We start from the raw sequence: 68805 nt of genomic DNA, 5'->3' as shown, positions 1-68805 counted from the left end.
AACAGTCTTTCCAGGGGGAGGAGGAGTGGGTGCAGAACGGGAGAGGCCCAGTGATTTTGGAGAACCCAGATATTAAAGGGATTAGAGGAACTGAGACTTCGTGGGAGGCTCCAGGTGAGGATGCAGGGGTGGGAGGACCCCAGGGGAGGACAGGGAAAGAAGAGTCAGATGGTGCAGAGATGTCTAGTAGGTGAGGACAGCAGGGACTCCACTGGCTTTAGCAATGGCTGGTGGCAGTTCTTGAGGTGGGGAGTTGGAGGTGGGGTCTGAGCTGGGGGGAAGTGTGTGTGGAAGCTCCCTGTGCGGGGGAACAGAAAGGGAAGGAACAAGAAGGATGTGTGTGGAGTGCCCTGACGTGCTTGCATGCTCACCAGGCTCCTCGCTCTCTCACTGCCCCTCAGGCCCCCGCTGTTGCTAACAGCGTTAATGGTGGATATGGTGGCTGTGTAGGTACTAATGGGGAGAGGCGTCCGAGCTATGTATATTGTGCAGTGGAAAAGACAAGTTGAAAAGCATCAAATACAGAATGATGCCATTGTATTTGTAGTACACACACATACATAGGAAAATATTGGAAAGATGCATAAAACATTGCTAGAAAAGGTCATCTCTGAGGTTTAGGACTGGGGCTTAGGGGTGGGGTGAAGAGAGGAACTTATTTTTCATTTTGTACCCTTTCCCACTGTTTGATTTTCCCCCCACAAGCATGTGTTTGTTTCATAACAAAGCTGTAGTTTAATTATTTAAAACACTGCTGGTGAAGAGCCATTAGAGGGGGAAAGATGAAGTTGCTGAGGAGGCAGGAGCTGGCATCCTCCCGAGAGGTCTGCCTTGAGCCTGGGTGGGAGAGGCGGGGGCGTGGGGGGGTGTGCCAGGGCCAGGGCCAGGGCCAGGGCCAGAACGGGAAGTGAAGGGCTTTCCTCCTTGAAGTTGGAGGTGAGGCCCTGAGGGCTGGAGGGTCTGAAAGCCAACTACAGGGCCCAAGGTGGCAGCCGGGGACATGAGGCCTCCCTGAGGAGATTGTGGCTCATTTGCTGGTCTCTGCCCTCCTGGGCTGCAGCTGATTACTGCCTGTCTTAGTCCTTTCAGGCTGCTGTAACGAAATACCATAGATTAGGAGGCTTATAAACCACAGAAATTGATTCCTCACAGTTCCAGAGGCTGGGAAGTCCAAGATCGAGACTGGGAGATTCGATGTCTCGTGAGGGCCCACTGCCTGGTTCATAGATGGCGCCTTCTCGCTGTGTCCACACATGGTACAAGGGGCAAACAAGCTCCTTCAGGCCTCTTTCATGAGGGCACTAATCCCATTCATGAGGGCTCCACCCTCATGACCTAATCCCCCTCCCAGAGGGCCCCATCACATTAGGGGTTAGGATTTCAACCTATGAATTTTGACTGGACATAAACATTCAGTCCATAGCACTGCCCCACCATGTCCCACGCACCAAGCCTTTGGTGGGCACAGCATTCGTTTATTGAAGGTGTCTACACGGAGAACAGCTCGAGGGTCTGGTGGGTTCTTCAAGATGAAATGGGGTAGGACGTGGTGATGGATTGCTTTGGATAACGAGAGGGCAGGGAGACCTTATAGGTGGTGATGGGACAGTAGGTGGGAGTGCTGAGGAGAGGTGGAGCCCCAGAGGCGGCTGCCCCTGGAGGGGGAGCAGCCTGATCTGCATTGCCTCGGGCCTGGGAGAGTGAGTCTCCCCAGGGAGCTGGGGGATGAGGAAGTGGGGAGCCTTGGGGCCAGCCAGGGTGGAGGCAGCATGCAGCTTAGATGGAGGGGAAGTTGTGCATCATGGAAAGATGGGCAGGGAGGCCCGGTGCGGCCATGGATAGAGGTGGTGGTCACAGCCAGGTTTGCACACCCGAGGGAAGAGCTCCTCCACCTGGTGGCTTCCTGGTGTGAGACCACAGGCTGAGGGCAGGACCCGCCAGGACACTCCCATAGAGTGGTCCGGCTCCCAGGCCCACAGGCCTTAGACACACAGAGCCTTTCTTCTTTTTCTCCTGGTGGCGTCCCAAGTCTACTAGAGTTGTAGCTGCTGGAAAGTTTTGTGATCGTGTCCACCACCGCAAACTTGCCCTGGGGCTGAGGCCTGTGAGAGGGGCCCTTCCGCCCGAGGGTGGGAGGACTGTCTGAGGCAGTCACAGCAAGGGGAGGTGCAGTGTGGGCACTGCTGCTATTTCTAACCTGCCGAAGTGAAGGGAAACTTGACTATTTGAAAAGCAGGCTGATTGTCAGGGGCGGAACCGAACTCAGAGCTGTCAGGGCCATCACATGGAAAGTGCCTGGCAGGGGGCGGCGACAGGGGGCTTGAGCTGACAGGGCTGTGATTTTGAAAGAAACGTCTTTAAGAAAGTGATTTAAAGTAGGAGAGAAATATTATTATTAGATAATGGCTGTCAGGTTATTTTTTGATGTGTTCTCTGGGTATTTCATAACCATCTCGCCCGTAGATGGTAAGCCCTTCCTGGCCGAGGGCCACGTCCCATGCCTCTGCGGGTTTCACCCCAGCTCCAGGCATGCAACAGGCATCAGGTGGTGTTTGCTTTTTGGCCAGTGGTCACTTCAGCGGGAGGTGCTGTACATAAGCCTCTAGCCCTTGTTAACAAACCACAAACCTGGATGAGCACGTGGGCCTTCAGTCTGAGCACCCAGACCCCACCAAGCCCACCCAGCACCGGGCATGGAACTGGCCCCCCAGCGGGAGCAGCAGCAGGACAGGTCAATGGGGATCCTTATTGGCCATAATGGTCCCAGCTCCTGGCCCCCCCATCCAGCCTGTCTCCTGAGCCCCGTTTTCCAAGCCCCTCTCTGTGAGCACAGCCTGCCCCAGCCCCTAGGCTCAGCTTAGCCCTCTGATTCTAGTTCAGAATCATTTTTGGGAATCTGCTCGCTCCTTTCTGGGCTGACTGCCGGGACTTGAATCCCTGCCCTGATTGCAGCAACTGTGTGACACCAACCTCTTGACTAGTCGCCCCTTTGCCAGCCTAAGCAGGCTGCTTCCCCGCTGAGGTCTCTCCACTGACTAGGAGTGACATCCAGGTCCAGTGTAGTGTCCGGTCGTGGCTGGACCCTCCTGCTCCCGGGCCCCTTTGGGCCCTGGCACTGGGTGCCCTCTATTCAGGACACCCTCACCGCTTCTTTGCCTGGGGTGGGAGGGGGTTTTCAGTGCAGCAGACTGCGTCAAAATCATCTTCCCTCTTCTTTCCTTGCCCATCTAGGAAGCTTGATCTGCCCAGCAGAGCTTTCGAAGCTGCTTCCAGGGAAGACTTTGAACTGCAGGGATATGCTTTTGAGGCAGCCGAGGAGCAGCTGAGAGGACCCCGCATCGCGCGCGTGGGGCTAGTTCAGAACAGAACGCCCCTCCCCACGGATGCCCCAGTGGCAGAACAGGTGCAGCCACTTTTGACTGTAAATGCCTAAACAGGGCTGTGGCTGTCCTTTGTTTTGCACACTCCTCCGTCCCTGGCTGGCCACTCACTTGGGCCTGTAGGCTCAGACACCTCGAATGGCAAGAGAGACGTTCCTGCCCTGGTATACCTTCTTCTCCCCAGCCTGTGTCTCTGTGTCTCTTTCTTTTCTCTCTCTTCTGGTTCTTACCCTTCCCTTTTTTTTTTTTTTTTTTTTGAGACAGAGTCTCACTCTGTCACCCTGGGTAGAGTGCCGTGGCAAACTCCTGGGCTCAAGCGATCCTTCTGCCTCAGCCTCCCAAATAGCTGGGACTACAGGAAAGCACCACAATGCCTGGCTAATTTGGCTAATTTTTCTATTTTTAGTAGAGACAGGGTCTCGCTCTTGCTCAGGCTGGTCTTGAACTCCTGACCTCAAGTGATCCTCCCACCTCGGCCTCCCAGAATGCTAGGATTATAGGTGTGAGCCCCTGCACCAGACCATTGGTTCTTACCCTTTCTATCCTTCCTCCTCACTGTTCTTCTACTTACTTTCCAACTATTGATCTGAGGTTCCATTTATCAACTGGGAGGGTGCCCTTTTGGCTGGCTCATCTGTTCTCTCCATGGGACGCTGCCTCTCAGTCACCTGCCAGGTGGCTGCGGCCAGCGCACACTGGTCAAGACTGTCCTCTGCCTTAATCCTAAGGGCGAGGACTCACTATACCCAGAAGTCTGTCAGCTGATGGTGCCTGCAGGCTTACAGGAATAGACAGAGATTTGCTTTTGACCTTACAGTTAGTAAATAAATGTGACAGCATCTTGTATTTCCCTAAAGAAGCATATTGTCACAGGCACAGGCGATTTGTTTTATATACTCTGCAGCATTCCTCCAGCTGCTCAAACTTTGAGGGCTTTCTCTGCAGAGGCTTCCTTAGGACACAGCGTGCTTGAAAATTCTTAGGGATTCTTGAGAAACCTGAGGTCACTCGGATTCCAGGTCAGAATCTGCGTCATCTTTCACATTGGTCCTCCGTTTGCTTTTGTTGGATTAATGGAGTTCTGGTTCTTGGTTTGCTTTTTGTCTCTGGACTCACTGTTTGTGGAGGTTTCCCCATATTGTTAAGTCCCAGGGCCAGGGATGTTTTCTTCACCCCTACTGCACACAGAAGTATGCCCTGCATTGCCAATGCCAGCAAACGCGTGTTCACGTGGCTGGCACCATCACCAGGTATCCATGGAGCCTTGGCGTGCACAGCCTTTCAGGGGAGGCCACGAAGAGCATTGGAAAGAGTTGTGCTTCTGGGTTTTCAGCCTGGTGCCTTTGGTCTTTCTTCAAACAAACACTTCTTAGTGTCCCCTGGGAGCCAGGCATCCTGCTGAGGACAGGAAAACAATGAGGATGCTTTCTTCCTGCCCCTAAGGGGTCCTGGGAGTGACAGACTGGAAGAACAGCAGCACACAATGGGAACAGCCTGCCAGGGGGGCTACCAAAGGCCAGGGCTACCTCGACACTTGGCCCACAGCTGGGAGAGTCTGTAGAGGCTTACAGGCGACACGTGACACAGATAACACCTCCAGGAAGACTGGATGGTGGGGAGAGAAACACATTCCTGGCTGAGGGCACAGCATACACCAAAGCATGGGGATTTAGGAGCCAGAAAGGTGAGGTGTCCCATGATAAGATACAAACAGTAGTCAGGTATGGTGGCTCACGCCTGTAATACTAGGCGTTTGGGAGGCTGAGGCGGCAAGATCATTTGAACCCAGGAGTGTGAGGCCAGCCTGGGCAACATAGCAAGACCACATCTCTACAAAAAATAGAAAAAGCCGGGTGTGGTGGCTTGCACCTGTAGTCCTAACTAGTTGGGAGGCTGAGACAGAAGGATGGCTCGGTCCCAGGAGTTTGAGGCTACAATGGGCTATGATTGTGCTCCTGTACTCCAACCTGGGTGACAGAGTGAGACACTATCTCTAAAAAAAAAAACAAAACAAAACATAGATGGACACAATAGAACTAACGGGACAAGGCTCGTCCAGTGCCGGGACGGCAGGACTGTGGAGAGTAGACTGTGTCCCAGGCTGAGGGAGCAGCTGACCCAGGGGTGGTTTGTGTGTGCAGACCCTGCTTACGGTAAGCAAGCACTGTCCTCGTTCACACCTCTCAACAACCCCGCAGAGCAAGTGGTGGTTTCCCCAATACCAGGTGAGGAGACCGAGGCAGCGTCCCAGTGTCTGTGAGCCTCTGCACTTCCACCTTCTCTTGCAGGTATAGGACCTGAAAGAGAACCAAATATTAGAACCTCCCTGCCCTGCTCATCTTCTGCCACCTGGCCAGGCGGGGGTTTCTTTTTCTATGTACATAGTGATGAGATCGTAAAAATTATATTACCGATAGAACTAAATGGATTCTAATCCTTGATTTAAAAATATATTTTTTAATTTCTTTAATTTTTCTTGTTGAATTAAGCAGAATTTAATCCTTGCTTTCTAAATCGTCAGGTCGCTGCCCTTCACAAACGCATAGAGGCCATCGTAGAGGTGGCTGCAGCGTGTGGAGTCAACATCGTCTGTTTCCAGGAAGCGTGGAGTAAGTGTCTTTTGTGGCCCTTTCTCTGCCGCTTTCATACAGTCGTGTGTTATCTCCATGTTGCCAAGAGTGTCTGCTGTCAGATTGTCTGAAAAATCTCCTTTGTTTTCTCGGCCATAGAAAGGTTCTCTGTCAACATCACCAGGAACCCAGGGCCCCCCGGCCTCCCAGTCTGTTGTCTGTTCCTGTCAATTCTCCCTCCCGAATCGTTCTGAGTCCACTCCCTCCTCCCCGCCTCTCTGTCGCTGCTGGGTCCCAGCTACCAGGATCTCTCTCCCGACTTTTGTAATTGCCTGTGGCTGATGTCCTGTGTCCCCCATTCTGGTCCTTCTTCGCCACCAGCAGCCCAGAGCTGGCCTCCCTATCAGAACATTCCCGGTACCATGTACCTTTTTTTTTGTTTGTTTAGTTTTTTTTTTTTTTTTTTAATCGTGTCATCCTTGCGCAGGGGCCATGCTAATCTTCTCTGTATCGTTCCAATTTTAGTATATGTGCTGCCGAAGCGAGCACTGTTTGTTTAATTTTTCTTCTTATTTTTTTTATTTAGAGACAGGGTCTCACTCTGCCACCCAGGCTGGAGTGCAGTGGCGTGATCACCGCTCACTGTAACCTCAATCTCCTGGCCTCAAGCCATCCTCCTGCCTCAGCCTCCCAAAGTGCTGGGATTACAGGTGTGAGCCAGCACACCCACCCCGTGTACCTTTGCTCTGCGTTACTTTTTATTTTTATCAGAGTTACACATGCTCGTGGTGTAGAGTCAGATGGGGTCTACAAGCTCTGTTACCAAAAACACAGCTATTCTCCCCAGAGGCAGCTACTTTCAACACTTAGCTGGTTCCTTTTGAATTTACCTTTGTTAGTGTTGCCACTTCCCAATTTTTCAGTTTCTCCTCACCTGTCGACGTCCCCCTGAGGAAGAAGTCAGTACGGTCCCTTCGCCTCCTCCTGGCCCTCTACGTGCACGTGGCCTTCCTGTTGCGTCCCCCCATCTGTTTTCTGCCAAGCCATTTTGTCAACTTTGATTTCTTTTCCTGAATAATTTTCTGTTTTCCCTGGAGTTTGCCTTGTTTTCTACATATTTACCACAAGTTCAGCCCCAGACATTCTACCCGTTTTAAACCCCTGTCATGTGTTTCACACACAGTCCATCAGTCTCACCTCTTTGCAGGTGTCTGCCCCAGAGCCTCCTGACTGCTCTGCTCTGGACTGGGTGCCCCCTCTGCTGGTCACACGGTTGTCATCCTGGCATCTCCCTTTGCCATCATCCTGGGGAGTCCCTCAGGAGTCCCTTTGCCTTGCTCTTGCATTTCTCCATTCCCACATCTTCCTCTTTCTTGGTTTACACCCTCATGTGGGTAAAGTAGTGTAGTGGATTCTTATAATTTTATGTTGCCTAGGCATCTCTGTTGAATGCAAGTTTAGCTTTCTCATCCCAGACTTGGGGCTTGGTCACCCTTGACACAGTGTCCAGTTCTACATCAGACTCAAATGGCTCGAGCCGGTGGCCAGAGATTCGAACAGAGAAGCATCTCTTCTGTCTAGCAGACTGGGCTCTCCGCTTTCCTGCCACTTCCTTTAAATGGACAACCCAGGCGTTTGCCTGCAAACTTAAAGTGACCACACTCTGTTCCCTTATATATACTGCTAGTTGCCATGCATTTTTCTCTCTCTGCTTAATTCTTCATTTTTGCCTCATGTGACCGAGGGACAGAGGAGTCCCCTCCCAACTCATTGTGCCCTCCCTACCCAGTATCTGTAAGTAAAAATCTTTGAACTTACTTCCTATTGTGGTGGTATGTTGAATTTGTACCTTTCATTAGAAGAACCAGGGGCTGCCCCAGGCTGTGTTTTCCCCAGGATACCAGGTTGGGCTTGCAGCTCCAGAGCAGTGGTTAGTCAGGCATAAACTGGACATGGGTCAGACGAGCCAAAAGGGCATCTGCGAGGATAAATAAGTTTCCATGTGAGGGACCCCTGGTCACAGGTCGGACAACTAGGCATCGGGCCATCCTCCAGGTATAAGAAGTATCCCGTGAAAGGCATGCTGTGAACACAAGTCCAGCTCCCCTTCATGTCCCTTGAGAGCAAGGTTGCCGGCCGCTCTGGTACCGGAGCCCCCGTTTAGCTGGAGGCTCTCAGAACAAGTAGTTCCCTGAGAAAGAGCACATAGGAGGGGGGCAGGCTTAGTGGCTCATGCCTGTAATCCCAGCACTCTGGGAGGCGGAGGCTGGAGGATCACTTGAGCTCAGGAGTTCAAGCCCAGCCTGAGCAAGAGTGAGACCCCATCTCTACCAAAAACAGAAAAATTAGCCGGGAGTCATGGTGTGCATCTGTAGTCCTAGCTACTCAGGAGGCTGAGACAGGAGGATTGCTTGAGCCCCGGAGTTTAAGGTTGTAGTGAGCTATGAAGACACCACTGCTCTCTATCTGGGCAACAGAATGAGACTCTATCTCAAAAAAAAAATATATATATATATATATATATATATACATGCATACATATATATGACAAACTTTGAGACTTTGCCTATATGAAAATATGTTTCTTCTACAATTTGTTTGATAGTTTGGGTATCAAATTTGAGGTTAGAAATCACTTTCCTTCAGAAGTTTGAAAACATTGTTCCATTGTCTTCTAGCTTTGGGTATTATTGACTAGTCAAAGCCGTTTTGGCTGGGTGCGGTGGCTCACGCCTGTAATCCTAGCACTCTGGGAAGCCGAGGCAGTTGGATCGCTTGAGGTCAGGAGCTCGAGACCAGCCTGAGCAAGAGCGAGACCCCATCTCTACTAAAAATAGAAAGAAATTATATGGACATCTAAAAATATATATAGAAAATATTAGCCGGGCATGGTGGCACATGCCTGTAGTCCCAGCTACTCGGGAGGCTGAGGCAGGAGGATCGCTTAAGCCCAGGAGTTTGAGGTTGCTGTGAGCTAGGCTGACGCCACGGCACTCACTCTAGCCCGGGCAACAAAGCGAGACTCTGTCTCAAAAAAAAAAAAAAAAAAAAAGTTTTGATTTATAACCCATTGTCTGTGACTTGTTTATTTTTCTCCGGAAGATTATAGGGTCTTCTCTTTCTCACTAATACTGTGCAATTTCATAATGATGTCCCATTGTGTGTATCTATTTAAATCCATTCAAGGCACTCGGTGGGTTCTTTCAGTCTAGAAACTTGGGTCCTGCAGATCTAGGAAATTTTCTTGTATTATTTCATTAGTTTTTTTTTTTTCTTCTTTTTTCTCCTTTCTCTTCCTAATAGTCCTACTATTTGGATGTTGGAACCCTGGATTCTAGTTCCTTAATTTTCTTATGTATTTCCTATTAGTTTTTATCTCTTGGTCTTTTTGCTCAATTTACTGGTAGATTTGATCTAATTGGTCATTCAACCCTTCTATTTGGTCTTTCATTTCTGCTATCATATTTTGAATTTACAAGAGTTCTTTTGGTCTGAAAGTTTGTTTTATTACATCTTGTTCTTGCATCATGGTTGCAATATCTTCTCTTATTTCTAATGATATTAAGTAATTTGTATTCTCCCTGCATGGTCCCTACTTACTCCAAATTGATCTCCTTTTTTTTTCCCCTCTGATTGTATGCTTATGTTTTAGGAATGGGGGATTAAAAAGCTGATTGCAAACTCTGAGTTTGTGGGAGGGACTCGCCCACTGAGCTCCAGTATCCTATAAGGATAATCTGGTTTAGTGGTAATTCCCGGGTAATCCCAATGTTAATATCTCCAGGTCTTTTCAGACTGGTCAGGTTCCCCAGAGGAGGTTCTTCTACTCTCTTGCCAAGAAGGGAAAGAGGGCAAGGGTCCACCATGCTGATGTTTACTCAGCCTCTCTGTGCTGACGCTTCGCTTACCTCCATCTGTCTTGGCTTCCCCAAGACCAGAGAGCTTCTGCTGACCCGTATCTGGACAATGAGCCTCCAGCCTTCTGCTGGGATAGAAGGGGCAGGTCCTGGCCTCTTGGAATGGAGAAAGGACCTGGGCTTCTAACTGCTTCTTAAGCAGACTTGTGTCCAGCCCTTGTTTATCATTCCTCACCACTTTCCAGCCTCAGAGGTGCCCTGTGCCTCTGGTTCCGAGCTCCTGAGAGGGTCACGATGGAGAGTGGTGTGCTTCCCGGCCTTCTCGACTGCTGGCAGGACTCACTTTTCTCTGATCTGCTAAGATATGTATCTGCATCCCTCTGCTTTCCAGCCCCTGCTGTTCTGGTGCTATTGTCCCCTTTCTCGGTGCCCCGTCTTTGCAGGGTTATTACCTTTGAACATCCCTTATCTTGCCACGCTGGTGAGGTTTCAGGAAAAAGCATGTGTCTGTGTCCAGCCTGTGTCTCTACCCAGAAGTCCATGTCATTTTCCTATTTTTTGTTACAATTGCACTTTCACTCTAGTTTGTGCGACTCTTGATTTGTCTGGCATCTCCATTAGACCATAAGCTCCGTGAGGCCAGTGCCTGTATTTGTTGGTTTGTTTTTCCCATCCCCACCCCTGTTTTATCTTTAGTGGCAAGAGCAATCCCTGGTGCTTGGCAGGTACTAAAAAGTATGTACTGGATGGTTTAACTGACTTCTTCCCTTTGTTGCATCTGGAACTTCCTCTCATCCATCAAGGCCCACACAGACACCCCCTCCTTCGTGGGGCCCTGGGGACTCCCCCATGCAGGGCTGAGCCCTCTGTCTTGCCAGCTGTGTGGCTGTACCAGGGTATAATTCACTTCCTTTGGTCTAGGCTGGCAGTTCCTGAGGGCAGGGTGTTGGTTAGTGAGCGCAAAGCCCCTTCCCCTCTGGTTTGAGAACTATAGTTGGGGCTTTGCAGCCAGCCTCACCCAACCTCCGTTCCCTATCCTTCTTTCAAAAGTTTGTTTACATGAGCATGCTTGTGTGAACAGGAAAAACAGCCGTTTATTCTCTGGGGTCACTTGACTCATTCCTAATGCTCTGAAAGCTGAGAATTAATGGCCATTAAGGAACATTTTTGTTTTCAATAGCTTTTCTGTTGACTTCCTTAAAATAGTTCATCTCTCTTCATGGAAGGCAAGCCTGGGGAGGCTTGAGCCTGGCACCAAGGCCCCTGAGACTGTTGCTGGCAGTGCCTGCCGCCCACATGGCCAGCCAAGGTAGCCATGGTGCCATTGGTGGTATATTCACTCTGGCATAATCTTAGAACTGGGACTGGAAGGAATTGAGAGGCTGAGGCTACTTTTCTGTGAAATAAAGAGGGTCACACTGAGCTCAACATGTGAGTGGCATCTGGGATATGTTGGCTACAGTTGTTATTCCTAAACAGGTCACAAACCCCTTGCCAAGGCCAGTTAAACACTGTCCAGTCGCATCATGCAGCTTCCTGCAAACCCTCCTCGAAAGTCAGTTCAGAGCCTGAAGAACAATAGCACACATCTGGAAACTTGCACTAGGCTAATCTCTCCAAAAGAAGCGGACTTGGGTTATTGCAAGGCAGGAGATCTAAAGAGTACACTGAATTGGTCCAGACAAGGAATTTATACTCCACACCACGAGGAAGAAGCGACACAGCCCTGTTAGAAATAGCCCAGTAGGAAATGGGCGAAGGATATGAACAAGAAAGTGAGGAGAATGAATCCAGAATGGCTAGCGGACATGCGACAAGGTGCTCAACCTCCCTGGTGAACAGGGAAACCTTTAATCACGTGAGACACCAGTTCACACCAGCAGACTGGCAGATACTAAAGATAACTCCAGGTGGTGCAGATGCCCCAAGTGTAGCTGCAGCTGAGCTGTAGAGCAGCATTACACACATCGCCAGACACGCACAGCCAGAGGTCCCGGTGCCACCCCCAGTGCATCCCCTCCGTCCCCTGCACAGGAAAATGCCGTTTTGAACCTCGTGTGCATGGAGATGACAGACGTCTTTGAGCTGTCACTACACGTGTTATTACCACTGTTTAGAAAAAAAAAAAAGCAAACAAAAACTAGTGAGTTTAATGAAGTTTCCTTTTTTTAAATCAGCTTTCTCAGGTTGAATTAAGAATATCTTTATTTTATTTTTATTTTTATTTATTTTTGGAGGCGAGGCCTTACTGTGTTGCCCAGGCTGGTCTCCAACTCCTGGGCTCCAGCGATCCTCCTGCTTCAGCCGCCCAGGTAGCTGGGATTACAGGCATGCGCCACCATGCCTGGCTAAGGAAATTTTCTATTTAATTAGCCCCTGGTGGTGTCTAGCCAGAGATCACAAGAATAATGGCATTTATCCTTGAAGGTAAATCCTGTCCAGTGGTTCTCAAACTTCTTGTGGGGTCATTAAGTGGGTGGTTTTTCTTATTTCTAAAGAAGCTTTCCTGTCCCTGGGAGGAGGAGGGTCTCTGTGGTGACACAGTAAGGGTCCCGGCACCATCCTTAGTGGCTCTCTGGTAGTTTCCCCAGTCACGGGAGCTCCACCAACCTGCAGATTGGCCAGCAGTGTGAGATCTGCTAGTTGGAAACTTTTTAAATTTTATTGTGGTAAAATGTACATAACACAAAATTTACCATTTTCACCATTTTTAAGTGTACAGTCTGTGGCATCTAGTACATTCACATTGTTGTACAGTCATCACCACCATCCATCTCTAGACCTTATCATTCCAGATTGGACCTCTTTTTTTTTTTGAGATGGAGTTTTGCTCTATCACCTGGGCTAGAGTGCTATGGTGTTACAGCAACCTCAAACTCCTGGGCTCAAGCAATTCTCCTGCCTCAGCCTCCCTAGTAGCTGTGACTATAGGTGTGAGCCACCACATTCAGCTACTTTTTCTATTTTTAGTAGAGATGGAGTCTCACTCCTGCTCAGGCTGGTCTTGAACTGCTGACCTTGAGTGATCCTCCTGCCTCTGCCTCCCAGAGGGCTAGAATTACAGGCATGAGCCACCTTGCCCAGCCAGATTGGACCTCTCTACCCATTAAACAGTAACTCCCCTTTCTGTCCTGCCCCAGCTCCTGGCAACCATCATTTTACTTTCTGTCTCTATGAATTTAACTAGTCTAAGAACCTCATATAACTGGCATCCTATAGTATTTGTTGTTTAATGTCTGTCTTTTTTCACTTAGCATGTTCTTCAGGGTTTATCCATGTAAGCGTGTGTCAGAATTTCCTTCCTTTTTAAGGGGGCTGAATACACACATACATACCACATTTTGTCTATGCATTCATTTGTTAATGAGACACTTGGACTGCTTCCACCTTTCCGCTGTTGTGAATGATGCTGCCATGAGCCTGGGTGTGCACATATCTGTTCATATCCCTGCTACAATTGTTTTTAACACTGTAGGAAAGACATTTGGCCCAGCCCCTTGTTATGCCATGAAGCCCAGAGGGTAGAGTCTGCCCAACACCCACACCCAGGGGCAAGACTCAGAAGCCAGGCTATATAGCACTCCTGGGGCCATATTCTCTTTTTATCTATTTATTTTATTTTATTTTATTTTTTAGAAATGGGATCTTGCTCTCTCACCCAGGCTGGAATGCAGTGACACTATCATAGCTCACTGTAGCACTCCTGGGTTTAAGCTTTCCTCCTGCCTCAGCCTCCCAAGTAGCTGGGACTATAGGCACCACCACCATACCCAGCTACTTTTGTTTCCCTTTTTTTTTTTTTTTTTTTTTTTAGTGATGTGTTTCACTATGTTGTCCAGGCTGGTCTCGAACTCCTGGCCTCAAGTGATCCTCCCTTGTCAGCATATTCTCTTGCGGTGATTTCCTGCTGCAGGCTGCAGAGCCCCTCAGAGGCCACGCATGTTGGATATGATTCTGACCTTTCTCCTTTATACAGCTATGCCCTTTGCCTTCTGTACGAGAGAGAAGCTTCCTTGGACAGAATTTGCCGAGCCAGCAGAGGACGGGCCCACCACCAGATTCTGTCAGAAGGTAGGACATTAACTGCTCCTCTGGCAGCAGCTGCCAAATACGTGCACAGATCACCACGCACAGCCACAGCTGTCAGGTGTGGCCCTTCACCGTGGAAAATGCACCCATTTGGTGCTTGTTTTACCAGATAAGGTTAGATAAGAGTATTTGCCCCCTTTTATGTTTTGTATTTTTTTATTTTATTTTATTTATTTATTTTTTTTGAGACAGAGTCTTGCTCTGTTGCCCAGGCTAGAGTGCTGTGGCATCAGCCTAGCTCACAGCAACCTCAAACTCCTGGGCTCACGAGATCCTCCTGCCTCAGCCTCCCGAGTAGCTGGGACTTCAGGCATGCACCACCATGCCCGGCTAATTTTTTCTATATATTTTTAGTTGTCCAGATCATTTCTTTCTATTTTTTTTTTTTTTTTTTTTTTTTTTTAGTAGAAACGGGGTCTTGCTCTTGTCAGGCCGGTCTTGAACTCCTGAGCTCAAACCATCCACCCGCCTCGGCCTCCCAGAGTGTTAGGATTACAGGCGTGAGCCACTGCACCCGGCCTGAAACTTTAAAATTGTAAGTGAAAGTACACTTTAAAAGGGAGCAAATAGGCTGGGCGCGGTGGCTCACGCCTGTAATCCTAGCATTCTGGGAGGCCAAGGCGGGCGGCTTGTTTGAGCTCAGGAGTTCGAGACCAGCCTGAGCAAGAGTGAGACCCCGTCTCTACTAAAATTTAAAAATATAAAAATAAAAAAAGTTAAAGTTTCAGAGGCAGAGGGCCTTTAGTGGCTTTTCAGGCGAGGGAGCTGCAGCCTAGGGAGGGTGGTTTGGAGGTGCCTTCTATGCTCAGTTCCACAGCGAGTGAGTGGCAGAGCTGGCACGCGTGGACTCCTGGTCCAGGGCTCTGCCTACTGTGTTGCAGCTTGCTTGGCTCACAGAAGCTTCAGTGCATGGCCTGTCTCATCAATGTAGAAATTAGTTTTTATTTTTTTTTTTATTAAAACCTCATAATACCTGTTGTATGATTGCACTTATATGAACTGTCCAGAATAGGCAAATCCATGGAGACAGAAAGCAGATTAGTGGTTGCCAGCGGCTGGGGGTGAGGGGAGAAGGGAAGTGACTGCTAATGGGTACAAGGTTTCCGTTCAGGGTGATGAAAATGTTCTAAAATTAGATTGTGGTGATGGTTGCACAACTCTGAGAATATACTAAAACCCACTGAAGTGTATGGTTTAAATGAGTGACTCCTTGTTCTACCCTTTCCCCCTTCTCACTACTGCACTTGACTTGTTTTTTTAAAAAGGGTGAATTTTATGCTATGTGAATTACATGTTAGTAAAACTGTTATCAGAAAAACCCATAACATTCCAAGAGGTGGCAAATGGTAATTTATCCTTATTCTTACCTCTAACAAGAGACTCTTTTCTCTGTATTCAGACTATATACATATACTTAGGGGGTTTGGGGCAGAGCTGTAATCACAGTGACTTAGTCAGTACTGAGCTGTGATTCCAAACCTCGGTGTTCTCAGGCTATAGAGAAAAAATTCCCTCATTCACCAGGTTGTTGATCCTTGCCATGGGGAGAAGAGGAGGGGACTCGTTAGGGGCTTCTGCAGGTAAAGCCTGAACCAGGGCTGGAGGAGGGATGGGAGCTGGTGCTGGGGGACACCTTGTCTGTCCTGATGCAGAACGGGGCCTGAGGCCACCCTTAGCATGGCTCCTAGCGTTGCCTTCTGAGTGTGCGTTTCTCTCTCTCCCGTCATTAAGGCCAGAGGTAATGATGGGCTAATTAGAGTTGAGGACAGATGACCAGCTGGGGCACCAGGTCCTGATGTCCTTATTTGAGACAAAAGGAATTTGGTATCAAAGAGCTTTATGGAGGGTATAGATGAAAAGTATGATTATTCTTTTTTTTTTTTTTTTTTTTTGAGACAGAGTCTTGCTCTGTTGCCCAGGCTGGGCTTAAACTCCTGGTCTCAAGTGATCTTTTTGCCTCAGCCTCTGAAAGTGCTGGGATTATAGGCGTGAGCCACTGTGCCTGACTATTCTTTTTTTTACTGTGGTAAAAAGCATATAAAATTTACCTTTTTAACCATTTTTAAGCATACAGTTCAGTAATGTAAAGTATATTCACATTGTTGTGCAATAGATCTTCACAACTTTTGCATCTTACAAGTCTGAGACTCTATACCTACCTGTTAAACAATAGTTTCCCATTCCCCCAGCCCGTGGCAACCACCATTCTACGTTCTGTTTCTGTGAATGTGACTACTCTAGGTACCTTATATAAGTGGAATCAAACTGGTTTGGGGGGGGGTTGTTTTGTTTGTGTTTTTTGAGACAGAGTCTCGCTCTGTCACCCTGGGTGGAGTGCGTGGCATCATTGTAGCTCACAGCAACCTCAAACTCCTGGGCTCAAGCGATCCTCCTGCCTCAGCCTCCTGAGTAGCTGGGACTACAGGCTTACACTACCACACCCGGCTAATTTTTCTATTTTTAATAGAGACGGGGTCTCGCTCTTGCTCAGGCTGGTCTTGAACTCCTGAGCTCAAGCGATCCTCCCGCCTCGGCCTCCCAGGGTGTTAGGATAACAGGCGTGGGCCACTGCACCCAGTCAGAATCATACGGTTTTTGTCTTTTTGTGACTGGCTTATTTCATTTGTTAATAGCATCATGTCCCCAAGGTTCATCTGTGTTGTAGCATGTGCCAGGATTTCCTTCCTTGCCAAGGATGAATAATAGTCCCTTGTATGTATGTACCACATTTGGTTGATCCATTCATCTGTCAGTGGACATTTGAGTTGCTTCCATCTCTTGGCTATTGTGAATAATGCTGCTATGAACATGAGGGTATGAAGATCTTTTGAGATTCTGTTTTCAATTGTTTTGGATATATACCCAGAATTGGGATTCCCAGATCATATAGCAATTCTGTGTTTAACTTTTTGAGGAACCTCCATATGCTTTTCTAGAGCAGGTGCACCATTTTGTAATCACACCAGCTGTGCACAAAGACAGTGACTATTCTTATTTAGCTGAGCTTGAGCATCAGGGCAACACGGTATTTAATATTCCAAACAACAAATCCAAGTGATAGCTCTGACCTCAGCCTAACTATTTAGTAGGATCATTGAATTGTTTTCCAATAAAAAAAAACTGCAACAATTGGTTGAAAGTGAGACTTGCTATATTCATCGTTTCTCCAGCTGGCAAAGAAGCATGACATGGTGGTGGTGTCCCCCATCCTAGAACGAGACGAAGAGCATGGGGATGTTCTGTGGAACACAGCCGTGGTGATCTCCAATTCTGGAGCAGTCCTGGGAAAAACCAGGAAGAACCACATCCCCAGAGTGGGTGACTTCAACGAGGTGAGCCACCCATCAGATGGCTGGCCCGCCTCACTCAGCCCTCTGTGTGCACATCTCTGCGGGCCTTTCTGTGGGTGAAGCAGGATCTGTGTGGGAGCGTGCTCCACGTCACGCACGCTCACTGGAGCGCTGTGTGGCCGCGGTGCTCTGAGGGTCTCCTGACACTGCCCTACATCACACGGGCAGACAGGATTCAGGTGGGACTCTCAGGTGAGTCCCAAGCACCTTTAACACTGTGTGTGTGTGTGTGTGTGTGTGTGTGTGTGTAACCTAATTTGGTGTCCTGAAGTATCTTTGAAGTAAGCATTATATACATTAAAACCAAAATAAATAGTGCTCAAGCATGAAGTGGTTCCTGCGGCCCCTTTGACGGTCTGAGCTCCTAGCTGCCACGGTCTAGTCCTTGTTTGGAGCATTCCTTGTCTGTGGCTCACATGGGGTTTGAGTGGGCCGTGTCTGTGTGTCAGGTGACAGTGGGTGAATGTGCATGATGTGCATGTCCGGGTATGAGTGCATTTACGTGCGGCTTCTTGTGCCCATCATCAGGGCATAAGTCAGAGGGGCTGTTCTGATTGGTTAATGCCAATCCATGGGTGGGTAACATAGGGGGGTGGATGTTTGAAGGAGGGAAATGAACTCCACCTAATGCCTAAGATATTAAATCAAGTTGATTTGCAATTGATACAGTTGCTCAGGATGTGGTATCCCCAGTCCTCTGACCTATGTCCTCAACCATGGGCACCCCGGCCACTCTCAGGCTGGTCAGGCGGACAAGAAACAGTCTGCAGGGCTAGGTGAGGTTCCCTGGGGAGAAAGAAGAACCCAGCATTTCTCAGTAACAGCCGGAGGTGGGGGCAGGAAGATGTGCCCCTCACCTGTTTACCCTGGGATTAATCTTTAGCTCCCTGCAGATAGTGCAGGGCCTGTCCCAGTGCAGCAGGATCTGCTCTGATGTCCACCATGTGCGCACATCCTGGTTGCTGCTTGACCCTGGACAATTTTGAAATTAATGGGTGCAAGGCTCCAGGAGCAGATCTGTTTGAGACCCCAGCTCACCCTCTAGCCTCCTTCAGTTCTGTCCCAAAGCCAGCACCCCACCTCGAGGGGGCAGGCAGAGAGGCAGGAGTGGGAATTCAGGGTCCAGTCTGCCTGCCCTGCAAGGATGTCCTAACCCCAGGTAGGATGCCCAATGTGCTTTATGGAAAAAGAGTACTTTCAGAGTGTGGGTTCCACTCGCAGACTTGGCCTTAATCAGCTGGGCAAGTCACACGCCCACTCGGGAGGCAGTTTTCTCCTCTGAGCAGGAGGGTTGTTCTGGGTGAGTTCCGGGTCCCTTCAGCGCCAGCATTCTAGATAAGAACGTGTGGCTTGGTGAGGACACTGATCAATCATCGACCAAACCTGAGCCTTGTAGTTGTACCATGCTTGAAACCTCAGCAGAGTTTGTCCTTGAAATAGTGTGGAAGGTTGCTTTGGGGATTTTCTTGACATGTCACAAAGGAGATTGTGGGTAACTGCCTAAGCCCTGGCGATTTCCCCTTGGGGTTGACTTGTTATTGTGTCTGGGGTTATTTATTGTTTTCAACACACTGAAAGTCTTGAACTTACAGTAGAGTCACACTCAAGAGTGTTACTTTTGGACTTCTGGTGATACTTCATTTTTTCTGCCAAGTCTAAGGAAAGGGAAATTTTATAGGTCAGAGGCATGACTATGTGGCCCTTTATTTTTCAGTCAACTTACTACATGGAGGGGAACCTGGGCCACCCCGTGTTCCAGACGCCATTCGGAAGGATCGCTGTGAACATTTGCTACGGGCGGCACCACCCCCTCAACTGGCTCATGTACAGCATCAACGGGGCCGAGATCATCTTCAACCCCTCGGCGACCATCGGAATACTCAGGTCACTTGGTGGGCAGGGTCGAGGGGGCTCCCTGGCGCCCAGCCACCTCAGGCCCGAGGCCAGGCAGCAGGGCTCAGAGGTGGTTTTGATAAACTGCAGCCAGCAGGCACAGCCACCAGGATATCTAACAGAGCTGAGCCCCGGGGTTGTATATTGTTCCTTTGACCAGGTTTCCAGCGAAAAGAATTCTCAAGATGACAATTAACAACCCCCTGCCTCCCGGAAGAGCCACTGTACTGTCAAACACCAGCCTTAGCTATGATGCTGAACTCTGAGATGAAAATGTGTAACAGCCTCCACCCTCCCCCGCAGTGGTCAGGATTCAAAAAGCCTCACATCTAAGGGCCTAGAAAATACTAGGTGGGTGGCCAGCGTTAGCTCCTGGACGGGGAACTGCAGGTTCCCGGTCCTCAAGTCTGCAGGCGTTTGGGCGAGAGAAAGAGCAGATGAGGAGTCAGAGCCAAGAGGATCCTTAAGGTATCAGTCAAGGAAACATATTTTTAACCAGCGAAGTGTTTTCTTTTTAAACACCTAACAACAGCAGGTCTTTCGGTGTTAGCCTCACCCCTAAATAGATAGAACTGCTCTGGTCAAGGCAGAGCCGGGGAAGGGGTGCACTGGCAGCCTGCAAGCTCCTGGGCAGGACCCCCGGGGCCCCTCATTTAGTAAGTGCGGCCGGCGAGCCGAGCTGGGCCTGCGTGACTGTGCTGCTGCTCCTCTCTTCCCCAGCAGCTGAGCCTTTGGGTGCTTTCCAGTTTTGCATCATTACAAGTAATAGCTCTAGGAATTTATGTGCAAATATTTTTCTCCCATCTCACTTCCTCCAAAGCAGGATTCCTGGAGCAGGCAGTGCTGGCTTTCACTCTCTGTGGTCTCAGTTGCCAGTGTCCCAGCAGGGCAGGGGTGTGCAGGGGGAGTTCTGGTGGGCAGCTCTGCCAACCCACACCTGTCTCTCTTGTCCTCACTCCCGACTAAATTTCCGTCGGGTTTCTTCTAAAGTCAGAATGGATCGTTCACTTTACCTTCTCTTTTTAGAACGGTGCCCCCTTCTCAAGAGTGACACCTCTGCATTCAGAGTTTGCACAGCCTGATCCCTTACCCAGCCAAGATGCAAACCCCCGTCTCTTACCTCAGGTCCACTGTCCTGTCCGTTCACCTGGAGGTCTGGGCCATGATCAGGAGGGGTGCTGTTGGCTAGAAGAGGAAAATCAGGCCTTGATCTCCCCTCAGAGAACATACTGGAGACACATGGTGGCTTGGTCATCCGTGACGGTATCCACTGGCAGTTGTGGGTGGGATAATTACTGATCATCCAGTCACCCGGCCTGGGGACAACCTTGGGGCCACCCCGTAGAGCAGCCCCCTCTTGCCAGCTATGTTTAAGACATTTGGTGAGCCCCATCTCCCCGCAGGGGTCCCTAGAAGAACCTGAAGCCCATCCCCTGGGCACCATAGGCAAAGCTGTGGCCGCAGACTCAGCCACCTGCTTCGTGTGTGCAGAGTCCCTCTCGACTCGACTATCTTGGGTTTTTTTTTTTTTTTATTAGCCCCAGTTAAGCAAACAGAAGCATCCCAGGGCAATATGCACATAACTGCTTATGTCCTCAGCAGCCTATTAGGCTTATTAAAAATGATTGATTTTCCTTCCTCAGCCAAGAATCACACAAACCTTGGCTTTCCAGGGTGTAATGAGGCTGGCAGTAAAAACTGTAACAGCATTTGTAAAGCAGTGTGTTTCCTGAGCTCCTAAAATGCTCACGCCCTTTGACCAGACCGTGATACTCCTCAAACTGTAGCCTGAGAAAGAGATGGAAAAGAGGAGGGAAAGCCGATGCATGTTCACGGAAAGGTGTTCGTGGCAACGTTATTTACGACAGGAGAAAAGCTGGCAGTAGGGGCCGTGTTCCGGCTGAGTACACTGTGGCCCATCTCTTCCAAGGGTGGTTGTACAGCCACTAAAAAGTGTCATTATAGGCCAGGTGCAGTGGCTCACGCATGTAATCCTAGCACTCTGGGAGGCCGAGGTGGGAGGATCGGTTGAGCCCAGGAGTTTGAGGCTACAGTAAGCTATGATGATGCCACTGCACTCTAGCCTGGGTGACAGAGCAAGACTCTGTCTCCAAAAAAATAAAAAATAAAGCCATTATGGAGGTAATGCAGCATCATGACAAAAGTCTGAGCAAGAAAAAGATGTATCCAGGCTGTGGTCAGAACTCTGAAAATATTTTTTACCTGTGGAGAAGGACGATTATGGAGTGTGAGAAAATGGCAACAGGTGGTTTATTAGAAAGGTAGGATTCTGGGTGACTTTCTTAAAATCATAAATGATTATTTGTGGAATTGATAAGTTTTCTGAAGCACAATGCTGGGCAAATCCTACCAGCTGCACACAAGCATCAGATCACAACTTCCAGAACCATCTTCTGCCCTTGTATCAGAGACAGGCACGCACACACGTGTGCACCATGCTATGGGCCAGCAGGGTGTCCTCGTTCATTTTTACGTCTCACAGTTCTAAGCACACAATAGAGTTCAAGAGCTTTTGGACTGATTGTGTCATCCTGACAATCGCAGGATGTCTCTCTTGCAGCCTGAGTGGCCAGAGATCTCTGCCATGTATGTACATTAATGGGACAGTCGCTGTCCTGTCCCCTGGGTGCATTTCGCCTTCCCACTGTGATCATGGCTAGGGGTTTGTGTACTCTGCACTGGGAATATGGCATATGTCCCCGTTCCGCCCTCAGACTCTCCACGATTCCCGCACACTCTGGGCTCTCACGAACCCCAACTTCCTTTCCCTTGGTGGTTTTGAGAGCATAAATTTTATCGCCAGCTGTGGGTTTGAGTCCTACGCAGAACACCTCCCTGGAGAATCGCAAGAAAGATGTTTTATGGCAATCGCCCTAAAACGATTTAGCCTATTTAATTCCTGAAAATGTCATTTACTGGTGTGTTTCTGTAAAAATCCTTTCTGAAAAGTTTTGTCAGCTTGGCTTAGCAGCTGGGGGAAAAAAAGCAGCAAAATGAGTCCCCTCAATCAAGCCTGTGATTTTTTTTTTTTTCCCCAGACTCATGAATCCTCCTGAGAATTAGGCTTGTGACAAGCACCCACCCCCTCCACCTACTCCCTGGTTTAAACCAGGTGCACACTGACAGGAAGGAAGATTCCAGGGCATTTTGCTCCCAGTCACTCAGCATTTCGCAGTGGGCATTACCCTGTCGATCTAGAGTCTTAGTGATGTTTCTCAGACACAAGATAGTTCGTGAAAAGGCCCAGGATTCCGTGGCGCATCTTAGTTGGGCTGGAGAAGGGCCGGGTCTCCCACCACACTCTCTCTTTTCGGGAGCTGGACTGAGGAGGGTCCACAGTTCAGCCGAGCCTGTGGGGTGCCTCTGCCTTGCCAGTAAGAGAACCAGGGAGCCCCTCCTCAGAGACTAGGGGTTCATGAGAGGAAAATGGGAAGGCACTGGGAAACGGACAGGCCCAGAGGAGGTGACCCTGCTGCAGAATCTGTCCCTCCCTCCCATTAACCTAAGTTCCTTGTTTACGCAGCCTGAAATTTCCCCCGTTGGCGTCTGCTTTGCGAGGCAGCACAGCAGAGTAGGAAAGTTGGGGTGGGAGTTAGGGCCCATGCTCAGCCCTCACGGGCCTTGTACAAGCCTGCTGGACCCTCAGCTCCCCTCTGCCGTTTACCAGGACAGGGTCTGCCCGGCCTGAAAGGTGGGTTCCCAGGAGACGGAAAGGAGGTGAGAAGCAGCGGTTACGGAACTTCTGCCACGTGGAGCTTCATCTGCAGGGCCATTGAGTCCTCACAGTCTTCCTCTGAGGACATGTCAGAAACGGGAACCGAGGCTCAGGGCGAGGAGTTGATCCAGGGCTGTCCCGCTCTTCCAGCAGACCACAAACAGCCACGTGGCTTCTGCCTGCAGCAGCTCCTCCCCAGTAGGCTGCTCGGGCTCAGGCAAGGTGCTGAGGACAAGCCAGCCTGCTTGCAGGCTTGGGGTGACCCACAGGTGCAGTGAGTCTCCCTGGCTGTCCCCACTGCAGGCCCAGGAAAGCCACCAGTCAGGCTGCAGCTCAGGGCTGAGCATCTACCAAGTCTGGCCAGGAAGTCGGCAACCTAGTTGCTCTTGTTCCTCTCTTACAGCGAGTCCCTGTGGCCTATCGAGGCCAGAAATGCAGCCATTGCCAATCACTGCTTCACCTGTGCCATCAACCGTGTGGGTGTGGTAAGTCCCCGAGGTCTGGCTGAGGAGAGGAGCTGCCGTCTGGTGGCCCTGGTGGGGACAGGTTATACCTCTTCTCCCCATTCTCTCCGGGCATGTGCCACAAATCTTAGGGACCCCAAAAGGGGGGGAAACTGGCTTGGTCTCTTATTTTTAAAGATATCATTATGTCCTTCTATTTTTTTTTCCTGTTTTTGTTTTTAGCTGAAACCATTTTGAAAGGCTCTTTGATGTGGTGGTGGTTTCTTATTTTTCCTCTTGACCCCAAACAGGGAACAACTGTGACTTCCAAACACAATGCATTTGTTCCATAATAATCCTCTTCCTCATCTTATCAGTCAGATGTCAGACTCTAATCAGAGCTTCTGGTCAGTCTGAGATAACCAAGGTTTCCAAGCTAAGTCGATCTGATTTGTGGCAACATAAAGAAACGTGGTATGTTAATTAGCCTGTGGAAGCCCATCGCAGTTTGATGTAGGTTCCCATTGGGCTTTGGGGAGGATACTGAACGCAGTGTGTGGACCCACCGCCCACTCACTGCCTTCGCAGACCCCAGGCTGGGGGTTTGTTACTGCAGGCGGGCCAGCCTCAGATGCCTTCCACAGCCCTGGCACCAGTCTGCGCCCAGTGTCTTTCTCTTCTCCAGATTACAAACTCCCCAAAGACAAAGTGTGGGTCTTTACCTTGCTTGTCAAATTCCCCACCTGCCGCCCAGTACTGGGTGGACATTTAATAAGCACTTGTTGATTGCTGAGTGAGTACAGACCATTCCATCTCACTTGAACCATTTCTGAGCTAACTCCACCTCAGCCGAGGGCTGTGCGGGTTCTGGCCAAGTAATCGGGGATGACTGTAGTGATGGTGCCACCTATAGGTTCCTCTTATCTTCGTCTTACTTCGCAGGAGCACTTCCCGAATGAGTTTACCTCTGGAGACAGAAAGAAAGGTATGTTCTGTGAATTTCCATGATCATTGCAACTGAGGAGTGGGCCTCGGTCTCCCTTCTCCGTCTGCTTCCTTGAGACAGGGTCTGCCCCACAGGTCACGTCACACACCTGGCACCTGGGAGGTGGTGCTGACTCCTCTCTGCTTCATTGCCTGGGGCGTGGGCGTCTGACTGTGGCCGGGGTGTGGATAGGCAGTCCTGGGCTTGGGGATCAGATCGAACTCCAACCCTCCCCCGGAACTGGTGTGGAGATGGACCAGGAGGATGTGGGGGAGCCCTTCATGAGCTCCCTCAAAGAGGGAGGGGCTGTCATCCAGCCCATAGACCCCTCTCCCTCCTTTCCTTTGTCCTTATCCCACCCCCAACCCAAAGAAACGCCCAGAGCGTCGGCATGGATTGCCTTGGGTTTTCCAGAGTCCACAGCTTCTTTTGATCCGAGGGCACATACCACTCGCCTCACTGGGAGCCCCACACCCCCAGGTCCCGTATCTCTGGCCAAAGATGCGGGGGTGGGGGGTTGTCCCCTCAGCAAGGGGGTATCTGGACTAACTCAGGGGTGTCCCCTGGGAGGCCAGAAGGGGCTGAGCGGGACTTTTCCAGGAAAACACTTCCTGAAAAGGTCCCAGATGCCCCCACTTGAGGTCTCCCCGACTTCCGGGGTCTCCAACCCCAGTTAGCTGCCTGCCGACAGAGGTGCAGAAGAGGCAGGGAAATGAGCATCCACTGGGCGCCTGCTCTGTCTGGGGCTGTACTAGGCCCAGCCCCACCTGCTCCTTACTCACCTGTGGGGAGCTGAGCCCTCCCTGACTGGCGAGGGCACCGAGGCGTGGAGGGAGGGTGAGGGTGACACGGCTGGCAAGGCAAGCGAGAGCAGAACCTCCTGCTCACCTGTGGGACCACACAGGAAGCCCCCCAGAGTCATGTGACTCCCTGGGGCTATGGGTAGCTGATGTTGGGGGCCAACACCTCTACAAGGGTGACATTTAGAAATTTTCCCAGGGGCAGAGGGGAGTAAGTTGAGGAGGGGACCTTTGAAGCAACCTGCTGGGCCTTCAGGCCTGAGGAGCAGGACAGGCCTTTGGCCTCAGCATCTGGCAGACGCTGGGGAGAGTGGTGAGGACGCCTTGTCCTGGGCGTGCCTCGCGGTGCCTGTCCCTCTGCAGAGCCCACGGTGCATCTGTAGAAGCACACGAATGTGACCAGCCTAGGCAACATAGTGAGACCCCGTCTCCACAAAAAATTTAAAAATTAGCCAGGTGTGGTGGTGCGCGCCTGTAGTTCCAGCTACTTGGAAGGCTGAGGCAGGGAATCATTTGAGCCTAGGAGTTCGAGGCTGCAGTGAGCTATTCTTGCACCACTACACTCCAGCCTGGGTGACATAAGACCCCGTTACTAAAAAAAAATAAGTAATAAATTTTTTTTAAAAAAGTTCACAAATGCTTTGCTTTGCTCCTTTAAAGCTCACCGTGACTTTGGCTACTTTTATGGCTCGAGCTACGTGGCAGCCCCTGACGGCAGCCGGACCCCTGGGCTGTCCCGTAACCGGGATGGGCTGCTGGTTGCCGAGCTCAACCTCAACCTCTGCCGGCAGATGAATGATGTCTGGAACTTCAAGGTGGGTCCCCAGGTCCCCTGCTGTTCCCCTGCTCCTCTGCTTTGGCCTCCATCCTGCTCTCTGGGCTGGGGACCACCGCTGCTCGGTTTGCCCTTAGCAGCATGAGCTGCCAGCTCCCCACCCAAGGGCCCTGGGTTGAGCAGGGGGCCAGGTCTCTGCCTCTCTGCTGGTTCCTGGGGAGGAACCATGGAGTCAAATGATGCCCAAGCAGCAGGCCGCAGTAAATCTTCCTCTCATCTGATTTAGATTCTGGGCGCCTTCAAACAAATTAATCTCAATTTCATTTGTCCAGAGAATAGAGTGGATTGGCTTCTTTAATCCTTTTTCCTTTCCAGGCATCTACACTTATCACAAGATAAATGTGTGTGTCTGGTTCTGCCTGCGGCCAGGCTCCATAGTCCAGGCCTTGACAATAGTGGGAAATGGGTCATGCAGAGAAATGGAATCTCGGCCTGGCTGTGCCACTGCCTTGCTCAGTCAGGAGGCAACCCCTTCTGCCCCCAGGCCTAGTGCTCCCCTCGAAGGGCCCATGCTGCCTTTGAGACCTAGTGCCCTGTGACCTCAGCAGTCTAAGAGGAGTGTAGGTGCCTGCCCTCCTGGCCTGGGACCCCCTTCCCCCAGAAGGGGGCTCATGGCTTTGGGGTTTGCTGTATTAGTGTCCAGCAGTATTTCCACCAACTTGGCACCCACTTATAAGCAAGTCATACATGCAAATAAATGTTGCATTGTTCTAATTGAATGATTGCCCATTGTGACCAGGAGGACCCCAGGACTTCCAGTCTGGCCAGACATGGTCTCTAGGCCTTGCCAACCTGTTTTCCTGAGTGTGTAGGTCCTTGGGCACATCCCACACCGTCAGATCCTTGCCAGACAAATGAGGTGCTGTGCACGAGAAAATCTGACCTGTCTCTCTTCCTAAGCAGCTCAGATGAATGCAAGATTCCATCCAAACCAGAGGTCAGAGCCAAGAGCACCAGCCAACTCTTTTAACAAGTATCACCAGAGGCAGTGAACAGAGTTTTCTCATTAGACACTTCTTAGAAGCAGAGGCTTTCCCAGCTGTGGTGATGGATGGGCATGAGCTCACGTCAGGGCCTTTAGAAGGAGCGAGGGAAGGTGTGTCCCCTGCCCAGCCTCCATCTGTGTCCACGATGACATGCCACATGGAGGAGACAGACCTCCAGACCCAGCCAGGAGACTCCCATTCAAATCTGAGCCTTCTCCCCTCCTGGCTGGTGACCTGGGCCATAGGCTGCTCTTTTGGGGATCCGCAGGACCGTGGGGGACATCCCTCCTCCCTGCTTCAGGACAGACCACGCCCGGGTAGACAGGTCACAGGGGTCACAGCAGGCGAGGCCGGGCTGTGTGAGTCATCTGTGAACTTCGCCACAGCACCAGAATCAGTGCTGAGGGTCACACGGGTTCCTCTGTTAGTCTTAACTCTTCCTGTCTACCAGCCTTCTTGACACATTCCTGTCCCGAGGCTGCCCTCCAGTGGCAAGATATGGCGGCATGTGGTGAGGGACATTTAGAAAATGAGAACTTCTAAAGTGCGTCTGTGTTTTGCTTTCAGATGACGGGCAGGTATGAGATGTACGCCCGGGAGCTTGCTGAAGCTGTCAAACCCAACTACAGCCCAACCATCCTGAAAGAGTAGCTGTCCTCAGCCCCCGCCTGCCTTCGGGTGCAGGGACACCTCTGCCCCGGTGGGTGAGCCAGCACGGCATGGGTACCATGTCCAAGTGGTACCTGGCAAGCCATTGTCCAGACTGGTTTTCAGATGCCTCGGGCATGGGGAAGGTGGAGTGGGGGGTGACTGCTTAATGGGTATAAGGTGTCCTCCAAGCGTATTGGAAATGTTTGGGGACTAGATAAAAATGGTAAATACATTTTGAATGTTCTAAATGCCACTGATTTGTATAATTTAAAATGTTTCATTTTATATTATGTGAATTTTACCTCAGTTTTTAAAAGACACCCACCCGCTGCTTGCGCAGGTAGATTTGAAGTTAGACAGGTGGGACACCCCAGTCCTGAGTGAGGAGTCGGTGTGCCAGTGGAGAGCGAGTGAGGGCCGACCCCGAGTGCCTGGGCCTGCAGCGTGGCTGCGGCAGGTGGGGCAGTCGTTGGCTGTGTCACCTTGGCTAGGCTCCAGTCCCCGCTTACTCAGTCGGACGCTAATCTAGATGTTGGGCGAAGGCATTTTGTAGATGTGACTAAAGCCCATACTCGGGTGACTAAGTGAGTAAGATCATCCCGGGTAATCTGGGTGGACCCAGCGTGATCAGTCAGAGGCCTAAAGAGCAGAGCGAAGGCTTCCCTGCTTCTCTGCCCGGTAGAAATCCTGCCTGTGCACAGCCGCCCCGCCGCACGGCCTTCCCTACGGCCTTGCCCCCACCGTCACTGAAGTCAGTTCTTTGCAGTAAGTAAGTCTCTAAGTATGTGTGCCCCACTGGTTCTGCTTCTCTGGTTGGATCAGACTGATTTTGGTGCTGGAAGTGGTTCTAGAGGAGTAGAATCGAATCTTTTTTTTTTTTTATTTTTTTGAGACACAGTCTTCCTCTGTCCCCCAGGCTAGAGTGTAGGGGCGTCATCACAGCTCACTGCAACCTCAAACTCCTAGGCTCAAGTGATCCTCCTGCCTCAGCCTCCCAGGTGGCTGGGACTACAGGCACACGCTGCTACACCCGGCTAATTTTTTAGAGATAGGCCTGGCACCGGGGTAGAGAACCTGCGGCCTTGGGCCCCGATGTGGCCTTTCTGGATCCTTAACTTAGAGAACAAATCCTTTTAATAAAGGGACTTGTTTTATGGAGTTTGGATATGGTTGAGGGGCTGCACTTGGGGATCTGGAGGGCTACATGTAGCCTTGAGGCCACAGGTTCCTCACCCCTCACTCTTGCTCAGGCTGGTCTCGAACTCCTGGCCTAAGGCAATCCTCCTGCCTCGGCCTCCCAGAGTGCTAGGATTAAAGGCATGAGCCACCCTGTCTGGCCTCAGTAAACATTTGAATCAGCCTGGGATGGAGGGTTTTGTTTCCATGTGACCGTTACCGATGCCACAGGGAGACTCTCAGGTGAGAACTTGCAATGGTTCCGTGGATGTGGCCCACAAGCCCCTGTGCAGTCTTGGATGCAGCCTCTGGCCCCTCAGTTTTCTTACCTGTAAGATGATAGGTGGCTGGGCTCAAGGCTCTCCAGGGCCCCTCAGCTCTGGCAGGCCACCTTCCTGCCAGGCCACAGCTTTGTTGCTGGCATGTGGGGTGGAGTAGGGTGGCCAGACCACAGTGTGCCCAAAAGAAAAAAAGGGCTAAGGTATGCTCAAGGATAGACCATACGTTAGACCACAAGACAAGTCTCAGTCCACTTAAAAAGATTACAATCACACAAAGTATTATTTTCCCATCATAATGGAATGAAACTAGAAATCAGAAGCAAAAGGAAAACTGGAAAATTAAAAAAATATGTGGAAGTTAAAGAAGACATTCTTAACCAGTGGGTCAAAAAAGAAATCACAAGGGAAGTTAGAAAATATCTGAGTCCTATGAAACAATAACACAGCATACCAAAACTTGTGAGATGCAGCAAAAGCAGTGGTAAGAGAGGAATTTACAGCTGTAAATGCTCACATTAAAGAAGATGACTAAGTTCTCAATCCACTGACCAAACTTTACACACTAAGGAACTAAAAAAAGAATAGCAAACAAAATGCAGAGCCAGCAGAGGGAAGCAAATAGTAATAAAGGTTAGAGCAGAGGCCAGGCGTGGTGGCTCACACCTGTAATCCTAGCACTCTGGGAGGCCGAGGCCGGTGGATCACTCGAGGTCAGGAGTTCAAGACCAGCCTGAGCAAGAGCGAGACCACCGTCTCTACTAAAAATAGAAAGAAATTACCTGGCCAACTAAAAATATATATAGAAAAAATTAGCCGGGCATGGTGGCACATGCCTGTAGTCCCTGCTACTTGGGAGGCTGAGGCAGAAGGATCGCTTAAGCCCAGGAGTTTGAGGTTGCTGTGAGCTAGGCTGACGCCACAGCACTCACTCTAGCCTGGGCAACAGAGTGAGACTCTGTCTAAAAAAAAAAAAAAAAAAAAAGATTAGAGCAGAGATAAATAAAATATGGAAAAATAATAAAGGAAATCAATGAAACCAAAAGTTGTTTCTTCACAAAGGTCAACAAAATTGACAACCTTTAAGCTAGACTGACTAAGAAAAAAAAGAGAGTACTCAAATCGCTAAAATCAGAAATGAAAGTAGGAAAAATACAACTGAATTATAAGAGTTGTAAGGAAATACAACTGAATTATAAGAGTTGTAAGGATACTGTGGACAGAAATGGGCAAATTTCGAGATACACAAAACCTGCCAAGATCGAATCATGAAGATTTTTTTTTTTTAAGAGACAGGGTCTCACTCTGTCACCCAGGCTGGAGTGCAACCTTCAGCTCCTGACTTCAAGAGATCCTCCCCCCTTGCCCTCCCAAAGTGCTAAGATTACAGACGTAAGCCACTGTGCCTGGCCTAATTCGTAGAGAAATACTAAAAAGCACAAACACCATGTCAAAAACTGTGAAGAGTTGGAGATTTTATCCTATTTGCAAATGATCGTTAGTCTACTACAGTTTCATAAATGTTCGCAAAAGACATGAGAATCTTGGGTCAGAGACAAAGGACAATTTATTGCAGCAACAGCAGTAGCCAGCGTACCAGCACTTCCTTACAGCAGATCCCACAGGGCCACACAGAGGACCAAGTGAATCCTCGAACCTGCAGTGGTTTGCATTGAGGAAGAGGGAAGAGAGCTTAGAGATTTCGCATCTTTTATACTGGAGGGTTGACGTGCCTTCCCTTTGCACTAAAGGGAGGCGTTATCTCTACCAACCTCACAAGAACACCTGTTCTTTGCTCTGCACCTGTCTCTATTTTCCAAGGCCATTCACTATACTAACTTCCTTGAAAAGCTAGTCCCAAACAAAGGCATTCATAGTTTTAGCTCATAAGACACACACAGAAAAATGAGACGCCCATGGAGAATTATCTCCCAACAACATCCACCCCTCATTTCTACACAATCTCGGCTTCTGACAATTTTCCCATGAGTGTGCCATTTTATTTTATTTTAAAAAAAAAAAATTGTTTAAGGCTGTGGCCACCCTTCTGGCTATGCCTCATTTCCCAAGGATGAGGGGCCCTCAATACTAAAGTCCTGCCTGAGAGTGTGCCATTTTATCAGTCCCTCTGGTTCAGCTGACCGACAGAGGCTAAATCAAGTAAGTTCAGTTTGTCTCACAGCATTTAAGTAATATAATCAACAGGGCTTCAAGCAGCAGAACGAGCCCCTCCCAGGATTTAACCTCAGTCCTGACCCCAGAGTCCTCAGCCCAACAGGCCGAACAAACCCCATAAACCATCAGTATTTGGCTTTCTCAAATGTTGATCTTTCCACTTGGCTGAAGTCACTAATCCAGGTGAGTAGGATATGTTGGCTCTTGCACAATCTGCACTGGTGGCCCACAGGGAGGAGGTCTAGGGCACGTCTGTCATTCATCCGAACCCTGGCCAGTGAGCTGCTCTGACCTGAGTGTTTTGCAGGGCCCAGGTGGTACCATTGATCACCTCAGCTAAAGTCAGGGACAGATGTTACATCACCTTCTCTAATCAGATGACTCCCGTGATAGGGATGACCGTCCCTACAGTGCAGGTAAGTAACCAGTCAGCTCTCAGGCCCGGAAGCTCCCTGGGTAGCCCAGGGCAGCCTCACTTTAGAGAGATCTCCACAGTCGTCTGTGGGCTGCATGATCCATTGGTGGTATTTGCTTAAACACTTGAAGGTCTCTTAGGACCACCCTGAAGATGCAAGACACTGTTTTGGGAAGGTTGGGAGGCTCATGTCTAGCTTCCACATAGGAAGTACAGTCATTTCATTTCCATAGTCATGAGGACACACATAGTGTCCCTAGAAAGAATTTTTTCAGCTCTTAGGGAAATTGGTGAAAATAGATAGATAGATAGATAGATAGTGTTGTTTATAATTGTTGGGATCCCCCAAGTGGGACCTACATCAGTTGGGGCACAAGTCTTGGCCAGCTGGTAGGCCTTTGGGTTCCTAGTTCTCTTCAAATAGATGAGTCTAGCCCTTATATTTGGAAGGACTGCCTAAGAGCAGTTAGTCCAGTCTACCTGTTCATCCATGCCACCAGCTAGTGGCATTTGTCTTCTCCATAGAACGGCTGAGTGCGGTCTATGGGAACGGGGATAGGAAAGATATCTGGTGGCCTTGCAGGTGTGTTTTGTGGGAAGTACAGGAGCCAGTCTTGTCCCCAGTTGTTCGGGAATGATGATCAAACTGGTCAAAGCCATCTGATGGGGGAAGGCAAAACCTGCAGTCAGTTAAATTTAAGATGCTTGCAAAAGTTTGGGAGAGGCTGGGCGTGGTGGCTCACACCAGTAATCTCAGCACTTTGGGAGGTTGAGGCAGGAGGATCGCTTGAGACCAGGAGTTTGAGACCAGCCTGGGCAACATAGCTCAAGACCCTGTCTCTACAAAAAACTAAAAATTAGCACATGCCTATAGTTCCAGCTACTCAGGAAGCTGAGGCAGGAGGATCGGTTGAGCCCAGGAGTCTGAGGCTGCAGTGAGCTGTGATTGTGCCACTGCACTCCAGCCTCGGTGACAGAGCAAGACCCCTGTCTCTAAAGAAAAAAAAACAGTTTGAGAGAGCTGCACCAGGGTGTGTTTGTCATAAGGAAGTCTCCAGGGGCAATTATCTCCTTATCTCCTAGGATTCAAGGTGTTTCCTACTAAGTACTGGAGTTTTTGCTCTCCGTCCAAAATCAGTGTGTGCCCTTCTAGTACCTAGAAGCTCACCTCTTTTTCCAATTATCCCTCTTTTGCACCCAGACCTTTTGTTTTGAAGGGTCAGGTCCAAGAGGAACGAGGGCATTTTTATAAAATGCACAGAGACCCATTATGTTCTCCACTTCGTCCTGCGTGGGCTGGGCCACTGTGGGGTCTCTGTGAGCAGTGTGCTTACCCAAGTGGTCATTATCCTTATGATCTAAAACCATGTCAATCCAGCAAGGCAATCCAGGTGACTGAACAAGAATCACGTTTGAATACTTATAGTGGGACCGCCATCTAGAATGTGTGCCAGCCGGAGCTTTGAATACCTTGATTCTTGTCGAGTGGCTTTTATGATAAAAGTCACATCATTGTCAGACTACAAATGATCCAAGAAGCCAAAAACATGATACAGATTAGTTTCAAGGGTCACAGTGGTATGCCCTGAGTTGGCTGATTGGACTGGAACAATCCAATAACCTGAAAAAGTGTCAACAGTGGTGGGGCACCACCCAGTAGCCCTGGGGGGAGGTCAAAGGTCTGCTGAAGTCAATCGACCCTGAGCAGGCTGGGGCCATGCCCTGTACAAGGTGACCGCCTTCTCTGCAAGAGACATGAGCCAACCTTTGGTAGGAATCACAAGGCTGGCATGCAATGGTAGCCTCTGTGTCAGAAACGGTCTTTTCCTTTGTGCCCATTGCACAATGGTGGATGTGTTGCCATGGACCCCCGTGGCAATATGGGTAGTGTGGGCTCCAGTTGGTCTCATCAGAGAACAGCTTCCTACCTTGGTCATCTGCGTGTGTGACCCACGCAAGACAATCGCAGCCATAGTTTATTTCCACAGTGCATGGCCCCAGAGACGAGTGTCTTTAATCTGCCAGTTGAGGTTTTCTGAGTGGCGGACCAAACCACGAGGCCACTGGCAGCAGCCCAAGAGTCAGTAAAAATGTAACAAGTCCTACAAGTAGAGTATTGGCCCAGGGCCTACTGAGCAGAGTGACTCATCCATCCTCAGTTCTGTGTAGCTGCTGCTGAGGTGAATAGCGCAGCAGCCCACGGGACGCCACCAGCTATCGGCTCAGCCGAGCCCTCGGTGAAGCAGGCCCTGCCATTTAGGAGAACCTCTGTGCGTTGAGGTTCCCGCTGAGCCAGTGGCTTTGCTCTGGTGCAGTGGGGGGCATAAGTTCCCCCCCACAGGGTTAGCTTTCAATTTTTTCATGTAAAATAGATGTCACCAGGGCCAGGATAGCTGCGTTCTCGAATTTACCATTTCCACTTTACAAGCAAGGCTTTCATGGGTCAGATGTTCCGTTTTATTTTTATTTTTTAAAGACAGGGTCTCTGTCGCCCAGGCTGGGGTGCAGTGGTGTGATCACAGCTCACTGCAGTGTGGAACTTCTGGGCTCAAGTGATCCTTCCACCTCGGCCTCCCAAGTAGCTGGGACCACCACGCCTGGCTAATTTTTTAAAAAATTTTTGGAGAGACAGGATCTTTCTATATTGCCCAGACTGGTCTCAAACTCCTGGGCTCAAGCAATCCGCCTGCCTTGGCCTCCCAAAGTCCTGGGATTTACAGGCATGAGCCACTGCACTCGGCCTCAGGTGTTCGGTTTTAATAAGAGCCCAGATAGTAAGCTTTTCAAAAGGGATGTACCTGCTCACGGTGCCAGGGAGGCAGTAAACCCAAAACCCCAAGGGCCCCCTTTGGGTACAATCTGCTTCCCTTTGCCAGAGGCTCCAATTAGCACAATTATCAGTCACAGAGACGTACATAGCTTAAAGGAGTCCTTAGGCCTGCAGGCCCCCAAAGGTAGAGGGTGGGCCACAGCTTGCCAGACGGCTTCCAATGCAGCCTGTTGGTCTGGGCTCCACTCAAAGCGTGCTGGTTTGTGGGTTAGTGAATGTAGAGGACCAGGTCAGATGCCCACACGAGGCATATGCTGTCTCCAATACCCAGAGTCCAGGAAGGTTCAGGGCCTACTCTTTTGGTGGTGGTGGAGGGCTGGAAGGGTCAGGAGGAGAGGGTGGCTTTTCCTTGACTGTTGGAAGGACTAAGAATTGTGTATCTGCCCACATAATCCCAAGAAACTGAATTTGGTCAGGGGTTATCCGTCACCGCTGCTGGTGGAGGTGTGATTACTATGGTGTGATTACTATGGTGTGGAGGTGTGATTACACTATGGTCAGGGGCTCTGAGGCGGAGACTTTTGACTTGCCGTCCCACAGGACAGCACATTGTAGTGAAAGTTCTGGACATCAGAGGGCAGAGGGACCCACCCACTGGGGCAAATGCAGGGGGAGTTTCTCCCACTAGCACTTCCTGCCTGGAAGAATCCCCTCTGGCACTTCAGGACAGGTTTCAGTTCCTATTGTGCATTCAGATAGAGACACAACAAAACAGTGCATTGAATGGGACTGAAGAGCCCCAGGCGCTTACTGTGAAACCTGCCCAAACCCCATCAGTTGAACTTGGAAACTCCCCTTCCCCCTGAGACCAGGGAGGATGACTTGGGCACCCATATCCAACAGGGCCATAACAGTTTGAGTCCCTCCTGCCTCCAAAGTTCCCCAGCATGACTTGGACAGGTACACATGGACTTTGGTCCCCGTTGAAGATGGGGAGACACCAACTCCATCCTTAACCATTTCTCCCTAGAGCAGCTGAGGTCAGGGTACAGCAGGATCGAGGAACTGTCAAGAGCCTTCAGTTCCAGTGGGAAGACATGAAGCTGGCCACGCCCCTGCCTGAGGAGGGTTGGCAGCAACCAGGGCACTGTCAGGCAGCTGTCTCTGAACCTACGTCCTGGCACTTGGCCTGCAGCCTCCTCCCCAATTCTTCATTAAGTAAAGGACCACAACTTGCCCATTACCACACAGTCAACAAGTTTGTTACCAGTTTCCACGGACTTCTATTCATTGGCCTGCAAGGCTCTCGTTCTTTTTCCAGAAAGCCATGTCTCAGGCAGCATCCCATCTTTGTCACCAAAACTATCAAGAACGATGAAGGGTCTTACAAGTTAGCCTGCCACAGTTTCATGGATGCTGAAAGAAAACACAACGCTCCTGGGTCAGAGACAAAGGACAGTTTAATTACAGCAATAGCAGTAGCCAGAGTGCCAGCATTTTCTTTCATTGATTCTCCAAGCCTCAATTTCAAAGGAGGCCAGGGAACACCCGTACTTGCAAAAGGCTGTAACAGGCCAGGCGTGGTGGCTCACACCTGTAATCCTAGTGCTCTGGGAGGCTAAGGCTGGAGGATCGCTTGAGCTCAGGAGTTCAAGACCAGCCTAAGGAAGAGCGAGACCCCGTCTCTACTAAAAATAGAAAAATTAGCTGGGCATGGTGTTGTGCACACCTGTAGTCCCAGCTACTTGGGAGGCTGAGGCAAGAGGATTGCTTGAGCCCAGGAGTTTGAGGTTGCAGCGAGCTATGATGATGCCACTGCACTCTACTCAGGGCGACAGAGGGAGACTCTATCTCCAAAGAAAAAAAAAAAAAAAAAAAAAAGGCTGTTACACAAGAGGGAAACCCTGAGTTTAAAGAAGTTGAATCTGAGTGAGGGTGAGCATGGTGGTGCATGCCTGTAGTCCCAGCTACTCGGGAGGCTGAGACAGGAGGATCACTTGAGCCCAGGAGTTTGAGGTTACAATGAGCTATTTTTCTGCCATTGCTCTTTAGCCTGGGCAACAGAGTGAGACCCTATCTTAAAAAAACAAAACAAAACCTAAATCTTTTCTAATGGGCAATACATCTGCCTGTCTTTTGCTCTAAAGGGAGACCCTATCACTGTCTTCCAAGGGTACTTGCTATCCAAACATCCTTGGAAAGATAGTTCAGAACAAAGATAGTACCTCTGGTGTGGTGACTCACGCCTGTGATCCCAGCGCTTTGAGAGCTGGAGGTGGGAGGATCACTTGAGGCCAGGAGTTCAAGACCAGCCTGGGCAACACAGTGAGATCCTGACTCTACAAAAAATAGAAAAATTAGCCAGGACTACAGGGTGCCTGTAGTCCCAGATACTTGGGAGGCTGAGGTGGGAGGCCTACTTGACCCTAGGAGTTCAAGGCTGCAGTGAGCTATGATCATGCCACTGCACTCCAGCCTGGGTGACAGAGTGAGACCCTGCCTCTAAAAAGTAAATAAATTTTTAAAAAGAGCCTAGCACTTCCCCCACCTTGCTTCCTCCTTCACCATGTGATCTCTGCACACATGGCCTCCTCTTCCCCTTCCGCCATGAGTGGAAACAGCCTGAGGCCCTCACCAGATATAGTTACCCAGTCTTGACCTTTCCAGCCATCAGAATTGCGAGCCAAATAAAACTTTTTGCTTTATAAATTACCCAGCCCCAGGCATTCCTTTATAGCAACACAGAACACGCCAAGAGAGAGGAGAGCTATGGGAAGGGCCGCTGATCTGGGCCCGTGGAGTCTCAGCCTCCATTTCCTGGCATTGAGGTTTTCCCTAAACACTAAGTCCATGTTGGTCCCATCACTTAGCCCCTAGACCAGCAACTGAGTGGGTGACGTCTCAGCATTTTCCTGGCTTCCTCCTTCTGTTCTGAAGCTGGAGGGTGGGGGCAAGTCCACGATGTGCGTCCCTGGATGCTGCGGCTGGGGCAGGTTGGACAGGCGCAAACCAGTGGAAGGATCTGCCTTCTCCCAGCTGTCAGGCCGTGCGCCAGCCTTTGCATCTGAGCCAGGCCCCGGGGGCCAGCAGCAGCCCAGTCTCTGGCTCTAGAACTCAGAGTTCACTTCCTGGCTCTCCTGGCATTGGCTCACCTTCACAGGGTCACTGGCATTGCTTCTGACCGTGGCCTGGGCCGTGAGTTGGGAAAACAGCATGACGGGCTTGGGTCTCACTCTGTCTTTAGCGCATTAAAGGGTGACCTTGAGTAGTTGTTGCCCGTTTCTGGGCTCCAGTCTCCCCCTTCGACAAGACCGGTGGTTGCCAAGTGTCAACATATTTCACAGAATACCAGTGTTACATAAAAGCAAACTGTGGCCAAGTAATGATGGACTGCAGGATTATACAGAGCCTTTTCTGCACATCCTAAATCTCCTGGAGGGGACTGTGGCATGCAGGGTGTGCCAAGCTGGCTTGAGCAGAGCACCCCGTTGTATAGAACTCACCACTGGTGCTGTAAGGGGCACGGCTTGGGATGTGCTAGACGAGATGGTCTGCAGGGATGTTCCTAGCTTTGTCTGAGACTTAATAAATGGAAGCACCCATTGGCCACCATGGTAGCCTCTCAGCAGACCTCCAGGGCGCTTGCCTCCTGGTGTTCAAGCCCTGCAGAATCCCCAGTTGTGTGTGGCCTTTCTGACTCGCATCTAACAAATAGAATACTGCAGACACGCTAGGACGTCACTTGCAATTAGGTTATAGAGACTGTGGCTTCCATCCTGGGCACTCTCTGGTACATGCCCTCTCGCTCTCTCCGGGGTCACCAGCTGCCATGTCACGAGGACACTCAGGCAGCCTGTGGCCGGCAGCCCTGGAGGCAGATGGTCCAGTCCCAGTCTAGCCCTGAGGTGACTGAAACCTCATGAGAGACCCTGAGGCAGAGGCACCAGCTCAGCTGCACCCAGATTCCTGAGCCACAGACACTGTGAGATAATAAATGTTTGTTGTTTTAAACTGCTAAGTTTTGGGGTAATTTGCCATGCAGCAATAGAAAACTAATAAAATCGCACAATGCCTTCTACGGCCACTATGTCTGATTCTATTTGTAAAGCCGTTGATTATGTCTAATTGTGGCTTGTCCCAGTGTCTCTGCCTGGCACCAGGTGTCCAGTGTTCTCTAGTGGCCCCTGGGGCCCAAGGGGGAGTGGGCCTCATGAGCTGGTGTGCAGACAGGTGGACTCACAAGGCAGCTGGGCACGGGGGTACCATACCCTACCCCAAAGCGGTGTGGACCATTAGCAGGGTTGGATGACACGTGTGCCCTTTCACCCCTGGGTAGTTTGCCATGGTGTGGCATCTGGGCTCAGACCTCTGCTCTGGTCTGGCCCCTTAGCTCCCAGTGTCTCCCCCACCAGGAGTCCTTGGTGTGTCCCCCACTGTCCTGACCCTGCCTGCTCTGAGCAGCCAACTCCACCGGACTCACTGTCTTACCCTCTTTTGTCCCTCCTCCAACACCTCCCTCATTCATCTCCCATAATTGCGTTGGGTACAATTCGGGGGAGCTGAGCCCCGAGGCCCTCGTACCCGCATCACCACTTGTCCAGGCCTTGCACAGATGTTGAGGCCCGAGCGGGAGGAACATGGGCCTGGAAAGCAACACCTGGGCCTGTCCCAGCTGAGCCTGGGGACGCTGAGTCAAGGACCTGGGTTCCCGCGTGTTTGTGCTGAGAACTCAGGAAGGGGACAGGGATTGTGCAGATTAATGCAGCTTCCGGAAGGCCAGCCAGGGGCTGCCACCATTTGTGCAATGAGAATAATGTTTATTGAGAATGGCTCATTACAAACAAAATATATTTATGTATAAAATCTCTGCAATGCAAAAGATCCCTTTCATCCCCCTGTGGCTAGAGTGAACAAAGCCCGCTGGCCCTCATGGCTTCTGAGGCTGTGCCGGGCCCCGGCGTGTGGACAGGCTGGACAGCTGTGGGTGCCACGTGCTGCGGGCAAAAGTCCCTGACATCCAGGCTCTCTCCGGTCTCATTTTCATGACTTGTGCAAGAATGCCACAGCGTGGCCTACATCCTACTTCTGTGACCCTCCCCAGGCAGATAGGTCTTAGGAATGGGCAGCTTTTCATTAATCTTACAGATGACCTCTAACTTGTGGCTTGCCCTGAAAAGCTGTCCTCCGGGCCCAGGGACTGAGTGTTTCTAAACGTCCTGGATGGACTGAGGTGCTGGGACCACTCTGTGGAGGCCACTCCCCACGGCCGTGTCCAGCACGTGTACTCTGCCCCATTCACGTCCAGCCACCCTGAAAGCTTCACTTCCTCCCACCGGTGCCCTTCATGCAGCTGTTCTCACCAGTTTTGCCCGAATGTGTCCCGAGGATGCCCACGCCCCACGGCTGCTCTGTGCGGTCCTCCTGGGCTGGGTGCCAGAGCTCCCTGCACCCCGGGCCACCAGCATTAAGGCAACGGAGACGAGGCCAGTCTGAAGCCAACACCCGTCTCTGAAACCCAGGGTGCTGCTCAGCCAGCATCTCCCTCTTGGCCAAAGGCTGCGTCTGGTGTTGAGGAGCAACATGGCTGGGTGGTCTGACAGCCCTTGTTAGCAGAGCCCAGTGCCACCCCGGGGTGAGCTGATGGGTGGGGACAACAGCTGCCACCACGCCACACCTTGGGCACTGGAAGACCAAGACCCAGAGGTGCAGGGATGGTGTTGCTGTTACTCTTCTGGCAGAGACAGGCCATGAGGGGTGGGTGTCCCCAGCCCCTTTGGGAATGATCCCTTTCCCTTATTATTTTAGGTGCAGTCATGGGTTCAAGACCCAGCTCCACCACTGTGCTGGGCAGACTCTCCCCAGACCTGCTACTCAGACCGCCGGCCGAGCCCTCTTCCCTGTGAAAAGGAACTTGGCCCGGCTTACCTGCCGGGTGAAAAGAGGTGTTAGTGGTTCCAAAGTACCTTCACTCTTGCTATTATTGTTTTACTTGAAGGTGATCCTCACCCCTCAAAAATGAAAACTCAAATCTCAGAAAAAACAAACACCCCCCCACCCAACCAAAAGAAAAAGAGAGGAAGGAAACAGCCATCTACGCTACGCGCCGTGTCGTGTGAGCCCAGGCAGGCGCGCCCTTCTCGGGCACAGCAGGAGAGAGCCAGCATTCTGTGCGAAAGGTCCTGGCGTGGGGACCAGCTTGGGTGCCAGGCTGCAGCTGCCCCTGCCTGTAGCTTCAGAAGCGCAGGCCCTAGCACCCGGCCCTGAGGGACATGGGGCTCCACGCACCCCGAGGTCAGAACACGGGCCCGGCTGTCAGGACTTAGGCTGGTGTCAGGAGGCCTTCTGGGTGTGGTGGCTCTCTGGGGCCCAGGCAGCTGTTTATTCGCACAGCACCCTCTGTGCTGCCGGCCAACAGACCCACCAGCCCATGCCCCCAAGGCGTGGAGGATATGGAGGGCTGTGGGGGGCCTCAGAGTCCCCAAGGGCTGGGGCTCTGCAGGGCTCAGTGGCTGTGAGGTGTGTCTGTGCCAGAGGCCCCATAACCAGCCACAGAAACCTGGGCCCGCCGGGAGGCAGGAGGACGCAGTGGCATCCACCGTGGGGCATATGGGGTCTGCAGCACTCCCAGGAGAGAGGGGCCTAGAACAGTCCTCACCCCCGGGGTCTTGGGGTCAGCTACCCTGTCTCCGAACACCCAGATGCTGTCTTGACAACTGGTATCTGTCACGCGACTTCTCTCCCCAGGCTCAGTCCCAGCGTCTATGGGGAGACCAGCGTAGGCCTCTCCCTGGTCTTGGGTCCAGCTCGAAGGCAGGAAGGGCACCCTGGGGCTGGACTTCTCTGGGCACGGCTGGAGTCGGGCCCAGGGTCCTGGGGGAAGGCTCCTCTCAGATGCTCTGGGGACGCTTCCAGCACCCAGCAGGTGCTCAGGGTGAGCAGCACGACAACACACAGCACCAGCGGACGCAGCAGCCTTGTCGCAACCTCCTAGAATTGCCCAGGGCTTTGCCAGATGGGCTGAGGCTGCAGCTCCGCATCCCGGCTCCAGCAGCCCCGGGCCTGGGCCTGGGCATCCTGAGTGGGCCCGGATGCGGTGGGGGTGGGGTCTGAGGGCCTGGGCACACCAGGCTCCAGCTGTCAGCTGTCCAAGTAGACAAAGAGGATGTCCTCGTCTGTGCCATAGCTGGTTCTGGCCTCTTCAAAGTTACTGATGCTGGTGCTGCACATTCCTGCTAGGGGCAGGGAGGGCAGAGCAGGGTCAGTGGGTGGGGGGAGAGCACCCACCCCGCTGGCACCCAGGGAAGCCGGGTGAGGTCTGTGTCCCTCCTGCATGGCCACCCTCTCCGCTCAAGTCCTCTGCCCCCCAGAAGCCCTCCTTGCCTATCCTGGCCTTCATGAGCTTCCTCTGACCCCTCCCCAGTTTAGCAGCTGGCGAGAGTGGGGCGCAGAGGGAGGAAGAAACATGACCCGGGCCACACAGACTGACAGGTAAGTCTGCCTCCGGGCAGTGGGCAGGCCTGGCTGGGGCTGGTCACTTTCATGTCTGAGGACGGTGCTGGCTGTCTTGGGAGGACTGGGGGCAGGGAGGGGGGGCGCTGCAGCCTGTGCAGCGTGAGATGGTGCGGCGGGGACCTAGGCAGTGGTGTGGGGCTGGCCAGGCTGTGGACGAGGCCAGCCTGGCTGCAGGTTTGTGGCTGGTTTGCCTGCATGGCCAGAGTGGCGAGCCCAGGAGGAGCAGGGGCTTTGGTGAAAGGTCTTGGCCACACCAGGTTGAATGGGAGGGACTTGTGGGGCCGGGCACCTGGGACAGTGACTGCAGACAGCCCCGCCCCACCCTGCCCACCCAGCACTCACGGTCGGCGTAGGCGGGGTTGTTGTAGAAGATGCAGCCGGTGGCCCGATTGTAGCCGCGCAGGACGATGAAGTGGCCCTGGTAGTCGGGTGTGCGGCAAAAGCAGCGGTGGCTGCTGGGGGCGAAGCAGCAGTACTTGACAGGGCTGGAGCACAGGTCGCAGTGCAGCACCCCTGAGTTCACCAGCACGATGGCCACATGGCCCTGCGCCAGGTGCGCCTGGATGTCCTGCACGCTCACCGTGCTGTGGGCGGGAGGGGGTCAGTGGGTCCCTGCTTGCACCGGTCCCCTGTGTTACAAAGCTCGGGGCCCAGCTCCTCTTCCCTTCACCCTGAGCTCCATGCAGGTGGGAACGTCCCTGCCGTGTCACTGTGGCCCAGGCTCAGCTTGGTGCTGGCGGGGGGAGGCTTTGGGGGGGCGGTCTGAGTGTGCACAAGGACAAGCTGGCCCTGTCAGGCCCTTTGTAGGGACAGCTGGAGGTCAGCTCCAGGTGGGCCCGGCAAAGAACCACTGGAGCAGCACATGGAACCCCACCCCCTGCTTGGTTAGTGGGTTCTTTTTGCCAAGCCCTGTCTCTCCTCTGCCCTAAATCGTGTAGTTTACGTTGAAACTGTTGGCCCAATCTCATCCCCAAAATCTGAGCCAAGCACGGCTTAGCCAGTTTCAAAACCAAATGCTTCTCTGAAAGGGCTATTTTTCTTTTTTCTCTAAGGCTCCTTGTGGCAGAAGGGGCTGCCCAGGAAGGGCTGGTCGGCGGTGCTTCCAGGAAAACCCCCAGGTCGGTGGTGACGGCTTCCTGGAGCTGCCACCCCCACTCCGAGGCAGACTCATAGGCGCTGCCTCGTTCTGTGCCCTCCAGTAGGCAGCGAATCCAGATAAAAAGGCGGAAGGAGCAGAAGGGGCTGGGGGGCCCTAAGCCACAGGCTCCCCCATCTTTGCTGGTGAGGGTGCTCACCCATTCGGGCCCTCTCCAGGAGTGGCAGCGTCAGCACCACGTGGCCTGGCCCAGCTCCGGCCACAGCCGAGTCACGGGGCAGTCTGGTCTGCTGCCTTGGCCAAGGAAACATGCCATTTTCCCATTTGGTCTTTGAAACAAAATAGCTGGCCGGGTTCCCAGTGGCGTGAGAGAGAGCGGGGCCGGGCTGCGAGGAAAGCTGCAGGCTTCGTGGAATGGAGTGTGGGGATGCTGGGTTCAGATCAGGGCACGGCCAAGACGCGGGGGTGACCGTGGCTGGGTCTCTCCCATCCTCAGTTTCCTCCTCTGAGAAATGGCGCCTGTCACGGGCCACTAAGTAAACATTTGCTGCCTCTACTTCCAGCATGTGCTCATAGGGCCAAAGGAGAGTGGAGATTCCCCCCCATTTTTCCAAATTACGTATCATGTGGTTACATTATGCACATGATGAAAATGTAAATCTGTAAAGAAAGGAGAAATCTGAGAAGAGGGATCCAGGGGGGGCTGACCAGGGACCAGAGGCAGCAGGCGTGAGCACGGCCCCACGGAGAGCCTGAGAACGCCACCCACACCTGGGCAAGCTGCTCCAGGGTCTGCCTGCATCCAGCCTGAGCGTGTGACGGGAAGGGGAAGGCCTTGTGAGGTCACAGCAGCTCGTGGGCAGATCAGGGAGACGGGCCTCCCCAGGCAGCCCACACGCTGGCTCCTCCTGCTCCGTCCTGTCAATCGCTGTACCAGCACATTCCTCAGGCCGTCACTCTCCGTAGGGCTCCTGTGTTCTGTCCCATGCTACCTTTCCGTGAGCAGCCCAAGGGCTGGCCGCAGTCTGTCTTGCTCACCTGTCCTCCCGCACCTGCTCAGGAGCCACGCCAGGCTGGAGCCTGGGTCATGCGGCCGCACTGATCTCTACTTTATGGATGGGGAAACCAAGGCTCAGGGGGGCAAGTCAGTGTCCATAGCCACCCGGGTGGGAAGCCCCAGTTCTGCCTGACCCCCGAGTCCTGGCCTTTCCCAGACGCCATCCCACGGCCTCCCCCACTGCAGTCCCCGGGTGAGCAGGCAGGTGAGAGAGGGCCGGTGGGGAGGGGAGGGAGCTCACCATTTCTCCACCAGCACCTTGCAGGCCTTGGCTTGTGCAAACAGCTGGTTCACCCGGGTCTCCTCCGTATCAAAGTGCTTCCTGTAGAAGGACTGAAGAGAGAAGTGCAGGCTGGAGCGGCCGCCGCCCTGGCTGCCCGCCCTGGCCACCCTCGCCCTATTTGGATGAAGCAAAGAGCATGCTAGGGAGGCGGAGGTCCAGAGGACAGCACGTCAGCACTCTGGGTCAGAGAGCTGTGTTTGTCCTGATCCGGGCGTGTGCAGGATCACAAGGAGTGTGCTCAAGAGGTGGGCGGGCAGCCCGGCAAAGGTCATTTCCCCGGGGAAGGTTAGCCGCCCTGGGCTAGTATGCCACGGTGGGCGGGAGTAGCAGATGAGCAAGGGCGGTGAGGTGAGGGACGGCTCAGCCACAGCTCGGCTCCGCCAGGCGCGCTCCCTGCAACACACTGTGTTGACACGGCTGAAAAGATAGTATTTTGGTTTTCTTCCAGAATACCAATTCCCCAGCTTAGAGCCAGCTGTCCTGATGAGCAGGAAGCAAAGGGGCAAATGATGGCCAAGTGAGGTCAGAGTGACACGCTCTGAGATCCTGGGCCTGCCTTGTGTTGAGGACGGTGGGCAAGGACACAGGCTGGGGAAGGCAGAAGGTGGGTGGGCAGGAGCCAGGACTCGACGCTCAGACCCTCTGTGCAGGCGGGACGTCAAGGTCACCTGCTCTGACTGGCTCACAAATCCTGCCCGTAGCCCATCTGCCGCTGCTCCAGGTGGCCTAGGTCTCTGGCCCCACGCAGAAAGGCGCGCAGGCCGGCTGCGTACCTGGTTCTTGTAGCCCTTGTCGACGCCCAGGGTCTGGGTACAGAAGCGGTGCCGCACGCCAAAGTGGCGCATCAGGTAGGCCAGGTCGATGGTCCAGATGCTCCTGGTCAGCCGCAGCTCCTGCAGGGCGCTCTCAAACTCACCGTCGTCCAGCTGGCCCAGGTACCTGTGGGCAGACACAGAGGTGGGCTCGCTCTCCAGGGGAAGCTGGCCCGACTGCACTCCACCTGCGGGCCCAAGAGCCACCGTCAGAGCCCTTGGTCCCCAGAAGGCTGCCTCCTTCATCGTGAAGCCCCATGTCCTGTCCACGATCTGCCCGAGAACAACCCGAGGACTGTCAGGGCCCCGGAGTCGAGGGCCTGGATCCTGCTTCTCTGGTCTCTCGTCTCTTGTGGGCCATGTAACCTTGGGCAAGTCACTGTCCTCTCTGGCCTCATTAGCTTTGTCTCTAAGATGAGGCCCTTGGATCACATCAATGGTTTGCAAAGTTTTAGGCACAAAACTCTTTGGCTGACCCCATTCTGCAGGGGGTTCCAGGCAGCCAGCTGAAAACTCAGGTGATGGCCATGGTCCCTCCTGGCTCTGACTGTCAAGGTCCCTGTGATATTCATGCAGCCTCTGCTCGATGGTCAGCATCCCAGTCTCCCAGGAGACCAAGGCCAGGAGGGTGGAGGGCCCCTGTTCCAGACATGGGGCTGCTCTGTGGGGCAGGCCTGGGCACCTAGGACTTCTTGGGCATCCCCAAAGTCCCCAGGCATCACCACAGTGGAGACCCGGAAGGCCCACTATACCCCTTGTTCACTTTTGCAGATAGGACTGGGCTCAGGTGGAAGCTGGGCCTCTTTCAAGCCCTGCCACGGCCAGCTATGTGCACAATGAATCCCACCCAGGTCCCTCCTGGGTCTCCCCTGAGTCGGAGCAGGTGGTATGGACGGGGACGTCCTTGGCCCCCAGCCCTGGGCCGCCCACTCACCGCAGCACCATCTTGGAGCAGGCCAGGCCACAGTCCCAGTGGTACAGCTGCTGGATGATGGGCACAGGCAGCTGCACAAAGTCCCCTGCACAGAAACGGAGGGAGGTTGCAGACCTGTGGCACAGAGCCTGCCACGGCCACTGCCCACAGCCCTTCCAGCCCACAGCCCGTTCTCCTTGCAACAGCAGGGAGCTCCCCAAGCATGAGCCACAGCCGGTCAGCCCCACTCGAAATCCTCCAGTGGGCTGGGGCCCACACCTCTTAGGACAACACCTTGGTGGCTGCTGCCCAGCACCCTCCGCCTCCTCACCACCCCTAGCCCTCGGCGGACCACCCTGCAGGCAGAACCTTCACCTGTCATGATCCCTTTGCCCACCTGGTCCCTCTGCCCGGAACCTCCTGGCTTCCCAGGTGCCTGCGCTAACTCCTGCCCGTGGACGTCACTTCTCCACGGTGCCACCTCTCTCGGGCCCAGTGCCCCACTATGTGCACCCACTATGTGCACTCACAGCCCCCGCACCTCCCGCTCGGAGACCTTCTTTTCGGCTGGAGCTCTGAGGAAGCAAGGACAGGGGCTGTTTTGCTTCCTGCTTTCGTCCCAGGACCGGCACATGGGCAGCACTCAGCACATCCAAGTCTCTGAGCTCACCAGTTCCCCATGGGTTCCCCTGACTCCAAAGACCGCAGGACCGTCAGGGTGTGAAGCCCACAGCAAGGAGGAGGGGACTGTTGCATAAGCTGTGTGGTTTGTGGGATGCTCCTTTGAGCTCTGTCCCCCACCGTCCCCAGGTCACCTCTCGGTCTGCCCTCGTCAGGCTGTGAGGTGGAGCAGAAAGGGCCCGACCTAGAGTTCCACTCCCAACTCAGCCACTGGCTGGCTGCGGGCTGGGCAGCTGACTTCCTCCTGCTGGATTGAGTTTGGCCATCCCTAAACGGGGGGGACTTTGGTCTGATTCAGTCATTCAGTTGACAAACATTTCCCAAGAGCCTAGCAAGTGCCTGGCACGTGTCCTGGAGATAGAGTGGTAACGCAAAATCCCTGTCCTGGTGGATGCCACAAACAAACAAACCTAAGAGAAAAACAGGGGCCCGTGCTAGGGAAGATGGCGGGGGTGTGCCTGAGAGAGCTGCGAGCCAGGGAGCACGCGGCAGAGGGGAACAGCACGTGCTGAGGCCCTGAGGTGGGGGCAAGCAGGCCCATGGCATACAGGACCCTCCTCAGCCGTGCTGTGAATCTGAACAAAGTTCAGAGTCTAAAGAACCAGAAGGGACTTTTTTCTGCCCGACACCACTCATGACTCGCTCATGACACCCATTCGGCACATGAAAACCCAGCCCCTTGTCGTTTCCCCATCTCAAGGGTCTCTGGGGCCTCTGCTGGCCTGCATGACCACTCCATGCAAAGGCCCCCCAGGAGCCCACCTGCTGTGCCGGCCCCAGGTCCCACCACTCCCCTGCAGGCACCACCCAGGAGGGCCACTCTCTAGTCCTGGAGTCTGTCCTGGCCTCTCTGACCTGCCGGCCTTTGTCCGAGTCCCAGGTGCCTAGCCTCCTACGTCTGACCTTCCCCAGCCTTCAAGGATTGGCTCAGACGCCACCACTTCCGGGGCCTTCCCTGATCCCAGGCTGGTTACGCCCTTTCCCTCATCTGCACTCCTCCCAGCCTGAGTTCACGCTTTGGCTCACGGGATGTGACCCTGGCACAGAGCTGTCTGTGCCCCGCTGGGCCGCTTATATGTTCACGGGAGGCAGGAACCTACTATACCTGCTCCTGGCCTCTTTCTTCTCCACCCCTTGCCTCCAAGGGCATGCAGCAGGGCCTGTGGAAGGCAGGATGGCATGGGCGGCAGTCACCTGACCTCTCCGAGCCTGCTTCTCCCTCTGTGAAATGGGCCACTGCAGATGCCAGCACTCAGGGTGCTGTAAAAAGTACTTTGCAGGTGCTGACGTGCACCCTGCTCCCCAGCTGGGGCCCGGTATGCTAAGCCGGGCTGGGCTGAGGCTTCATTCCTTTCCTTCCCCTTACCCCACGTGCTTCTAAAAGGAAACCAAGCCCTTCATTCAAGGCCCTCGCACATTCGTCTCCTACCACTACCACAGATTCAGTCCCGCCTGACTTCTCATCCTCTGCCCCAAATTCCACTCCTAGCCCCTCTCCCGCCCCTGCACACAGCAGATGGAGGGATCTCATTCAGTTTCCGACTGCTCTTAGAATACAGTTCTCACCCCTTCCCATGGTTTGCAGGGCCCTGCCCAACCTAGGCACCTCCAGCTTTATCTTGGCCCTCACCTGTGTTCCAGTTACCCTGTGAGCCCATCGGCCTTTATTCTACCCCAGGGCCTTTGCATGTGTGGCTCCCTGTCTGGAACTCTCTCCCCCTTGCTGTTCTCAAGGCTGCCCCTTCTTGTCATTTGAGTCTTTCCTTCGCAGTGCTTAGCAAAAGTGCCAACAACAAGGCACTGTGTCTCCTCATTAGTCTGTAAGTTTCCTAAGGGCAGGAGGAACTATGATTTGAATGTGACCCTCCAAAGTTCATGTTGAAACTTAATCCTCCTTGTGATAGTATCAAGAGGTGGGGGCTTTTGGGAAGTGATTAAGTCATGAGTGTCTTATAAAAGGGCTGGAGGAAACTAGCTTAGGCTATGTTTTTGTGTGTGTGCTTCTCCTCTTTTTTTTTTTTTTTGAGACAGAGTCTCGCTCTGTTGCCTGGGCTAGAGTGCCGTGGCATCAGCCTAGCTCACAGCAACCTCAAACTCCTGTGCTCAAGCGATCCTTCTGCCTCAGCCTCCCGAGTAGCTGGGACTATAGGCATGCACCATGATGCCTGGCTAATTTTTTCTATATAGTTTTAGTTGTCCAGATAATTTCTTTCTATTTTTAGTAGAGTCAGGGTCTCGCTCTTGCTCAGGCTGGTCTCCAACTCCTGACCTCGAGCGATCCTCCCGCCTCGGCCTCCCAGAGTGCTAGGATTACGGGCGTGAGCCACCGGGCCCGGCCTGTGCTTTTCCTCTTTGCCATGTGAAGATACAGCACGCATCTCCTTTCCACCCCTTCCATCATGTAAGGACACTGACACAGCACTGCACTATCTGCCTTTACCAGACATTGAACCTGCCAGCGCCTTAATCTTGGATTTCTCAGCCTCTAGAATTGTGAAAAATTAAATTTCTGTTGTTTATAAATTACCCAGTCCTGGGTGTTCTGTCATAGCAGCACAAATGGACTACAACAGCAGGGACCTTGCTAATCTCATTTACTGTTATTCTCAGTGCCTGGTATCTGATGCTTAGTAGTAACTCAATAAATATTTGTTGGAAGCACTTACTTGTTTGTTTATTAAGCACTTACTATGTGCTAGGCTCTGGGGACACAGAGGCAACTAAAGACCCAAGCCCTGACTTCTAGGAACTCATATTCTACTTTTTTTTTCTTTTACAAAGTCAGTATGATCTAAGGGACTCATATTCTATATAACTGCCTGCAACGGGCTGAGCAACGGCAGAGCTCTAGGCAGGGTGTTGTGCTATCATGGCGATGCCTCCCTGTTCAAGAACCCCTCACTGCAGTCACACGCTGCCTTTGTTTTTCTCTACTCAGGCTGTTTATTCCCCAGGCTTTGCTCTTGAATATCTCTTAGTCTGGGATGTTGTCTCCCATCTCTGAACGCCCAATGCTCTGATCCGCCTCCCTCTCAGTAGAGTCCTTGAGGTGGCATCTGCTCTCCCCACTAGACAGAGAATTTTTCGGTGACAGATAGAGACAGGGTTGCATTTGCCTCCTCCTGACCCTCAACCCAGAGTGGGCACATGCTTGGTGAATGGAAGGCATTTTTTAAAAGGACCTTATCCCTTGAGATGCCTGGGCCTACTTGTCACTGCTCCCCCTCCCTCCGTCCCCCCAGGCTACAGCCCTCTGAGGCTCCCTCCTTACTCTGTGGTTTGGACTATGGCACAGACTAGCTGTGCCATCTTCTGCCAGGTTATGACTGGGTCTGTGCCTTCCCCTGTGCCCAGCAGTAAAATGTGGTGCAGGACAGCTGCCCTCTAGGGCCCTTAGTGACTCAGATGCTCTTCCTCTTCTTGCCCTGTGCCCTAGAACACCTTAATTCTGAGGCCCCACAGGGCTCAACCTACTCACATTGCCATCCCCAGCCTTGGCATGAGCATGTCGGATCTCAATACGCTCTTGTGGGGAGTGATAAGGGTAGGCAAGCCTTGGCATTTGTCCTGACTTTAGCCTTCTGAGCCCAAAGCCACTGCCAGATGTTGATGCCTGGACAAGGGACTGCCCTACGAGAGCTATGGTCTACTTAAAAGGCCCTGGCCTGGCTTCCGTTGGGGGCTGTCTCCAGGGAGGAAGGTAGTCCACTGACCTTGGTTATTTAAGCTCTCTCAGCCTCAGTATGCTCATCTGCAAAAGTGCAAACAGCAGGGGTAACTACTTCACTGAGGCATTATGAGGATTGAGGTACTGCATGTAAACAACTTAGCACACGTCTGCCCCATAGAAAGCTCCCTACAAATGTCAGGATCAGGAAAAGCAAGTCTCGCGTCTAAGATCACAGAGTTAGGTCATTGAAAGAGTTGGGATTTAAACCCCAGTATAGCATCAGACTCTACTCCACACTGCAAACACAAAGGAGAACACTCCCTGGGTGTGATGCCACAGCCCCACTGACACCTTAGGTCCCCACATGCTCCTGACCTCTCCCAGGAATTGGCTCCTCACCTCAGAGTTTACTAGCGCTTTCCCTTTCTCAACAATCTTGTGCCTTAAGCAGAGCAGGAATCACGTCTCCCTCCACCCCTACTTCTTGGACAAGCAAACTAAAGCCCAAGGTACTGAACGCATCTTGGTCTCCGCTCCAAAGGGGCTCAGGCTACCGCTGGGCAGAAGGAACCAGAGGGTGAAGAACTGGAGCAAAACGCAGAGTGTGGGTGGCCAGGGGAAAGGGCCCTTCCACTGCTCTGTGCTCTCGGCCAGTTCCGTGACAGTCTCGGCCTCAGTTCCTTCCAGCTCCCCTAAGGCACGGGATCTCCCAAGGCAGCTTTCGCTTCTGGGGGAGGTGGTGCCCCTGCCACCCGGACCCTCCCACCTTGCAGACTGGGGTCCCAGCCCTGGGAGTATAAGGAAATCCCAGTTGACCCGGGGCGGGGTGGGGGGAGCGAGGCGAGAGTCCACCCAAGGTCGCGCAGCTGGACCCAGCCCGCGCTAGGGCGGGGTCCCCTCGTTCCCTGGGTGAGGCTTGGGCCCACAGAGAGGCACTGACCGGGCTCGAGCGGTGGGCCCGCTGTCTCCGCCTTCGTCCTCATGACCCGGGCGGCGCGGGGCGCCCATGGCCCCGGCCCAGAGCGGGCTACAGCGTCAGCTTCGGCTGGGGCAGGAGCGCGGCCAGAGCGCGTAGAGTTCCTCCTTCGCCGCCGCCACCGCCACCGCGGTAGGGAGATAGCGAGGCGGCTGCTGGGCCGCCCCAAGCCCCGCCCCGGCCCAGCCAGGGCTCCGACCTAGAGGCCCCGCCCCTTCCCTAAGCCCCGCCCTGCCCCTTCCCCAGACTTCGATTCCTAGGAGCCCTCAGCCTCCGGATTCGAGCCCGCCTCGGCCATTCGCAGTCTCGGCTTCTGGCGGCACCGCCCCCTCGCCCAATCCTCGCGCCGCCGGGCAGGGCCCCACCCCCGAACTGGTCCCCCGGAAGCCCCGCCCCTTCTCTGAGCCCCGCCCCGAGGCTCCGGCATTTCGCGAATATAGGCTCCCCGGAGGCTCTTCCCCTTAGCAAGCCCCGCCTCTGCCAGGCCCCGCACCTTTGCCGGCCTCAGGTGTAAGCCCTGGTCCCGCCCAATGCATCGCCGAGGCTCCGTGCACCTTTCCTCCAACTCCGTTAGGGACGACCCTGGGCCGGCCCCCGCTCTACTCTATACCTCAGTCTCTCTGTCCGTACAAGATGCCTCGCCTCGCTCAGGGCGCCCCTTACCTGGAGGTGCCGGGATCCAAACGTTAAATTGTCAGGGGAGGTCCTGGCCCTCAGCCCCACCTCCTGCCGCCCCCCATCCGAGGGCCCAGGCCCCAGATCCCCGCCTTACCGTCCAGCCTATGCTTGGTATGCGGTGCTTGGAAGTGCGAGCCCCCTCTCCAGCCCCCTGCTGGCCCGAGGGTCGGTGTTTCCGGCGGCCCCCAGGCCCAGTCGTCAGCCTTCTCTTACGGTAGTGCCGGAACTATCCTACTGCAGCCTGCGTTTCCCAGCCGGCTGAATGAGGAGAAAGCACAGGAGAGACCACGCTCACCACTGGGGAAAGGAAGGGGGCGGGTCCTGCGCGTGGCACTCTGGGAACGCGTTGTATTCTGGGAGCTCAGAGCCCGCCATTCGCTTACGGTCACGCCTTCGCACCGTTCTCCGCCGCACCGAAGAGAAGGAAGAGAAAGCCGGAACCGGTGAGGAGAGGCCAGGGACAGGCGGGGGGAAGCCAAGGCGCCTGTGGGGACCCGGGGGCTAGAGAAGGGCGCACCGCGTGGAGCTCTGCAGGGCTCGGGGAGGGAAGAGAGCGGGAAGCCTTGGCCACCCAAACATCAGCGCAGTCCACTAACTCCTGGAAGTGCGTGCTTTAGCTTCTCCCCAAAATACATTCTTCTCATTTTCTGTACCTTTCCAGGTCGGTGTTTTTCAAAGCGCCCAGGCAATGATCTTTAAATCTTTTTGGGTTGATTACCTCCTTCCCCCTCCTCTCTGAGTCATCCTTTTCAAAGTTCTTTGCATCTCTGCTTCCGACCCCCTTTCAGGCACTGGTCTTTTCGTGCTTTCCACGCTGTTGAAGAAATTTTAACAAGTTTCCCTGCTTCAAAACTGTATGTTCGATCCATTTTGTAATTGCTGCTACTTTTTCATTGGATCATTCCTTACCTATAATTCTGCAGTGATTCCCCACAGTCTTCAGCATAAAATCCAGACTCCTAGGACTGAAAGTCAGGGGGCCCTCCTCACCAAGGGAGCCTGCCTGACTATTCCAACCTCATGTTCTCCTTTCTCTCTTGAACACACATGATATGTTCCAACCGTGAGTCGTTGCTCATCTCAGAATAAAAAATCCACTGCTTGTCTGTTTTAGTTGGGTCAAGTACTTGTCCTGATTGTTTTTCCTTCAGGATAAGCATTTCCAGCATATAGCATGTTGTCACTTTGTGAATACTATGATATTTTCTCATTAGCATTGTTGGTAAAGTAAGTGGAGCATCAAAGGGTTGAATTATTTTTATTTTTTGTTTTTATTTCTTGAGACAGAGTCTCAACTCTGTTGCCTAGGCTAGAGTGCCATGTCATCAGCGCTGCTCACAGCAACCTCAAACTCCTGGGCTCGAGCAGTCCTTCTGCCTCAGCCTCCCAAGTAGCTGGGACTAACTACCAAGTAGCTGCGCCACCATGCCTGGCTAATTTTTTCTATATATATTTTTAGATGTCCAGCTAATTTCTTTCTATTTCTTTTTAGTAGAGATGGGGTCTCGCTCTTGCTCAGGCTGGTCTCGAACTCCTGAGCTCACAGGATCCACCCGCCTGGGCCTCCCAGAGTGCTAGGATTACAGGCGTGAGCCACTGCGCCCAGCCCAAAGGGCTGAGTTAAAATACAGCCTGCTCTCCTGGATTTGTCTGGGTCCTTTGGTCTACATCTGCACCATCTAGTACGCTAGCCACTAGCTACATGTGGCTGTTGAGCACTTGGAATATGGTCATAGGGTCACGCTATGTCACTAGTGTGACAGAGAGACTGGGTTTTTAATTAAGTTTAAATAGCTACATGTGGACAGTGGCTGCTGTATTGGATAGCTCAGGTCATATCATAGTTTTCAAAATGGAATCATTCACAACTATATGTTAACAAATGTAAATGCAGGCCGGGCGCGGTGGCTCACGCCTGTAATCCTAGCACTCTGGGAGGCCGAGGCGGGTGGATCGCTCGAGGTCAGGAGTTCAAGACCAGCCTGAGCAAGAGCGAGACCCCGTCTCTACTAAAAATAGAAAGAAATTATATGGACAACTAAAAATATATACAGAAAAAATTAGCCGGGCATGGTGGCGCATGCCTGTAGTCCCAGCTACTCGGGAGGCTGAGGCAGGAGGATCGCTTGAGCCCAGGAGTTTGAGGTTGCTGTGAGCGAGGCTGATGCCATGGCACTCTAGCCCAGGCAACAGAGTGAGACGCTGTCTCAAAACAACAAAAAAAAAAAAACCCCACAAATGTAAATGCATTCCAATCCCCTCTTCCCCAACATGTATACAGTATTGGCTGATGGTTGTTTTGATGACAATAAAGGGACATAGGGAAGTTGGGAGGCACTTTCTTTCATTCCCATTCGCTTCCCCTCTGTCCAGCCCACTGTTCCTCCCCATCCCACATCTTGCATGTGTTTGCCAGATAGGGTCCTCCAAGCCAGGAGCTAAGTTTTTCTTCCGTAGAAATTGCAGCTTTGCATCTTTGGTAAGTTGTATGGAGGGTCAGGCCTTGAGGGAGGCATGGTGTGTGCCACATGCCTTCTCAGGCTCTGGAATATGAACTGACTGTTGTCCCTCTCGCTGTAGAACTCTCTTCCTGCCAAGATGTCTATTGGTGTACCGATTAAAGTCCTGCACGAGGCTGAGGGCCACATCGTAACATGTGAGACAAACACCGGCGAGGTATATCGGGGCAAGCTCATTGAAGCTGAGGACAATATGAACTGCCAGGTACCCTGCTTTGCACTTGAGACTCGGGGGGAAGCATGGGCCTATGTCTTAGAGGACAACAAGATGGTGATTGGAGATTGTTTGGAAGTTGTTCTTGTTCAACAGTTATTTCCTGAGTCCCTAATTCAGGGCAAGCACTGTTATAGGCTCTGGGTATGTGGACATGAACAAGAGACACAGTCTTGATACAGAAAAGCCATATGGAGGTTTGAAATATTTAACTTTGCCCTTTATTTTCTCCATTACACCTTCATTTTCTCCCACATTTTGGGTGCCTATGTAACAGGAACGATGCTACTCGCTTTGGTAGAATTCTTCAGGTTTGGGGCCATTATCCGTATGTCCCCCCACATGCTTTGCAGTTAGCAGAATCGACTCACATACTGTGTTCGGTTGCTTTTTTTTCTTGGAGGAGGAGTTTCATTTGATTGTTGCAACTACCTTATGAGGTAAGCAGGTTTGGTGACGGTCTTGTCATCCATAAAATAGGGAAAATGAGATTAAAGGACTCATCTACTGAGTATCACTCTGCTGATAAATGGTGAAGCAGGGTCCTGACATGGTCCCCTTCTTATGGCACCACTTTGCCTTTTGTGTAGTCATGTGGATTTTTACTTTACAAAGTGCATTCGCACGCTTTCTTTGTTTTTTAAGGCATTGGTTAAGAGCTTGGGTTTTGGAGTCAGAGATGTGGGTTTGAATCCTAATTATGTGACCTTAGGGATGTTAGTCACTCAGTTTCCTAAATTGTGAAATGGGGGTAATGTTATTTTGGGTCCTCTGCGATGTAGATGCCAAGACGGGATTAGACGTGCAAGAGCTTTATTGGGGGAAATGACAATTAAGGACAAAGGAGCAAGGGAACAGGAATAGGCAGGAGAGCTTTCACTCCAGGATGCTGGTCTGACTGGTGAAAGGAGGATTGAGCAGGAGGAGCCTCAGACTGCAACATAGCTGTGAGGAAGTTTCGGCTAGACAGAGGTTTGCTCATTAGAGGGATCCAGCGTGGGGCAGAAGTGACCTGGCTGTAGTACCCCCACTGTGGTCAGTCATTGGCGGGCACCCTGGGGAGAGAGTGGCCTCAGGGTGAACACTGTAGTGGATCCCACTGGTGGAGGCTGGAGGCTGTCAACTCCCTGCACTCCTCACAGCCTGTTCTGTCTTGAAGGGAGATCTGAACAGCATACTCCTGAGACTGCCATAGGATACCACCTACACCCCAGGACTGTTACAAAGCTCAGATGACGTATGTGTGTGCAGTAGCTAGCTCAGTGTCGCACGCCTTGTAAGTGTTCAACATATGGTACCTGTTACTGTTTTCCAGAAGAGAAAACTGAAAGTCAGAGAGGTAAAGTGCCTCACTCAAGGTCACACTGCAGGTTGGGTATCCTAACCATCCATTGCTTTGGGGGGGTCCTGCATTTATTTGTGATTTCTCTGTAGCCTTGAGAATCTGTTTTTCCTGCCAGGTCGACCAGCTCATGCAGTTCCCTGGCATGCGATGAGGCAGACAGCTGGTAATTCGGGTTTATTTCCTCACTGTCAGTGCCATAGAGGTGGACGGTGTGGGCTCTCTGAAGGTCTTGTAGTTGCTGGTCTCCTTCAGCAGGAGGACCCAGAGAGCTGCAGCTGGCTTTGCCTTAAAGGGACTGGCCTGTGGCACTCCTTGCCTTTGTGTGGTGCCACTTTCATTGATCCAGTTCTCTGGCTTAAGGCATCCTCATCCATTTTAAGGCATTTTAGTTTGGTGAATAGAATGTAAGATTGGGATAGTAAATCTTAATGTGTTTATTCCACTAGCCATTTTTATGTGGACAACTTGCTGAGCTTCCAGGGCCTCTGACATCCCATCTGTAACGTAAAGGTATCTGACCAGATGACCTCAGTGGCCTCTTAGAGATGCAGCTGACAAGATACAAAGTGCACAGACCCTGGCATCAGGTTGCGTGCAGCCTGCCACCTAGTGTAACTTGGGTTGAGCTTTGAACCTCCCTCACCCTCTGTTCCCTCCTCTAAATCAGGGATAAAAATAGTACCTTGGCCTCAGAACCATAGTGCAGAGGATATGAGTAGATGTGTGCCAAATGCCTGACCAGTGGTGGGGGCCAGCCACCTGCCTCCCGGCCTGTACTAGTCTAGTGGGGCTGCCATAACAAAGGTCCCCGCATCGGGCAGCCTATCAGCAGAAATGTATTTGCTCACAGTTCTGAAGACTGGAAGTATGAGATGGAGGTGTCAGCAGGGCTGGTTTCCTCTGAGGACTGTGGGGGAAGGATCTGTTCCAGGCCTCTCCTCAGCTGGGTAGATACAGATCCTGTCTACCCCCTGTGTCTTTACAGGGTCTTCCTTCTGCAGTGCCCCTGTCCAGGTCTCTTCTTATTAGTGTTCCAGGCATATGAGATTAGGACCCACCCTAATGACCTCATTGAACTTAATTATGTCTGTGAAGATTCTGTCTCTAAATACGGTCACATTCTGACATACTGGGGATTAGAAAGTCAACATTTGAATTTTTGAAGGAGCACAGTTAAGCACATAGAGCTGCCCTTGCCACAATGCTGAGGCTTCACTATATGTACCAAGACCTGAGCACATTGAATAAAACCCAGCAGGGCTGGTTGAGGTGGCATGGTCTTGTAGTCCCAGCTACTCGGGAGGCTGAGGTGGGAGATCTCTTCAGCCCAGGAGGTCAAGTCCAGCATGGGCAACATAGGGAAACCCCTTCTCTTTTTTTTTTTATTTTTTTTGAGACAGAGTCTCGCTCTGTTGCCGGGGCTAGAGTGCCATGGCGTCAGCTTAGCTCACAGCAACCTCAAACTCCTAGGCTCAAGCCATCCTTCTGCCTCAGCCTCCCAAGTAGCTGGGACTACAGGCATGCGCCACCATGCCTGGCTAATTTTTCTGTATATGTTTTTAGCTGTCCATATAATTTCTTTCTATTTTTAGTAGAGACGGGATCTCGCTCTTGCTCAGGTTGGTCTCGAACTCCTGAGCTCAAACAATCCGCCCGCCTCGGCCTCCCAGAGTGCTAGGATTACAGGCGTGAGCCACCGCGCCTGGCCTAGGGAAACCCCATCTCTTTAAAAAAAAAAAAAAATCAACAGGCTGTGGCAGAGCTAAACCCTATGGTAGGTGAACACGGTTCACTTGATTCACACTCCCTGAGCATCTCAGGGGCAGGGGCAGGGGCTGGGGAAACAGTGCTCCCTGTAACCGTGCTCCCTGTGCTGTCTTTCCTTCCTGGCCTCAGGCAGTGAGCTTGGGAATGAGGACATCCTCTCGGCACTTTCCTTACTTGTTCTTGGCCAGGGGGCAGCTGGAATTTTTTTGGGGCCAGGGGGGTTTTTTTTTTGGTGGGGGGTGGGTGGTGGTGGTGTTTTGAGATAGGATCTCACTCTCTTGCCCGGGGTTGAGTGCAGTGGTGTGATCATAGCTCACTGCAACTCACTTGAACTCCTGGACTCAGGCAATCCTCCTGCCTCAGCCTCCCCCAGGGCTAGGATTACAGGCATGAGCCACTGTGCCTGGCCAACATTTTCTTTTATAAAAGTGGGGTGGGTAGAACACCACAGAGATTTGGAAAACAGCTGAGAGAATCCCACCACAACTATTGGCATGGACTTATTTTCCTGAATGTGTTTTGAGGTTTTGATGATTACTTTTTATTCTATCCCCTTTCAAAAAGTTAGAGATGGTTTACAAAAGTTATATGGCAGGATAAATATAGACAAATAGGTCATGGTGTAGGTAAGCTCAACAACATCCCCAGAGAAAACACACCATCTTTTTGGTCCTTTTTTTTTTTTTTTTTTTTTTTTTTTTTGGTCAAGTGAAGCAGTGGGAGTAGAGAAGGGACAAAGGAGTCTGTTAACTGGTTGTGATCAATCAGTTGTAAACACCACTGCTCTCAGACCAACCATCCCTTGGATATTTTTAAGGTAGCCTGTTAATGTAGTAATTTTTTTTTTTTTGGCATTTGAAAATGTAAAATATATGTGTGTGAAACCTAGGATGAGGTCCCTGAGATGGTACTTACTGGGTCAGAGAGTGTAGGTAGTTCTGTATATCTGGTGTTAGGCTTGGAGGGCAGGAACTTTGTTCTCTCACTCCTCATACCCCCCTGCAAGGCAAACATCATCTGGTGCTGCAGGACGTGGCATCAGCTATGGGCGAGGGTGCCCTATTCCTGTTGCTGTGAGCGTACCCTAAGGGCCCCCTTTGGAGAGTCACATGGTCCCTTGTTGTTTCTTTTTTTTTTTTTAAGAGACACAATCTCGGCTCTGTCTCCCAGGCTGGAGTGCAGTGGTGTGATCACAGCTCACTGTAGCCTTGAACTCTCGGGCTCAAGCGATCCTCCCACTTTAGCATCCTGAGTAGCTGGGACTATAGGTGTGTGCCGCCACACCTGGCCCACATGGTCCTCTTTAGCTGGTTTTTGTTTGTAGCAGAAATGGGACATCCCCAATCTTTGCCTAGCCTGGGGATGGATGACTTAGGGCCAGGGGCCCTCAAATTTGGAATTTTCTGTTCTTGGCTATGTATACTTAATCATGAACCTGAAGCACCTGTCTTTATTTAGTGTCAATGAGGGAACTAAGGAATTATTTTCATCAAAATCGGGAAAAATTATTTCTTTTTTTTTTTTTTTTTTTTTGAGACAGAGTCTCGCTCTGTTGCCTGGGCTAGAGTGAGTGCCGTGGCGTCAGCCAAGCTCACAGCAACCTCAAACTCCTGAGCTTAAGCAATCCTACTGCCTCAGCCTCCCGAGTAGCTGGGACTACAGGCATGTGCCACCATGCCCGGCTCATTTTTTTCTATATATGTTTTTAGTTGGCCAGATAATTTCTTTCTATTTTTAGTAGAGACGGGGTCTCGCTCTTGCTCAGGCTGGTCTCGAACTCCTGACCTCGAGCGATCCACCCGCCTCGGCCTCCCAGAGTGCACAGGCGTGAGCCACTGCGCCCGGCCTGGGAAAAATTATTTCTTAAGAATGCTTCTTTTTAAAAACTATAAAAGGAGCTTTAGATGAAGAATAATGAGTAGGAATAAGGTCATAATTTTTTATTTTATAGATTAGACTGTATATAGCCTTTGGGGGGAAACTTTTATGGGTGTGCATTTTATTTGAAATCCAGTGTGAAGTGTTCCCAGAGGTTTCTTCATAGATTTCTAGTGAACGTTAGGAGTGTTCTGGCCCAGCTATGAGCAGTATTCAAACACTCAGGACATCTCATAGTGTGTTTTTTGGATGGAAGATTATAGTATTTAATATAACTTGGTTTTTACAAGTCAAGAATATTAATATTTGAATTAAAAATAAACACGTCATAAATGGATAATTCACAGAAGGAAAAATAGAGTCATGTGTCACTTAATGATGGGGATACAGTCTGAGAAATGCGTCATTAGGCAATTTTGTGGTTGTGCAACATCGATAGAGTGTACTTACACAAACCTAGATGACGTAGCCTACTACACACCCACATAGCCTATTGCTCCTGGGCTACAAACCTGTACATGTTACTGTACCGAATCCTGTAGGTAATTGTAACACAGCAGTGAGTATTTGTGTACCTAAACATAGAGAAGGTGCAGTGAAAATATAGCATTATGATCTTAGGGGACCACCATTGTATGTGTCTTCTATTGTTGACTGAAATATTGTTATGACTGTATATAAATGGATATTTAAAATGCAAAAATAATGGCTTTATTAATCAGATATGTAAATTAGAAAACACTTAAGAGTGTCTAAACTTGAAAACTGGCAAAATAAAAATAATGCTACCAGTGGTTTTGCTGTACTGCCAGTAGAAGTGTAAATTGTTTTATCCTTTCTGGAAATGCATTTAACATGTCAGTGTAGGAGAGTTCATGCTCTTTGATGCAATAATTCTAGGAACGGACTCAAAATTGTAAAGAAAGGTTTATGTGTAAGGGTATTCATTATAGTGCTATTTTTAACAACAAAAACCTGAAAACCAGCATATCTAGAATAAAGTTAAGTAAATTATAATTAAACATGTTAGGGTACATTACAAAGAATACCATTTGTCCAATAAAGTAACATAGATGATTTTTTTTTTTTTTTTTTTTCTTTAATTTTTTGGTTTTTTTAGACAGGGTCTCGCTCTGTCGCCTAGGGAGTGCCGTGGTGTCAGCCTCGCTCACAGCAACCTCAAACTCCTGGGCTCAAGCGATTTTCCCGCTTCTGCCTCCCAAGTAGCTGGGACTACAGGCACCCACCACCACGCCTGGCTAATTTTTTCTATTTTTAATAGAGACAGGTTTTCACTCTTGCTCAGGCTGGTCTTGAACTCCTGAGATCAAGCAATCCTCCTGCCTTGGCCTCCTAGAGTGCTAAGATTACAGGTGTGACCCACTGCGCCTGGCTGGATGATTTTTTTTTTTTTTTTTTTAAGTGTTGGCGGTTGTGCACCACAGTGCCTAGGAAGTATTTAATGTATGTCAAAGTGCTGTTGACAGAAATGGGGGGAAATACAAAACTCCAAAATGTGTTTCCTATTTTATAAAAATAAGACTAGATTATAAATGATACATACAAATGCATTATAAGTTTTTCAGGAAAACCAAATGTTTGAGAAATTATCTTTTGATGGAAATTACTGTATATGTGATTACATTTTTTTTAATTGAGAGACAGCATCTTGCCATGTTGCCCAGACTGGTCTAGAACTTCTGGGCTCTAGTGATCCTCCCACCTCAGCCTCTCAAGTAACTGGAATTACAGGTGTGCACCACACCACACCTGGCCTAAAAATTTTTCAAAATATTTTTCTCACTTTAAAAATGGTAAGTGTGTGTTAAGTTTATGATCATAAAGCACAGTTAAATATTGGCCTGGCACAGTGGCTCATACCTGTAATGCAAGCTAGCACTCTGGGAGGCCTAGGCAGGAAGATTGCTTGAGCTCAGGAGTTCAAGGCTAGCCTGAGCAAGAATGAGACCCTGTCTCTACTAAAAAGGAGAGGAAAAAAAAACCCAGCCGGATGCACACCTGTAGTCCCAGTTACCCAGGAGGCTGAGGCAGAAGGATTGCTTAGAGCCCAGGAGTTGGAGGTTGCAGTGGGCTATAATGACGCCACTGTACTCTACCCAGGGCGACAGAGCGAGACTCTGTCTCAACAAAAACAAACAAGGAAAAAAAGAATAAAGAAATTTTTTTTAAAAAAAAGCACAGTAAATATTTAAGAAGAGAGTCATAGTCAAACCCATTTCACTGTATTCAGAGTGACAGCACTTAGAAGTTTTATTGTCTCTGATGCAGGAATCTAGAGTAAGAAAAAAAAATTAAAAAGTTTTAGTGGGAGAAATTAGTAGAGTTAGTGGGTTCTACAAAAGCTGAAATGGTGCTTTTGGAGCTTTGGCCTGACCACCCAATTGCTGGTGGGACTGTTTGAACTCTTTTCTTGGCTGTGGGATAGCCATCTTTGGAAAAATGGTCTCTGCATGGAATTTAGTATTCTGCCTTCTTATAAAAACGATAACCTACAAGAAGCTGTCGCATGATTGGGCCAGGAGGACACTGCTCATGACTAACACGAGGAAAGTGTTTGAAACTTCTGAATACGATGTGTTTGAATTTCTTTAGCTACGTAGCCCTCTAGCTTAAAGGAAAATTAATTTTTAAAGTATACTTATATACTTTTTTTCCTGAACTATCTTTACCCCATAATACTTTTGTGTGTATTTTATCAGTGGCAACCAAGTGTCTATACTTTGGTGTGTGTGTGTGTGTGTGTGAAGTTGTACTGAAGAGTGTGTACGTTTCTAGCGTGTTGACAGTCTGAGGCACCCCGACATCACTTCACAGTCCTGAGGCTAGCTTTCTCCACCTCAGCCCCACGCATGTGAGAAATTCACACCACGTCATACTGTAAAGATTCCCTTCCTTTCTCCTAAGATGTTGTTCCAGTTGGGTACCTAGCTTATGCCATCTGTTTCATTGTGGCTGTTCTAGGAAAGTTGATTAAACTGACTTTCATTAAAATCTAGTTCAATGACACGTTGCTGCCTTTCGCTTACGGTGCAGGCATAGCTTGGGCCTGTTAGCAAGCTGTGGACGGCTGGCGCGTGGCCTGCAGTGGGACTGTGGGCTTTGGTCACCGTGAGCCGTTTTTCTGTCTGCAGGGAGTGAGAGCAGTAGTGAGCCTGGTTCGCAGAGTTGGAAGAGGAGTCAAGTGATACTCTCCTGCTCTGGTCAGGACATGGGCCACTTGTGGAAACGTCTTTTAGGGCTTCTGTAATGTCCTCTTTCAGGGATTCTCAAAGCAGACTGGGGGCGCTCTGGCAGGGAAGGAGTAAGATGTGCAGGGTGTGCTGGACAGGGTGTGGCTTAGCGGTGGCATAGCACTCCAAACACATTTTGACTGTCAGACTCAGCATTTACTGAGGCTCGATTATGTGTTAGGCAGTCGAGACGGCATTTAGACATACTTTGTCTTGTTTATTTTGCTCTTTAACCATTCCAGGAAGTAAGCAGTGATCTGATGCAGTGGTTATAAGAGTGGGTGTGTTTAGACTCAGATAGACCTGGGTTCAAACCCCAGCCAGGCCAAGTAGGGGCAGTGTGACCTTAGGCAGGAGAGCAGAATCGGGGAGGGGATTGGGTTGGGGACAGGTCTGCCCCTGACAGGCTGTGCCACAGTATCTGGCTCATCTGTCTCATTGGGTTTTGTGTAACATGAATTACTGTGGGAAAGTACCCGGGCCAGTGTCTGCTAGTAAGCGCTCGGTAAACGTTGGCTTGTTTTGTTCTGTTTTCCTCAACATTGTAGGTGAAGGAATGAGGCTCAGAGAAACCACAAAGGTCATGCATGGGCACCAGATGCAGTGGTGAGACAGAGCCCTCCGGCTTGGGCGGCTGGGGACTGAGAAGCAGAGGTGGCACACAGTGCCTGTATGGAGGGCCTGGAGTACCAGAGGGGTGTGAGGCAAGAGCTGGCACAAGGAGGAGAGAGGGGGCCAGACAGGAACTCACAGGATGCAAGGACTGGGGCAGTGGAATCGTGACCAAGGATGGGGTAGTCACTTCAGAGACTATGGGGGTCACTCAGTGAGTGCACCCCTGACAGGTGGTAGACCTGGGTCTCACCGATGGGTCTGCAGGCTCGTTCTCTGTCTTCTACAGAGTCACCACGTATCTCATGCTGGTGAGCCTGGGTTGGATCCGGGTTTCTCTCTTGGATGGTCTGACCATAACCTGGTGTTCATTTGTGGCACCGGAGGTTGCGGAATTCTCCAAGGGAAGAAGAACAGGATGGCAAGAACTTTGGAACTAAGTGAAAATTTCTTAAGGAACTGGGGATGTGGATCCTGGAGCAGAAGGTTTATGGGAAACTGGAGCCCTGTTGCCTCTGAAGGTAGAACAGGGACAGAGGCCTGAAGCTCTAGAAACCATTCCAACTGCACAGCTACAGCAGGGGCAGCCGCAGAGCACACTGGCCTTTCCTCACTCTGGGTTTCAGGCAGAGGCCAGGTGACCAGTCAGCACTGGAAGAAAAGAGCGAGTTGAGTATGCGATGGCAGCAAGTCAGATAGAGGTCGGAGGAGTCAGCTCAGCTCTCCGCTGTGTTCTGAGTGAATTACAGTCCTCTCTCTTCCATCCAGAGGACTCGTAAAGTAAGCAACTTTTTCTGCTTGCTGGGGCTGCTGACGTATTGTGCACCTCTGTGCAAGCAGGCCTCCTGGCTGGTCTCACCTCCAGGCTCCTCCGGGGTCCATCCCACAGTCTACCCTTGTTGGTACATTTGTCTTTCCAAATGCTACCTTTAACCCTGCTGACATTGCCCGTCCTCAGTCTTGAGCGACCCTTATAGTTCCTGAAGTGACGACCATGTCCTTGGTCACGATTCTGCTGCTCCAGTCCTTGCAGCGTGTAAGTTCCTGCCCAGAGCCCTCTCTTCTCCTTGTGCCAGCTCTTGCCTCACGCCCCTCCGGTACTCCAGGCCCTTCATGCAGGCACTGTGTGCCACCTCTGCTTCTCAGTCCCCAGCCGCCCAGGCCGGAGGGCTCTGTCTCACCACTGCATGTGGTGCCCATGCATGACCTTTGTGGTGCCTTTGTGGTCTAGGTGTCAGGTGGATGCAGGAAAGGACATGGTTTGGACAAGCAGTTTGAAGCTGTCCGGTTAGGGTTCATCACCTTTGAGAGCTCCTCCTGTGTTTGCTCAGGAGGCAGTACAGCAGAGCCGGGGCTCTGGAGCCAGGCTGGCTGCTTCGAACCTGGAATCCCCTGTATTCCAGGTGTTTGACCTTGGACATTTGCCTTGGGTTTTTTTTATCTGTACATATGGGAGAGCTCGTACCTCCTGGAGGTGTGGTGAGGACGTCGCCGTGCAGTCCTCAGTGCAGTCCCGGGCCTACACAGTGAGCGCTGACATTGCTGTGGTGTTGCACCAGCTTTGCCTGGCTCCATTATTTCAGTGTCAGTCTCCGCCTTTCTGGACACCCCCCTTCCCGCCAGTCAAGGCGCCCCCTCCTTCGTATGCCCTGCCCTCCGCAGCTGCAGTTGATGCTTACTGATGAACTGGTGGTTTCCTTCCAGATGTCCAACATCACAGTCACGTACAGAGATGGCCGAGTGGCACAGCTGGAGCAGGTGTACATCCGGGGCAGCAAGATCCGCTTTCTGATTTTGCCTGATATGCTGAAAAATGCACCCATGTTAAAGAGCATGAAAAATAAAAATCAAGGCTCAGGGGCCGGCCGGGGAAAAGCTGCTATTCTAAAGGCCCAAGGTAGGTGCTCATGCATTGGTTTTAAAAGACAAACTTGTCTCTTTTAGAAAAGGGCCCGGGGATGAAGTAAACCTGGCCTCCGCAATCTCCACACCGACTCCACCCCTTCTCCCTGCAGCCTGGGGAGGTGCTGTGAGGCGATGGGGGCCTTCCCTGCCTTACCTTCGTGCGCCTTACAATCCCAGTTGCTGGGCTTACACAAAATCCAAGTGGCACCTTAAAAAAGTGGGATCCCTGTGTTGAGTGACAGTTAATAAATCTCCTATAATTAATTTCTAGGAAGGCTTTCCTTTCCAGAAAGAAGGTCTACCCAAGAGGTCTGGGGGCAGCTTGCTTTTGTGTAGTTTGCTGAGCAGACACACCACGGTGTGGGTGAGCTGACTCTTGAAACAACTGGGCAGCGTTTCCTAGAGAGACTGGGTAGTGCGGGTGGACACCCGGCATGCACTTGGGGAGGTGCTGACAGTGGGGCTCCATTTTCACATGAGAAATAAAGTAGTTTTGAGCCATCTTTACCCACCATAGAGGGGCTAGACTTCCTTTTTTTTTTTTTTTTTTTGAGACAGAGTCTTACTCTGTTCCCCAGGCTAGAGTGCTGTGGCATCAGCCTAGCTCACGGCAACCTCAAACTCTGGGACTCAAATGATCCTCCTGCCTCAGCCTCCCGAGTAGCTGGGACTACAGGCGTGCGCCACCATGCCTGGCTAATTTTTTCTATTTGTGGTAGAGATGGGTCTCGCTCTTGCTTGTGCTGGTCTCGGAACTCCTGACCTCAAGCAATTCTCCCACTTTGGCTTCCCAGAGTGCTAGGATTACAGGCGTGAGCCACCGCGCCCAGCCTGGACTTCTATTTTCAAAGCTTCTTATACTTGAAAATAAATCCTCCCTTTAGCATGTTCCAAGAGTGGGACCACCTTTTCCCAGTGTCTTAGTCTGGCTTTTTTTCTGGGCTAGCCCAATCAGGTTTTATGTTTGAGTCCATGAAAAGTTATGCCGTGTTGATTAGATAAGAAAGCAAGTACCATTGTTAGAAAATGTCTTAGTGTTGGTTAAAAAAAAAAAAGTTTGCATCAGCAAGGCCCTGGGTTCTCCATCAGTATCTTTAGCTGCTATACATAGTTTATATGTGTGAGGAAAACACTCAAGCTGTGTTTTTCCTCTGTTCTTGTAGCACAACAACAATCAACACAGAAGACTTCTGTGTCCACAATTATTTCTTCCCACACCAAACAAGCAATCAGCTCTGTAGCGGATGCCAGCTGGGTGTCTTCCAATTCAGTTCAGACCCGGTCTACCTGGAGATAGCCTTAGAAACCACAGGTTGAGGGCTCAGTCCCACAGGACCACCCTGTCCTTCCCACCAGGCTCAAGTCTTGGCCTTCAGAACATCTGACCAGCCAGCATCAGTTTGGGGTTGCCACGTCCCCCTGTCCGGATTTGATTGATTTGCTAGAGTGGCCCACAGAGCTCAGGGAAACACTGAAGTTTACCAGTTTATTACAATGGATATTTCAAAGGATACCAGTAAACAACTAGGTGAAGGGATACATAGGGTGAAGTCTGGAAGGGTCCCGAGTACAGGAGCTTCTGTCCCCGTGGAGGTGGGGTCCGCCACCCGCCTGGCTCGTGAATGAGTTCTTGTTGACCTTCCTGTCAGCCTTCCCATGTTCAGCTCTCCAGAAGCTCCCCAAACCGACCTGTAAGAAATGACTGTCAGAAATCCTGGCTTTATGACTGGAACTGTTGCTCTCTGCTTCCTTGGGGAAGGGCCACGCTCATTGTCACTGTGCAGCTGCACCATCGGTAGCAGAAGGCGGCCCTGTGGCCATGCACGAGAAGGCACTTGACAGTGGGTTTGCCCAGGCCTCCTGACTTCTGCCTGAACCATCTGCCTCTCCCAACCCTTTGCTCTGGTTCTGTCGGCAGCTGGGTGGGTTCTCGTGTACCTTCCCTTCCTCTTTAGGACAGCTCCAAGCAGAGAGGGCTGAGGCTGCAGTGAGTAGCCATCCGAATATTTTCATCTGTCCTTCAAAGCCACTGGTCTCCCCAGAACCCTTGGGTTATAGGGAACAGCAATCTTATCGTTCCCTTTGTATGGGCTGTTGTTTTGTTCTTGCTGTTACGAAACATTACTTTTCCCAAAAAGCACAAAGAATAGTAAAACCACTCACCCAGATTACACAGATGTTAACACTTAACTGTATTTGTCTCTGAATTTTAAAAGTCAATTAAATGCATCTGTAATGTTTTATTAACACGCCCTAGGCCAGCCCTGGGAATTCATCTTTTCTGTGGTTCTCAGACCACCTTCTTTGCCTTCAGCACCCTGCCTTCCAGCCCCTGCAGAGAGCAATGCTGGAATGCTGTCTGGCACCAGTCCCCAGGTCCTGTCCCTGTCTCCACCGCCCAACCCCTACCCCGCTGTGAAATGCGATGGCCGGGGTGGTGGTAGACCAGGTAGCCTTTCAGCCGATGCGCTAGGGCTCCAGCTGCTCCATGCCGTGAGCATTCACTGACCACACTGACCCAGCCTCACCCTTTCTCTTCCTTCCTTCCAGTGGCCGCAAGAGGAAGAGGACGTGGAATGGGACGTGGAAACATCTTCCAGAAGCGAAGATAATTTTCTCTGTCGAACAGAACTTTGCCCTTTTTTCTTTTAGGTTATCTGGGTTTGTGGGGGTGGATGTTTGTGTGTATGCCCTAGGTTTTCCTTTGACATCTTTTTCTTTAGATCAGGGGAAATGTTAAACTAAACTAAATAAATCTGGTTGTTTGGTTTCTTTCTTTTTTTTTTTTTTTAAAGAACATAAGGACTATGTTCATTTTGGAGTTTGCTTTGGCAGCAGGTTAAATTTTGACACCCTGGGAGATGTCCCGGGAGAGTGCCAGTATTTTGAAATAGTGCAGTTATTGGTAAGTGTCTAAGCAGCTGTTCCTGGCCGGTTGCTGGTTAAGCTCCAGAAAAGTTCACCTCGGAGAAAGTGTGTCTTATTTGTCTTCAGACACAGGTGCTTAGTGTGGCGCTTTGTTCAGTTAGCCTTCGTGGAGATGTCATCAGCTCAGCTTTAACCACACAGGTGATCCTGGCCCGTGAAAAAGTCCGTACTCTGACCTCTGTGGCCTACAAATCCTAGTGGTTCGGCGATTTGGGACAAGTAACCACATAATAAAAAGGAAATCAGAGTGTTCCAGTGGCCAGCTGCGGTGGCTCCTGTACTGGCTACATAAGTGGTCATTTGGGGGGACGGATTCTTG

At 51.3% G+C, this 68805-nt stretch overlaps 3 protein-coding genes and 1 non-coding gene across 10 annotated transcripts in view; 2 read left to right on the top strand and 2 right to left on the bottom strand.

Annotated features, from left to right (window-relative positions):
• The window catches only part of UPB1 (beta-ureidopropionase 1), a 32007-nt gene extending 4058 nt beyond the window's left edge, over positions 1–27949 (top strand). The window contains exons 2-10 of the mRNA XM_069496802.1: positions 3232–3403; positions 5902–5989; positions 13784–13878; positions 17067–17228; positions 18961–19130; positions 23279–23360; positions 24261–24303; positions 25764–25918; positions 27492–27949. Of these exons, the coding sequence (XP_069352903.1) occupies positions 3232–3403; positions 5902–5989; positions 13784–13878; positions 17067–17228; positions 18961–19130; positions 23279–23360; positions 24261–24303; positions 25764–25918; positions 27492–27575 (1051 nt within the window). The 3' untranslated portion in view covers positions 27576–27949. The remainder of the gene's footprint in view (positions 1–3231; positions 3404–5901; positions 5990–13783; positions 13879–17066; positions 17229–18960; positions 19131–23278; positions 23361–24260; positions 24304–25763; positions 25919–27491) is intronic.
• On the bottom strand, positions 6393–6499 carry LOC138401990 (U6 spliceosomal RNA). Its single transcript, XR_011236584.1, has one exon. It is a non-coding gene; the product is annotated as a U6 spliceosomal RNA (small nuclear RNA).
• An 11215-nt stretch (positions 27950–39164) lies between the features above and the next one.
• On the bottom strand, positions 39165–51529 carry GUCD1 (guanylyl cyclase domain containing 1). 7 transcript variants are annotated; one of them, XM_069496691.1, is made up of 6 exons: positions 51354–51457; positions 46084–46168; positions 45111–45276; positions 44296–44387; positions 42244–42485; positions 39165–41621 (listed from the first exon to the last, which is right to left on the bottom strand). In XM_069496691.1, exons 1-6 carry the CDS (start codon positions 51394–51396, stop codon positions 41527–41529), a joined length of 723 nt encoding a protein of 240 aa, XP_069352792.1. In that variant the 5' UTR covers positions 51397–51457; the 3' UTR covers positions 39165–41526. The 7 variants fall into 7 exon arrangements, with proteins under 7 accessions (XP_069352792.1, XP_069352795.1, XP_069352798.1 ...); XM_069496694.1 differs by having other exon boundaries at positions 39165–41618; positions 42244–42356; XM_069496697.1 differs by having other exon boundaries at positions 39166–41618; positions 51354–51529.
• Positions 51530–52418: 889 nt separating this feature from the next.
• On the top strand, positions 52419–68330 carry SNRPD3 (small nuclear ribonucleoprotein D3 polypeptide). The gene is made up of 4 exons (XM_069497254.1): positions 52419–52510; positions 54648–54791; positions 65358–65550; positions 68109–68330. Exons 2-4 carry the CDS (start codon positions 54666–54668, stop codon positions 68168–68170), a joined length of 381 nt encoding a protein of 126 aa, XP_069353355.1. The 5' UTR covers positions 52419–52510; positions 54648–54665; the 3' UTR covers positions 68171–68330.
• The last annotated feature ends 475 nt before the right edge of the window (positions 68331–68805 follow it).

Source organism: Eulemur rufifrons, chromosome 21 (assembly GCF_041146395.1).
Source record: "Eulemur rufifrons isolate Redbay chromosome 21, OSU_ERuf_1, whole genome shotgun sequence".
NCBI lineage: Eukaryota > Metazoa > Chordata > Mammalia > Primates > Lemuridae > Eulemur > Eulemur rufifrons.
The sequence above is the reverse complement of the archived record's forward strand: the minus strand, read 5'-3'. Positions and strand labels throughout refer to the sequence as shown.

What these genes read in the sequence shown, in the direction of transcription:
- GUCD1 (XM_069496691.1), bottom strand. Translation starts at nt 51,396, where the DNA reads ATGAGGACGAAGGCGGAGACAGCGGGCCCACCGCTCGAGCCCG. An exon ending in GGGCCCACCGCTCGAGCCCG is followed by an intron (nt 46,169 to 51,353) that starts GTCAGTGCCTCT and finishes GTTTCTGTGCAG; the next exon opens with GGGACTTTGTGCAGCTGCCT. An exon ending in AAGGTGCTGGTGGAGAAATG is followed by an intron (nt 42,486 to 44,295) that starts GTGAGCTCCCTC and finishes TCCCGCCCACAG; the next exon opens with CACGGTGAGCGTGCAGGACA.
- SNRPD3 (XM_069497254.1), top strand. Translation starts at nt 54,666, where the DNA reads ATGTCTATTGGTGTACCGATTAAAGTCCTGCACGAGGCTGAGGGCCAC. An exon ending in AGGACAATATGAACTGCCAG is followed by an intron (nt 54,792 to 65,357) that starts GTACCCTGCTTT and finishes GTTTCCTTCCAG; the next exon opens with ATGTCCAACATCACAGTCAC. An exon ending in TGCTATTCTAAAGGCCCAAG is followed by an intron (nt 65,551 to 68,108) that starts GTAGGTGCTCAT and finishes CCTTCCTTCCAG; the next exon opens with TGGCCGCAAGAGGAAGAGGA.